Source organism: Semicossyphus pulcher, unplaced genomic scaffold, assembly GCF_022749685.1.
Source record: "Semicossyphus pulcher isolate SPU_LCO1_2020_fin unplaced genomic scaffold, fSemPul1.0.p SCAF_15, whole genome shotgun sequence".
NCBI classification, from domain to species: domain Eukaryota; kingdom Metazoa; phylum Chordata; class Actinopteri; order Labriformes; family Labridae; genus Semicossyphus; species Semicossyphus pulcher.
Window position 1 is genome coordinate 816,030 of NW_027211659.1, and position 66,471 is coordinate 882,500.

The following is a 66,471-nucleotide window of genomic DNA, read 5'->3' on the forward strand; positions in this document are numbered from 1 at the left end:
AGCTTCGTTTCACAATAAAACACACACAGCGGCGGGCCGCAGAGGGGTGAAGAGGATCGTGTGAGCGTGTGTGTGTTTTAGACGACACACAATGAGGAGCTGGTCAGCTGTGCGCGCGGGATGAGTCATGTGACAGAGTCTGATGAACGTTTGATATTAATCTAAATAAAATACGTTAAAATACGGTACTTTTTTCATCTTCTAACAGAAACCAGAACTAATCTCTGAGTTATTATTAGGCTACTTATTAACATGAATGAGCGCGTGGACTTCACCTCAGCTGATATCTGCGGGATGATACTGACATGTGTGAAAGTATTAGAGGGAAGCTGATAGCTGAGTGATAAGTTTCTGCTGCGCCGACAGAAATATTCTAATGTTCTATCTCTCTCACATTAAAGTCAAGGTCTCTGTGATAGTCTCACATTATGACCCCGGAGGAAGATATGATTTAAGATTTATTGCGCAACTGTTTATGTTGAACATAAAGTCAAACCAGACTTTATTAAAGCCTCTGAGGGAGAGGGGGGGTCCCACAGGGTGCAGCGAGGGTCTCACAGGGCGCAGCGAGGGTCCCACAGGGCGCAGCGAGGGTCCCACAGGGCGCAGTGAAGCCCTCCCGGATCCCCTGAAAGACAGAAAAAACTTCTGCTGGACGCTTCTGTTTCTGTCTCTGCGTCCTCTCAGGGAGATCCGGCCCACAGAAAACTTCCTGCGGGTCAGATCAGCTCTTTTGACGCCCCCTCTGCTCCCTCCCTCCCTCCCTCCTCGCTCTCTCTTTGTCTCTCCTCCCTTCTCTCCTCCCTCTATCAGTCAGTGCGCCCGTTGGCACAGGAAAGATTGAAAGTGACACACTCTGATTAGAAAGCGCTCCTTCTGCACCGATAAATCCCGCTATTACTGCTCCTCAGACGCCGGTGCGTGTCTGTCTGTTCGGTTTTTGTTTCGTCTTCACACATTTTCACGTCTTTTTCTTTCTCTTCCGTCCGAGGATGAAGTCAGGAGTTCAGAGGAGCGCAGATTTGTGCAGCTGAGACGCGTTTTGAGCTAAAAAGGCGGAAAACGCGTAAAAGGAGGACGAAGAAAAAGTGCGTGTACCATATGAAGTTTTGTGCGGGATCCAGGACAGACCACCACCGCTGATCCCAGAGTCCCCCCCTCTTTCTCCGCTTCTTCTTCCCCACAGATCGAGCATCCTCCCGGTCCCTCCACCTCACTCTCGCCGCTACTTTACGCGCCGTCGTCCGTCACCCAAACCGCCTCCGTCCTCTCCACCCAGCAAACTAACTTTTTGTTTTTCTGTTGTGGATCTCCGGTCCGGTCCTGCTCGTCCAGATTCAGCTCGAGACCCGCGTGACCCACCGCAGAGTCTCCAGGAGCCGACCCACAGCTCAGCCCTGGATTCAATACTCCTGATCAATGGACAGAGCCTCCTCAGCGGCCAGCAGCGCTACAGACACGCCGTAAACAGTGAGTGTACACACACACACACACACACACACACACACACACACACACACACACACACACACACACACACACGACTCAGTCTGTAAATCAGACCAAAGTGAATCTAAATGATGAATTATTTTAAAGACTAAATTTGGTTCGATGTTTTTGCAGTTTATTTATTAACACAAATAATCATTAGAGATTATAATTATTATTAGCTGTAGTGGCAGAATTATTAATGCTTGTATTGCAGCTAATAGGTCTAATAATATGTCGTTAATACAACTTTAATAACAGTTTATATTTGTATAATTAGCTGACGTCATTTTCCTTTAAAACTTCATTTATTTTGAAAGTTTCACAAACATTTCCTGCCTGAAGAATTTCAGCTTCTCGGTCCTGCTGGTGGCTCAAAGTCTGAGCAGATTTTATTCGCTGTGTTTGAAGAATTTTAAATGTATAACGAGATTTAAATTCATGAATAAAATGAGATCAGTTATTAATGAACTCAGTTTGTTTTTAATATTTTAGGTTGTTTTTGCTGCTTTGGAGAACTGGCCGGAAGTGTTTATAATAATTTACTAAAACTTTCTTTTTTACTGCAAGTTAGAAATTAAATGTGTGTGGGCGTGTGTGTGTGTGTGTGTGTGTGTGTCTTAAGGTCAAAATAAAATCTCCTTTTCAGAAAAAAAGCGTCTCATAAATGCGTCAGTGCAGCACGCTCGCGCACTCTGTGACTTTTTAACTTTTAAAAATAATAACTGAGCTGTGTTGCGGTGAGAGGTGTCTCTCGTGTTACTGTTTAACACGCGCACAGCTTAAAGTTTTTACTCCGCTTCAAACTGCATCCTCACCGGCAGCAGCGGATGAATAAAACATAGAGAGGGGAGCAGAGAGGTGTCGAGCACGGTGCGACAGTTCTCAGCAGCTACAAGCACCTTTAACCTGTGCAGCAGCTGAGACAGGGGCACGGAGGGGAGGCAGAGGCACAGATTTCAGGTTTGATCCAGAGACATGAAGAGATCACAGCGCGCAGGTCTGATCAGGGGAGAGTTCGGACTTTAAAAGGCCTCCAGGAGAAACTGAAGCCAAATGTCTGCGAAATGAGAAACAGGCCGAGCTGTCAGCAGCGAGCTGGCCCCGCACTAAACAGGAATGCAACCAAATCAAACCTGCAGCCTCGTGCGGGATCCAATGTGAACGTTTTTACGCGTAAAAGTTTTCAAACCTCGCACACACACGTGACGCAGCGTCCAGGACGAAGATGGCAGAAAATCACGATGATTTTAATCTTTTGATTTTAAAATCTCTTTCAGCTGCTGTGACGGAAACACAGGCTCAAACTGACCTCTAATAAACACGCAGCAGACCCGGGACTCGTCTGTTCCCAAACGAGCAGGAATCCACGTGAAGTCAACATGTTAACACTCTTTATTCGTGAAAGAAACGCGCGTGAAGCGGCAGTTTCTGTTCGCACAAATGTCACTTTATTTTGGAGGGGTGGAGGCGGATATCTCACCTGGATGATCCAGGTTATATTCTTTATTTCAGAGCAGAGAAGCAGTGTTTGTTTTAACGCATAATAATAATTAAGTCTGTATTAATACATTTAAATATGTGTAAGAATTATTAAATAATAATGTTGGCACACTGGCGCGCTATCAGCTGTCATCCTCGCGCTCTCTCCCATCGAAGCTCCTTCACTTCATTAAAAATATAAAAACAGATTTATCTTGGAGCGAGCAGCGCGGAGAAACGGATTCGTTTCACTCGCTGTGATTGGAGACTTTGTGCAGCTTTGAGTCCTGCAGGCTGTCGGTTTAAAGTTTGCTCTCATCATGATTTCAAAAAAGAAAAGTTGACAGGCCGCGCAGACGCAGTCTGGACGGGAAACTGAGGAGGGGGAGGGTGAGGGGTGTTTATGTGTGAGTGGTCTGCATATCAAAAATTGTGGTGAACTTAAATTTGATTTGGCTTTCAGGGAAAATGTGTGAATATTTCTGCTGGCGGAGGTTTGACTCACTGAGGCTGACACGGACATTATCTATGGTCTGACAATTTCTGCACAAAATATCATTTTACTTTAACTTTGAGTTCATTCTGCAGAAACACAGTCTGCATGTAGTCCTTTAATTCTTTTCATTTATTGTTACTTCTGTGAGGTTTATTACAGTCTGATCATGTAGTGAAATATTCTTTATTTAACTCAGAGTCACAGCGAGATGATGACCTGTGAGAACAGCTCCAGGGTCTGAAGCTGCAACCCAAACAGGACCACCAGACTGAATCCAATAATTTGTACAACAAAAAAACATTATTAAGTGCTGTTAAATATATAGAGCATAAAATGCAGCCATATTTAATAATGTGTTAATAAGTTAAATATCTGCAAATAACCAAGTGTTTCTTTAAATTCCAAATCAAATCAAACATGTAAATTCGCTCGAGCTGAAAAGTTTCTTTTTTATGGATCATTTTGTTTGCCAGATGCTGTTAGGCAGCTGAGACAGTTAAAAGTAATACGATACAATACAGTTTATAATACAGTTAAAAATCTACATCACAATAAAAACATAAAAACATTTAAAAAACATTTTAAAAAATCATGAATAACAGAGTTCATTTAAACCAAACAATAAAACTTAAAATCCTTCTTTTGAATATTTTAGTGACTCTTCTTCTTCCTGCCTGTGTGCACACGCCTGTGTGTGTGTGTGTGTGTGTGTGTGCGTGCGTGCGTGTGCGTGTGTGCGTTTTGTGTGAACCAGCTCTCCGTTCACACGTAATCAGGGTGTGTCTGCGTTATTAAACTGCAGATTAGATAGCAGAGCAGCTCTGTGGGCAGCGAGGAGCTTCACTAATGATGCTCCTCTCTGTCCCCGGCTGTGGGCGTCACTCTCACATCAGAACGTCTCTCATTCATTTTCAGATGTACATATATCATCTAAATATAAATTAATGTCCGTTAAAGCCGAGTGTGACTGGGAGAGCTCTGGGAAGTGGCTGCTGAGAGGTTTTCCAGCTTGTTCTTCCCACTCTGGTGAGGCTGGTGTGAGCTGTGGTGGAGGGTTTGGCATCAGTGTGTGTGTCTGTAGAGTCAACTTTGACTGTTTTCTTTGAGCAGAATCGGCTCTTTTATTGTCTCGAAACACGACAGGAACTCTTATGAAGTGACACACTTTGAGTTGGATGTTATTGGACTTATTTTTTGTAAACTTTGTGCAGCCGTTTGAGCTCCTCGTACTCGTATTCGTCCCGGCTGCTGCTGCTGTGTGGCTGCGTTGTGAGTCAGTGTGTGGTCCCTGGAAGTGTTAAAGCAGCGAGTCTGTGTAGCATGCTGGCTGTGGTTTGTGTGGCTTACTGTCTGTCCGTGTGTGTGTGTGTGTGTGTGTGTGTGTGTGTGTGGATAAGTGTGTGTGTAAGTATGCATCCTCTATAGCTGCAAGGGCGAGGCTATAAATGCTGCTTCATCCCGAATTATCAAATGAGATGTTTACGAGAGAGCCAAACATGTTTGCCAGAAGGCCTCCGTCTCCCGCCCCTCACCCTCTTCTCTGAATGTGTGTGTGTGTGTGTGTGTGTGTGTGTGTGTGCGTGAGGACCCTCTTAATAGCTACAAACAAAAAAAGGTTATGAGTTTTTGCCATAATAGTCTGTGTTCCTCTCATCCCAGCACTTTGGCAGTTTCACATCTGACGGCCATAAACAGCAAATTTCCCAACAATGTAACGTTCCCCAACAACAACAATCATTTCTCATAAACAGCCACATTAAAATGTTCCTGAATTTGTTTTTAGACTTTAAAAAACAGAGAATGTGGCAGAATTAGTCATCCCCTCTGTGAGGTCACCCGCTGGTGCATCAAAGTCCTTTTTGAGGCCACAACTTTGGCACATTGGCTGTCGCCATGTTGGTTTCTGGAGCCAGAAGTGACCATATTTGGACGAGAGGGTGGAGCTGGAGAGGAGCGAGGGGTTGGCAAATGTTAAGTTATCAAAGCTGAACAGTCTGTGCCCGTGGCTAATTCATTAGCAAGTGTTTGTGACAGGCAGTGAGGTTCTGTTTGTGTTGGTAACTGACCCGAGTTGTTTGTTTACCAGACTAAAGAAGCTCAAAGAACTGCTGGAACAAAGCAAACTCAGTGTGAGCTCGCGGCAGGTGAGCGATACCAACAGGATTAATAGAACCGGTCTTTTCATCACTACCGGCAAATGATTGCTTACATATAAATAAAATAATACTACAGTGACTGAGTGTAACAGCGTGTGAGACGTGTTGGACGGTCTGTTAGTCCAATAAAGCGCACACAGATTATCTGTCTGATATTTACATGAACAAATCTCCAAAAGGCTCCAACAGCACAAACACGGCCCAGAGGTTACGTTCAGTGACTGAGTTAGCTGACAGCTAGCAGCTCCCAGCTGTCACTCAAAGAGGCCCCGCCCCTAATGCTGCATCACTGTAAGCCTTAATATAATGTAAACAGGTGAGCTGTATAAAGATTCTCCCCGTACAGTTGTCATGAAGAGAGAAATGAGCTATAGAGACCCAAACTGTTTTTTGTACCAGGCTGTAAACATGTTTATTTCTGCTGTAAAGTTTAACATGGGGCTCTATGGGGACTGACTCACTGCTGGAGACAGCCTCAAGTGGACACCAGAGGAACTGCAGCTTTTGGCACTTCTGCATTGGCTCCATTGTTTTAGCCGAAAGTTGGCGCTTGGTCCAGTCCCTCCCTGTGCATACATGTGTGTGTGCATTCAGCATGTGTGTTAACAGCAGGGCTTTTAATATCGCTCCTCCTCCTCCTCCTCCTCCTCCTCCACCTCCACCTTTTATCTGTGCTGCAGAGAACAAGCATTAACCAATAGCTTGATAACCCGGCTATAAAAGTGGATCTCGAACGGGAAGAACAGCCGCGTCTGAATATTTTCCTATAGAGGGTGACGCCTCTCTCATTCTCCCCTGCTATCAGTGCTAATAATGCCCTCACAGGTCACTGTGTGTGTGTGTGTGTGTGTGTGTGTGGTTTGCATGTTAAAGGAACAACCCTTCTCTAGCAGACACGTATCGTAACGGTAGAACAGATACGGCAGAGGCAGTTAGAGCAGGAGAAGCTGTGAGTCTGGCTTCAGCTCTGCAGTGTTGGAGGTCAGTTTTATTTCTTATTAACAGTTTTAAATCCTGACTGAACGTCTCGTCCTGCTGCTCGACTGATCGCTTTCACTTTTCACCGCTATTATCCCGGTTATTCTCTCGTTTTTAAGTCTCAGAGTGTGTGAGGGAGCTGCTGTGTTTACTGCTCTTTGTTTCCTGTAGAACTTATCACAACGGGATTACACTGAAGTAATGTGTGTGTGTGTGTGTGTGTGTGTGTGTGTGTCTTCACTGAAATATACAGCGACTCGTGGGAGCTTTTTGCACTTTATGTAATCGGCTTTTAACCCTGAATTTTTACATTCTGCACACTTTTTGCTTCATCCAAGGCCAATCATGAAACCATATCAATACATGATGAAATGTTTTTTACCTAGAAATGTTCCATTAACAGTTTTTAGTTCCAGTTCCAGTTTCTAGATACTGCTACCTGAATTTGTGAATAGGTTTGTATTTCCGGCTCAGCTGAAACACTTAAATAAATAGAATAAATGCTATAATCTATTCTGTTATCTAGTTTGACATTCAGTAATATAAAAAAAAAATAACTTAAATTTAATAAAACAAGAAATAAATTACAATTTCATAAGGAGAAGATTTTTCTGACTCCTCTCGCTCTTGTGTTCGCCAAAGAGCATCTGAGAAACAACTAATTGTAACATTAAACAGATTTATTCTGTGTTTTTACCAATTTAAATAACCTGGTTTGTCTGTTTTGGAGATGAGGAGACCTCTGGGGATAATTCGGCTCCTATTCAAACCATGTGAAACAATAAACACTGAAGGAATCCTTACCTTTAACAGTGCAGAGTACCTAGAAACAAGCTAAGCTTACGCTAGCGACAGCTCAGCACGCAGCCCCCTATTTACACGCTGGTATTAATTATTTCTAATGTTAAAAAGCTAACTTCATTGTTTTTACCAGTTTTAATCACTTGGTACATTCGTTTTAGAGAGGAGGAAACCTCTGCGGATAATTATGCTCCTGTTAGAAACGGTTAGCTGCAGCTTGACTCACAGCCCCTCCTAGCATGCGGTGTCTGTTGAAGCATCGTAGAAATACCGTTTTTTAATGTAAAACTTCTTCGTTCAGTGTTTTAATTACCTGGTCTATTTGTTTTGGATGATTCTGGTCCTGTTAAAAACCTCGGGAACGACAAACACTGAAGAATTCTAAACTTTAATACAAGCTAGGTACCTAGAAACAAGCTAGGCTAACGTAAAGGAAAGCTTGGTTCCCAGCTCCTGCTCATTTGATGCGTCAGAGACACACATTTTTTATTCTGTTCAACTGCTATATTAACTATTTCTGATGGTAGTATGCACTGAAAAACAAGTGGAACACCTGTAAAAAGGCTAAGCTAACGTTAGCAGCAGCTCTGCTCACATTTGTAGAGTAGAAAAACACTTATTTTTGACTTGAAACTGCTGTTTTCAGTGTTTTATCAGATTTAATTACTGGGTCTGTTTGTTTTAGAGAGGGGCAGGCCTCTGCTAATAGTTCAGCTCCCGAACAAAACGATAAACACTGAAGGAATCCGAACCTAAAACTAACAGAGCACCTACAGTTAAGCTAACGTTAGCGGTGGTTAGTCTTATAGGAAGATTTGTACGCGACAGTTTTTAAAGCAAAAACACTTCATTCAGTGTAGCTCTGACTAACTTTACACTCTCTGCGAGCACTGCACTGTTGTTGTTTGCTATCGTCACACGATAAATAACTCAATATCAGCTCCAAATCTAAAGCAGTAGTAGTCGGCGGCAGCCATGTTATATCTTCCTGCTGTTTTCCAGTTGTGAAGATGAATTGATTTCCAGTGAAAATAGTTGATTATTGGGGATAATTATGGTTTTGTTTTGATGAACAGACTCGTGTTCTTTCTTTTACCTGATGTCACACTTTAGACGGTGTCAGAGGCATTTCTGATTTCTTTTTCCAAACTCTTAAAGACGTTATAAAATGTCACAAGAGAGAGTGATGGAGAGAAAAATAGACTGAAAGCAGCCTCCCTGTTCCCCTGCTGCCCTTCCTTACACCACTCATTACACTGTATGTCCTTCAAACTGATGTGAGTACCAATCAGTGTTGGTCAGGCGTCTGATTTGTAGAGTTTAGACTGGCTTTGAATTACACGTTAGCCTCTGTTTGTGTGTGTTTACGTCTTTGAGCTGGACACGTTGTTTATAGGTGTATTTGTTGTCCCGTCCTACTCCTCCATTTCTCTGGGTGTGTCTGCATTTTTGGCTCTGCAATCTTTGCCGTCTTTGGCTCTCCGTATGTATTTGTTATGTCTGGAACGTGTAATAATGTGGAATTTGATATACAGGCTTATCATCAAAACATGAGGTCGTCCCAGAATCAAACACAATGCGGGACAAACAGCACCGTTTCTCTCCCCCTTTTATTTATCCGTCTCTTTCTGTAGTGGGATAATTCCAGGTGGGAATCACTTTCACGCTTTATCTCACTTATATTGATTATTTAACATCTTCCAATCTTTTGTTTTCTTGTTGTGACTTTACTGTAACTCTACCTTCATTGTGTCGTGATTTTGTTCGGCCTTATTGTTCAGGTGTGTGTTCTTATATTGCCTCTGAGAATCCTGCTTTCGCTTGTCTCTTAAACCACTTTGTAAACTCGTTTTTAAAGGTGCTTTATAAAGAAAGGTTTTATTATAACCGACATGTTAAGCACACACGACCACTGCTTGGTGTCTTAACTAGGCTACTATATAAAACGTCATTCCGTCAATATGAGGAGAATTATTGATTCTTATATTGTGTAAAACAAAATGTACTTTAATACAAACAACATTTTTTATCCTTTTATTTTGATATTTCTCTGTAAAAACACATTTTCCATCTGTGATTCTGGCGTCGTGTTTTCAGGTAAATATTTGTGTTATATTTATTAATATTTATTTATTTTAAAAGGCGCCGTGCACAATATTAAAACATAAATGTTACCATTCGATGCATTGTGCCAGAGTTAGCTTGAAGCTAATTTTCATCCGCAGGTCACAATTTAAACACACACACACACACACACACACACACACACACACACACACACACACACAGCAACAAAAATATATGGTGACACCAGCACAATTTTTTTTTAATATAAATACTTCCCGTCAAAATAAAGAATAAATGTCATTTAAATGAATTAATGTAGAATAAATGGTGTTTGTACAGAAACATAAATATGTAGTTATAGTTTAATTTTCGTGTCAGTGAGGAAATCTTTGATGCATTTCTGACCTAAAATGACTAAAGAGCCTCGACTTCCCTCATAGTGTGTGTTACTTTACATTAGGACCCCTGGCGAACATGTAATAAATTGTTCCACATATTAAAGCTGCACAGGCCGACTGGATGCTACAGTTTGGGACTGAGACATCAACACCACTCTTTATGGAGAGAATATTATCAGATCACAGATATCGGGTCAATAAAGTGAATTTTTTTAGGTAAATTGTGCATCAAATTGCACTGATATGAGCATGCAGGAGGTACACAGAAGCCCAAGCTTTGTTTCTGCATTAAATGTTTTCATATTATTATATATTATAATCTACACAGATTTTGTATAGACTGGCCGTTAGTGTTGGCACTCTAACTAAAACAGACACGATGTTCTGAAGTCATTAGGAGTGAGTGAAGCAGCTGTGAGACCTCCAGGGGTTGCAGGGATCAGTCAGTACAAGAGTAAGGAGAGTCCTTCATTATTAATTGTACTCTCTGAGAGGTGTGACAGTTGCCCAGAGAGGCAATAAATGGGAAAATGTGTCATGACCCTCTCCTTATCAAAGAGACATTACATTCGTTCCCCGTCTCCATAACAGATAATCAACAGCTCCTCTTATCTCGTCTTTATTAACAGCTGTTATCGGACGCCGCGCCGCAGATGGATTTAGGAAATCGCAGACTGATATCAGTGCTGCTGGATCAATAGATTGAGTCAGAGGTATTAACATCCATGTGCTTTACACCACCTCACAGTTATCACTTTGTTTAAAGACAAAAGGTTATTGCTCAACTCGGCTGTAATAACAGATTAGCATTTATCAGTGTGACAGGCGATGGCAGCTCGTGTTTCATGTCATTCAGCAGCTTGTTTAAAGAAGACTTGCATCGATATCGGCAGGAGGCTTAACTGCTGACACGAGACAGCAAGAGTTCAACTCTTCACTGTTAGAGTTCCTTTTGCTCCTGAAACACACAGCATGTCTTTAAGCACAAACTCAGTCATACAGAAAAAAGGCTCCGACTGCAACAACAAGAGACTTCAGAGACTTTAGGGTTCATGATGTTTCCCTCTCTTCTCTCTGCTGCACGGTCTGAACTATCACACCCTTTACTTTAGTCAAAGTACAAATATTAAGTGGATCGTTCGAGTCCTGATTATGAATGTTTTGGACCATGTTTGGAAATTACACAAAAACATTTTCTCAACAGTGACTGAAGAAAATAAGAATTATTACTGCTCCAAGGAAATGACTTTAGAATGACAGATTTTGGCTGAGCATGGATGAATGGTTGGAAGAGATGGAAGCAGAAGGAAGAAGAGAAAAACACTCTGAAATAAACGAGAGAGAAACTGACGAGAGGAAAACGTCAAACAGACGATCTTTTCTAATCAGTCCCTCCACGATCGTTTTCTCTCATCGTTGTTGTGGATTTAAAACGATGATGTTTTGAGGCGTTTGTCCCGTGCAGCACATCACACATCCACTGTGGTAAAGCCTTCTATTGGCTGCTGTACTTTTTATTTCAGCTGCTGCAGCAGAATGCAGCATTTGATTAGAGAACAAGAATTACTATGAGATGACTGTTTGAAGGTGGCTCAGTGGACTGCTAAGTTTTAGCACAGAAACATGGATAAACAATCAGAAGAAGACATCGAGTGTTGGACTTATTATTATAGATTCACTGTGTCATTAAAGACTCTGCGGTTTGAGGCCGGATTAGGAAGCTGAAGAAAGAGAGACGATCACACGGATCAGCTGTCTGCTTCACTGCAAAAAGTGAAGTACGTCTGCAGCATGCAGCGTTTCAGAGATGTTAAGAGACGGTGAAAGATGTCCTCTGATGTTCATACATCTTTGCAGACCTCAGGGGATCAATATTTGTAACATCAAAGAAGTGAGTTTGGTGATGTACATGACGTCACACGTGCACGGGGAAATGGGATGATCGGTCGAGTTCACAGGCCAAAACTTCAAGGTCAAGAAAAAGTTGCAGCAATTGGTTGAATTTGCGTGAATTTGCTGGAAACGTAACATCACAACTTCCTGGAGAGACCGAGTCTGATGTCCCGAGACAGATCTGAGTATTGATCTTCAAGCAGTGACCAAAATGGAAGCTGTCATTGGACGAAAGGCAGGGTTACACCTGGACAGGTCGCTGACAGCATTCACGCTCACAGTCACACCTACGGGTCACCAGTCATATATATTTATATATATTTTAAACCATAACAGGACATCATCAGATAAAACAAACGGAGGCTGTGCAGCGCTGCATGTCTTTGTATGCACTTTGTGTCTGTCCAAAAGTTGCAGCCATAATTTCCAAGAAGAACTTCCTCTAGGAACAAATAATGTAATCCTGCATCTTGAATATTTGTGCAGAGATTAGATGATGCTGGGAAACTCTGTCACAGTGTTTGTACACATGCATGAAAGCACAGGTTAGATGGTGAGATGTCGCAGGCCGGGGTCGTGATAGGGATCATCAGGGAGCTACGACAGGTTCTGACCTGAGCGAGATAAAGAGTCTCGGCAGGATTATTTCAAAATAAGAGCTGAAGAATACTCACACAGCCTCACACAGGCGGTAATCTGCAGCCAGAATCAGCCTCTCAATGCTCTGTGACATTCAGCCCTTCTTTATTGAAGCTACAACATTGCTAGTGGTTAGATGTATTTAGGAAGCCTCCCTTTTTCTCAGCACATTGTGAGTTACAGCTACCATCGCTCGCTCTTTGAACATGTCTTTTTTTTTTGAACCCACTTTTATTAAACTCTGCCACTCACATTTTTGGCCTGTTTGCCTCCCACACTTTTTAATCACGCCAAAGCTAATGTTTTTAATTTATTGTACATTTTGACATTTCGCCCGAGCTCTTAATACGTCTCAGATTGAGCGTTTATGTGGTGGATGGTGTTTTTCAGCTGTGTTGTTGTGTAAGAACGAGGGGTGGTATAGAAGGTAGAGAGAAGAGGGGGAGAAAGAAAGAGAAGGAGGAGGAGGAGGAATATTACCACACCAACATTGTCTTTTGTTCAGAGTTGCGACAGCTGGAGCCGTAAGAGCTGCAGAAATATTAAAAAGTGGGGCTGAATTTCTTAATCAAGCCGCAGACGAACAATAAGCACGGTTTCTCCCTCATTCGTTCTGCTGACTTTCTGTCACTCAGCAGACTCTCAGTGTTTTTCCGCTCTGATTTCTGCTCTCTGACTCGATTTCCATCCTCTGATAGAAACTCCCCCCGTGCTTCTCTCCTCTCTGAGGGTCACACACGCTGGCAGTCGTCGTCCGGGGGCTCGTGTGTAAATAAAGGGAGTCCATTTGGCCCGAGCGAGCTGGCGGCTCTTTGATACGTTGGCTCGTGTCCTGTGTCTGGTCTGGCAGCGTTTCTAATGACATTACCCCGTATTAGACGTTTGGCTGATGCTCTGTTATCAGGGGACAGTGAGCCCACCAGGCACACACACTCTCATCAGCGTGTGTGTGCATGTGCAGGGGTTACAGCCAAGTATGTGAGGATGTAAAGGGGCTCATACATATTAAACAAACAAACAATACCACCCTCTCTTTTTCCTGCAGCTCTTTTTCCATCATGTTTGACACTTCTTGAGTTTTTAAAAATACTTTCAGGCGCTGCTATTCATCAGACTCACAACAGAGCCCGTCTTTTTTTGACGGGATGTTATGAGGCGTCCAAGACGCTGCGTTGGATATGGTCCACTATCACATGCTATAGAGGAGAAAGCAAACACTTATAATAACCTTTGTAATAATAAAAAACTGTATTTATAAAAAGATGTTTTAAGAAGAGATTTAAAAGCGCAGACAGATTAAGGAGGATTTTAGCAGGTAGGTCCTTCCAGAGTTTGGGACTGCAAAAGCCGGATCGCCTCATGAGTCGGGCTCTTGGTACAACCAGCAAACCTCAGGCATACAGGAGGTTAGCATTAGCATTAGCATTTATGACCAACTGAAGGTTGTGGACAGATGCCTGACCCACCTGGAAATGTTTTGTTCTCAGAATGTTACGTGCGATGTGACGTACGTTCTCCGAAAACATCTTCAGAAAGTCGCAGTGAGAATGTTCACATCACATTTCAGGAAGGTTTTATAAATCCCGTTCTGATCGTTCAGGCCGAACTAACATCCTGAAAAGATCCTCAGCATGTTGCAGTCAGCATGTTCTACCTTTGCTTTTATGGAACATGGAGCACATGTCTTATAGAAGGCGATCTGACGTTCCCGGCCTCGATAACATCCTGAAAAGATCTTCAGAACGTTGACGTTAAAACGTTTTGTCTTAGTTTAAGTTTTAACATTACAAGAACTTTATTTGAAAGGATAAACATCCTGAAAACGTTCTTTGAATATTAGATTAAAAGGTTTTTTCAAACATAATTAGAACTTGTAGGTGATGTTAGATAGCGTTAGGGGAACGCTCCCTGCTAGCTGGGGAGTTACACCTGTATAAAGGGCATCACTTAGGTCCAAACAATTGACACGTCCACCAACAAGTGACGCTCGCAGCTCGACCTGACGACATGTTGAAAAGGAAGCTGCTTTATGTGTTCGGCCCAATCACATTCTCAGCGTGCAACAGGAAAGAACATTTAAATCAGTCTGCTATTTTTTACAGCGGTCTGAAATATCTTACATGGAGCTAGAAAAGTACAATTTCCCACAATTCATAAAGAATATGATCGATAAATAGATTAGTAGAAGAAGAACACTAAAAGTCCTGATTAAAGGCTAAACTCCCGTCTCAGAAACATACACCAAATAAAGCAGCTTCCATGTGTAGACGAGTCAGTGAGGAGTCTGTGTGACACAAAAGCATCAATGTAAACATGTGAGGTCAACATATATACAGCTAGCTAATCAGGCTACGAGCGTGCAGCCTGAAGCTCACATTAAACAGGACCGCCTCTTCATATTCGTCCTCTGTTTAAGCTCAGCATCGAAGACATAAATGTTTAAATATGGATCCATAAAGGTCTAAACTACAACCTAAACCAGCTGTATGTTACAAATGTTACTCACACAGGAGGGAGATGTGCATCTGTTAGGGACTACTTTCAGCTGCGGATGAATCCTCATTTGGTGCTCCAGTGAGCATGTGGGGCAGCAGGAGGGTGGACGTGGGACTGAGTGACAGTAACGTACAGTGTGTGTTTATTGTAATGAAAGAAGACGTCACCCGGTGCAACAGTGTGGCTCACTCATGTGTTTAAATCATTTTTCCAACAACAACAGAGGAGCTTTAAGTCACAGAGGAAGCAGCTCTGTTCATTTACTCTCATTACTCTCCCCAATATCTGCCTCTTCGACTATCTCCAACACATACTGACACCTTCCTGTCTCGTGTTTATCCCCTTACCCTCTCTCAGACTCGTTCTCTCTGGCTGGAGCTCCTCTGGGGGTGTGGAGGAGGATGGAGCGAGGAGGGGAGAGTCCCATCACCCAGGACAGTCCTGAGCGGAGAGGAGGCAGCCCGGACCTCAGCGGACTCCCACCGCCGGGGAAGAAGGGCCGACTGGAGCTCAACGGGAGCCCGACCGGGCCACGCATACGCCACAACGGAGCCCCACCGAGACCCCTGGGAGGTAAGAGACATGTTTAAGTGGTGCAGGTCTCTGGCTGACAACAGGAGCTGAAATTATTTCTTCTATAAAGAGATTCATTATAAAGGGAGGGACTTACTGTAGGTGGGCTTCCATACAAATGCTGTATGCACATTTCAAGTTTGCACAAAAGTTACAAAAACATCTTAAAGGAAAAAAAGTTTTGATCCTTCACGAGGTGGAAAAGTTGCATCAATGAAAGCAAACTGCAGAAATGTGTTCAAAGCAACAGAAAGAGAATTACATGAAACAAGCGACTGAAGAGACAGAAACATCCGACCCAGCATCTCTGCAGTTTGTGAAAGGGTCACAACATGTTTTCATAAACGATGGCACAAAGTCTGCACGACTTCCAGACTCACATATTCATATTGACAGTCTCCACCACGTTTAGAACGATGCCAGAACCAAAAGTCAACATTGGTTTATTATTTTATCCAACCAGCGATCTTTCCCTGAACCAGTCGGAGCTGTTTGGTGCCCAAAGCTAAACAAAATGCGACCGTTTCCCGAAAACTTAGAATCTGTGTGGAGTGATGAGGTGACTGGGATCTTCGTCAAATCATGCATGAAACAAATATTCACATTACATTTCCTACATGTTTCCATCATCTGAGGTGCCAGATATTGGTATAAAAGTAGAGCACAGAAAGGAGCTTTAACAAAAACTAGCAAGACATTTTTAATGGGATGTGTCTCCCTAAAAAAAAAACCTTCTCTACACAGAAACATTTGCCTGACATCACGTCCTCACGGTGTCGCAGGGTTGTGAGCCCTCTCACAGCGAACAGACTCAGCTGTTGGCTCTGCAGCGGCCACATCCCGACCCTGAGCCCAGTTTGGCTCGCTGCTGCTGAGTCGTCGCGTGGCAGCCGCGCCGGAGAAGCCGAGCTGCTTCTGTTAATCTATAAGTCTGGAGGGAACTGTATAACACAGGCTCACCAAATAAAGGAGATTGCTCCATATAAACAAGATTTATACAACTCACTCTGGCTTATCGATCCCCGCATTCATTGTGAAAGTTGTTTCTTGTTTATTACGTGTGTGCATGTGTGTGTGTGTGTGTGTGTGTGTGTGTGTGTGTGTGCACTGATCCCTCTGTGTGATGTTTGTGGTGCCGTGTGTTTTGCAGAAATGTCTCAGGTTATCCCTTATTTCATTTTCCTTTAATGTTACTTTCACATTTCAAAATAAAGAAGATTAATGAGGAGGACACTTCAGGATGCCAGGGCGTTTTTGCACTGATTTTATGGCTGCACCTGTGCATCAATCTGAAATAATATATCTGAATATTTCTGCAAACTTCAGGATCTTTGCTTGATAAAAACGCTGCTCGGCTGCAGAGAAACAGTTTTTGGAAATAACACTTTAGGTGGATTCAGGACGGTTAAAGAGGTTCTATCTGTTGCATGAAAATGTATAGGCAGACTATTTGTAATTTTAGATTGATCATGTGATCATCGTTCTATAAGACGAGGTAGAATCAATTTGTTACAGCGAGAAAATGAATGAAGGGAAGAAGAAGAAGAAGAAGTAAATGAAATAATAGTAGAAGTAGTAGAAGAAGATGAAAAAGAAGTAAAAGAACAAGTGGTAGTAGCAGTAGAAGAAGAACTTACTAAGAGAACAAGTAGTACTAGAAAAGGAAGTTGTATTAGTAGAAGAAGAGGTGGTCGAATAAGTAGAAGAAGTAGAAGTAGTAGAAGAAGACAAAGAAGAAGAAGAAGAGAAGGAGAAGAAGAAGTAGTAGGCCTGTAAGCAGTAGAAGAAGAAGTGTGTGCGTGAGAGAAGTGACGGGGCTCTGAGGGCGGGGCGCAGAGAGAGAGGAAGGAGGAAAGGAGGAAGGGGTTTCCTGCTGAACGGATGGTTGGACTGTAATAATGACGGGTTGTCTTTGAAGACAGGAAACTCGACGTGTCTCCTCCAAACCACACTGCTGCCACGAGGAGGGGGCCACACACACACACACACACACACACACACACACACACGCAGAGCAGCATTCAAACCCAAACACACACATTTACGTTCTCACACACTCACCATATGTCCACATTCACACACTCTCTACGCCGTGACACACACCCAAGAAACGCTGCCAAAACACACACACACACACACTTACACTGCACACACACGCGCACTTACACTCCACACACACACACTTACAAACACACACATAGACACACACATCTTATTTTAATACCCCGTTCACTCATCCCCATACATATTAGAGGGATTAGAGGTTTGAGGCAACATCACATCATCCAAATCAGATCATACAGGGAGCGAGCGAGAAGGGAGAGAGAGAGGGGGAGAGAGAGGGAGAGAGAGGGAGAGATAGAGAGGGAGAGAGAGGGGGAGAGAGAGGGAGAGGGAAAAAGGAAAGGGAGAGAGATGATACAGTCTATATATATATATCTACATCTATAGAGTAGAGAGAGACAGAGAGAGGGAGGTGAGAGGGAGAGGAAGAAAGAAAGAGGATAGAAAGAGAGATAAACATAGGAGAGAAGAGAGAGAGAGAGAGAGAGAGAGAGAGAGAAGGGAGCAAGAGTGCGAGAGGAGAAAAGGGGAGAGAGAAACAGAGACATAGATCCACATAGGAGAAAGAATGATGTAGAAGAGAGAGAGAGAGAGAGAGAGGGAGAGAGAGAGAGAGAGAGAGCGTGCTGGTCGGAGGGAGCTCTCTGTGTTGACAGTTATATTTCCCTGTTGGGGGAAATTCACTTACTTGAATTGGCACGGGGCTCCGGTGTGTAATTCACTCCATGAGAGCCTGGAGGACGGGGAGCGGAGTGATTAATGAGGAGGAAATAGAAATATAGGAATTGACTGATTAAAACAACGGGTGGGATGGATCTGAGGAGTGTGTGTGTGTGTGTGTGTGTGTGTGTGTGTGTGGTATCCGTGCCCTGTATTATTAGTGCTGGGACGCTGCCTAATGCTCCCAGTCCATCATTTCTTCAGAGAGCTCTAATTAATTGGCAGTTGACAGGTGGCCCAAAACCAAAAGCCTTTTAGGAAAAAGGCGGATATTGAAGAGGAAGGTTGATATTAAAGTACGGAGCCAGAAGGACACGGAGGATGTCGGATATTTAATGTAACCAGAAACTGAAAATACAGACGGGAACAAGTGCTTCCATCGACTGTAACGTCCAGCTGTGCTATTAATCTAACATCGTAGAGCTGTGATCATGTGACAGAGGGCACAGATCAAAAGTGTGGGAGAGAAAAGATCAAGTGACCCTTAAAGGCTCCATGAGGTGACCTGTCAACACTTTTATACACTGGCTGTGAGGAACGGCCTTTTGGGCTGCAAGGAGACGTGTGCTGCAATACCACGAGTGGCCACTGGGCAACATAATCAGGTCTTACAGAACCATGATGGGAAACTTTGAAGGAGCTGTTACCAATGAAGGGTCTTAATGAAGATCCAGAGACAATATTTTACCACAAACGTCTCGAGGGTAAATCGTCCACAAGGGACTTTGGGGGCGGGGCTTAAAACACTGAACATCTCTGATTGGTCGAACATTTTGGTTTTGCCACCATTTTTAAAATCTGCAGTCGTGAACCAGAACGTTAGTTTTTCATGTATTCACACATTAATGGAGCTTCAGAGGAAAGCTTAACTGATGCACTGTTGGCGACGTCGAGGCACGATGGAGCGTTTCTGCTGAGGAGTAACGAAGCCTGTCCGTGGATTGTATCGTCATCGTTGTTGTTTAGTCACTAAGAAAAAAAAAAAAAGGATACCTTTTTCATACCTATGTCAGGTGACAGTTTTCTTCCACAGCAGGTTAGGGCCACTGTAAAATCAAACAACAAAACGTTGCCGAAGGAGAAGTTCAGATTCCAAGAAAGATTCGAAAATTCCAAAATGTATGCACATGAATCTCTCTGGACACCGACCCGCTGAACGCTCTTAATCTAGTCGTCAGTCACGACCTCGGGGTGGTTGTTTGTTGTTTAAGCCTCCATCCAAACAAAACGACTGAAACCACTAATTTAAAGTAGTTTGGAGGTTTGTTTCCTGTCTGTAGCCATCATGAGCTGTCATGAGGTCGTAGGGTAACTGTCATGTGTGAACGTGTGTTTCTGCAGCAGAGGGTCGCTCAGTCTGCTTCTTGTGTGCAGAAAGGCTGAATCTGCTCCGAGCTCCGTGCCATGCATGCCTGTGTGAGCAGCAGAGCCAACAGGGCAGAGACACAGGTTAATCAGAGGGAGGGGGCCGTGAACCCCAACCTGCTGTTTGGGGGGGTCACGGCTCAAAAAGGTTCCTATGAACACGATTTTACCAGTTTTTATTTCTCACAAGTTTATGACTTTAATCTTGGAATATTTCTCGTCTCCTTCGGCTCCATTTCTTTTGTTTTTCTAACAAACACGGCCTGGATATTAATTTTCACGATCAGCTAAAATGTTGAAGTTGGTGTCGCTTCACTGTGAGACACTGGAAACTCGCTCCATCAGGAATTAATATTGTCCATGGCTATGGCAGACTTTGTAACACTGCTGTGGTTAAACAGAGGGAGAGGAGGGCATTGATCATTTGTTTTACCTAAACTGAGTTTTTATCTGTTGTCTGTCAGAAGAAAAGTCAGATGCAGCATGATGAGTCCCAAATCCATGTAGGAGGAAGTTTGAAGGAGTGTGTTCCTCACGAGGCAACAGTTTCTTGAGTTGAATATGACTCAGCCGTCGTTGTTGCAGATCAGAGAATGAATATATGAATAATTTCTGTTCCTGTTTCGGGAAAGCAGCGAGATGAATCGTTTTGAAGTCAATGACAACGACCAATTTAGTCATTTAGGTTTCGATGGCCACAAACAAAGAGCCGGCCCGCTGAAACAAAGCGGTGACAGCAGCATGAGTCTGCGCCGCTGCTTTAACGTTTCTCTGAATTCAACCATAAATTTAATTGTTCCCAACGTTTATCTTCCACATGTGCTGCTGTGAAGTGGTTCAGAGAATCACGCGACGACTTTCACAGTGTGTCAAGGTTGCTAAAAGTGTGTGTGTGTGTGTGTGTGTGTGTGTGCGTTTGTATGCATGACACTTGAGGATCTGGTTCGGTTCTCACCTGGTCTGAATTTTCACCTTCATTTACATTTTATTCACCAGCATGTTTTCCTGTGTAGCTCCCATTTGTAGCCGTTATTAGAAGCCTAATGAAAGAAGCAGCTGCTGTCAGCACGTGTCTTTGTATTTGTTTAGTATTTGCATATCTGTCATTATTATGGCGTCCTATCTAATAGGCAGTTAGATAAAGTGTGAGCAGCTCTGTTACAGACGCTTTAGGAATACATTTCACTCATAAAGTGATGAAACCTTGAAAAGCTCTCCACCTGAGATCACACCTGTTAAAATCATCTTCTCCTCCTCCCGCAGGTCTGATGATTCCAGTCTTCTGCGTGGTGGAGCAGTCAGACGGAGGGATGCAGACAGACGGATGTGACGGCAGAGAGGAGCACGCAGAGTTTGTCCTGGTCAGGAAAGATATCCTCTTCTCTCAGCTGGTGGAGACGGCCCTGCTGGCGCTCGGATACTCCCACAGCTCAGCCGCACAGGCCCACGGTCAGTCAGAGACACTGCAGCACCTGTATACCTTCATTCTGTCCATTTTCAGACAGAATAAGCTGCACACAGTTCAAACCTTATGAGGAAACACAAAACTAAAACATATCTGAATTAATATTTAAGAGCGCCTCTGATCAGGTGCAAAGATCTGAGAGCAGACAGAGTTTGTAAGAAAGTCTTGTAGCCACATTAAGAGCTGTGAGGAGCCTCAGACCGAGCTGGACTCCTGATTTATGAAGTCTCATGTTGTTGCAAATAGAGCTGACCTCAGGATCGGGCTTGTTAATCCGTCTCTGCATTCTTTAAGGAAGAGTCAGGAATGGACATTTTGGGAAACGGCTCATTGGCTCTTCCTGAGGGAACATTTGTACCTCAAATATGAAGCTACAGCCTGCGGCCAGTTATCTTAGCTTAGCATTTAGCATAAAGACTGGCAGAAGTCGGCAGAAGTTTGGAGCTTTATTGGAGCTAATAATTAGCTTCTGTTACTGTCAAACAGAGCCAGGCTAGCTTTCCCTATCGGTTAGAGTCTTTATGCTAAGCTAAGCTAACTTCCTGCTGAGACAGGAGTGGTATGATATTGCTATTTAACTTCCCAAAATTTCAAACCTTTGCTTTAATGTGTTAGATTAGCTAAGATTAGCTACCTCTCGATCTGTTTGTGCTTGTTCGTTAGCTTTGCCATTAATAACATGCTATAACATTCAGCATACAGCTACCTCAGGAAGGCAGATGTGATCTTCTCTTTAGACAAAATGATGAAAGTTGTTTCCACCTGGAAGTTAGAAGAAGGAAAGCAAAGGAAGAACGTAAGGCAGCTAGGAGAAGCATCGATGGCACATTCAGCCAAACTAAACACATAAAACTCAAACAAAAGTCTTCAGATGGAAAATGCATGCCAGTGGACTCTGCAGTGGTGACAGGCCTGTTTGTATAAGAAGTGACACCACAGAAAACATGTTATTTGCAACAATGATGAATCCACAGCTGTGCAGATAACCGACTTTAAACTAGCAGAGGAACGTACATAAACAGTACTCTTCAAACCCTGGATCCATACTGCATTTAAATATCTTAGGTAAAGCTTTTGTGAGTATGAGGAGGGTTTCATGGCGGCCATTAATAACAGTCATTATTTCCACCCGCTGCTGTGTAAACTCTGGTGCTTCTGACTCAGAATTAAACATCGAGCAGCTCAGGGTCAAAACAAAAATGATCTCTCGCTCTGATCGGCGTCCTGAGAACCAAACTGGATGTGAGGTCGTCTATTTAGAGCCGACACCAAACTGTCAGAGCCGCAATAAGGACAAGAATGTTTGAAAAACACAACTAAGACACAGACAGAGCCTGTAAAAGTCATTAAAGACACGACAACAAAGAGCCGGACAGGAATGTCTCCGCAAGACCAAAATACACTGTGTGTGTGTGTGTGTGTGTGTGTGTGCGTGTGTGTGTGTGTGTGTGTGTGTGTGCGCGTGTGTGTGTGTGTACAGTACGTGTGAGAATGTTTATGAAGCAGAGGAAAAGAAAAACTCTGTAATTTATTGTCGCACACATGGTAGTCATCTGCAGCAGGACAGTGTCATTTACTGCTGTCTTTTCTCAACTATGCAGAAAATGCCATCTGGGGAAGTTGCTTCACATCGATATAAACTGGAAACAACAGTGAACAACACGAGTATCGCAACAGAGCGAAGACGGTGGGAGATCCCCATCTGTTAGAGATCTGGCTGCAGTGTTTGTGTGTGTGTGTGTGTGTGTATGTGTGTGTGATCCACCAGGTCTCTTTCGAATTACTGCTGCAGCACTATGAGTGTGCATGTGTGTGTTAGTGTGTGTGTGCTCTCCACATCCCATAAACACAGTCACAGGTAATCCCTTTACTGCCTCAAGGCCAGCAGCTCTTATCAGGCCTCCAGCCCACCTGAAACGCAGCGTGTACTCTTGACCTCCACCTCTCTGCTTTCTCTTAAAGCAGCTGGAACCCGAGTTCACAATAACCTTCTCACTGTGGATTCAGGGTCTGATGAGAGCAATAATAAGCGTCTGACAGCATCAAGATATACTACAAAATATTGTCTTTCAGTTTCAGCAAACGTTCCTGATATCGGGCTTGTGTTGGGCGTGGTTATTATGCAACAAACAAACCAATCAGAGAGAATAGTAACATAGCGCTGTATGGCTATTTGCAACCAGAGTTAGCCCTGAGTGTTGATTGCATCAGCTGTGTTTGATGGAGGAGTTTAGTACCGGTCGTTGATTTTGGCGGCGGGTGTTGAGCGTCGTTGGAGGGAGTTTAGTTCTGTAAAATAAAAGGACAAGTCAACGGAAGAGTTACGAAATTTCAGCCGTAAATTTGGTAAAAAATGTTGGAGGAAAATTGTGTTTTCAGACGTGTTTAAAGTAGTTTTCTTTATATTTGTCTGTAATGCAGGTTTGTTTCCTCTCAGTCTCCGTCATGAGGTCGTAGGGTAACTGTGTGATGGTAACCCGGCATGCACACCTGTGTGAGCAGCAGAGAAGAGACGCAGGTGGATCAGAGGGAGGGGGCCGTGAACCCCAACCTGCTTTTTGGGGGGTCGAGGCTCAAATATAACTCTTCTTCTCCGGCTAAGATTTTAAATAATTAATTTATTTTTACAATGGCCCTATATGTTATATATAGTATAACATATTCATAGCTAACGTAGCATATGTATGCTAACTGCTAACTATGATACAGTTAGCAAAGCATTTTGTAACTCACGACTCATTAATAAAATAACATGAAAACGTTCAGATTTCAGGGCTTCTGTTCCCTCCACTGATTCGGACTCTGACGGCCTCATTGTGGGTGGGGCCTAGTAAATGTCAATCAAAACGTGTTCGGCCATGCCCACACAGCCTTGAGAAACGGTCTTAACGGCAAAATCAGCTGTTTGTTTCATTCACTCAGATATATGTGGAAGCTTAATGAGACTTTATATCTGATCATATATTTATGCAGTTTAACTTTCCGGAAGCTTTAATGTGTTCATGTGTTTTAGTTTTAGTTTTGAAGCCAAAATAAACCACACCTACACGGCAGCCTTTTAATGTAAAGGTCACGCTCAGGTGGTTTCCTGATTGATCAGCAGCTGCAAAGACAGTGAACTGTAAAATCCAGAGGGACGTCGGTCTGAAGTTTAAACAACATCAGTATTAGCCACCGTTAGACAACGGCTAACGTTCACCTTCAACCCAATCCTAGCTAGCATTACCGTTAGCTAGAAACTAATGTCTTTGCTAAAGTATATCACTATCAAACCGTTGTTTGCTTTCTCGCAAGGATCTTCATGAGAGGTTGGATATAACTTCTGAATTGTACACTCAAAAAGAAGCTACATCCAGTTAGCTTAGCTTTGCTTAGCATAAAGACTGTAAAACCACAGGAAGTAGCTCGCCTGGCTACGTCCATGTAAATAAGAGAAGCCAAGAGAAGCAGTGAGGCCGATTTTATTACCGCCATGCTGCTGTTTGACTGATGTGCTGCAAAGGAGCGTGTTGTTGTGACTTTAAGAGGGAGTGTGTTTCATTTGTTCATCCATCTTCAGAGGGTAAAAAAGAAATCCGATTTGAGCATTTCCGTACATTTTTCTAACACAGAGATCGGCTGAGTGTCCTTGTGGCCTTGCCGTGTCTTGTGATGGTCTGAAGCAGATATTCACGCTTATGGAAAGTTCAATGACTGTAGTGTTAGTGTTATAATAGCTCATTTGTGAACATAGAGTCACACCAGATAGATTTTCATCAGCAGCATACCTCCCGATGTCAGCAAACTGCCTGTTGTTTTGATTTAGAGAAGCCTTGAGACAGAAGTGACGCAGTCCTCCTCTTAATATTAAATATCCTGTAATATTTCCTTCATGACTGCATTTTATCAGCAAGCAGCAGATCTTCTGTCTCCTTTGGGTTGTAAGATTTAGAACAGCCATTAACGGCCTGTTAGAGTAATAAACAACACACAGATGCACATCATCCAGCAGTGACGGCCTAAAATAGAGCACTAAAACAGTAAGGGGAGTGTTTGCTCGGTCTGCAGATGAATGCCATTAGTAGCACTTTTAGCCTCAGTTTTTGCCAAACATCAGGGGAGGTCTCTCGCTCTCTCTCTCCCTCTCTCTCTCCCTCTCTCTCTGCCTGTCTCATCAGTGTGTATGGAAAACAGCGAGCCACATCGGTCCCCTGTCCACATCAATGCACTCCCCCTCTCTAAAAAGGCACCGCAGCAGGGGCTTCAAAGGCGAGACCAAACGGGACATCACAAACAAAACGTCCGAGGCAGGACTTGAACACACTCACACGCTTGTAAACTCTATTTAACCCGTGCTGGGATGTCTGTGCCCATGCTAAAGTTCACTGACAATCCCGAGTAGTCATGCAGTATCACAGACAAAACACACACACGCGCGCACACACACGCCCTTCCCCCCGGCTCCTCTCAAATGAATACTTTTTGTTTTTTAAAACAAGCGTTTATGTTAAATGAATAATTTCTGGCTTAAATTATACATTTTTTCCCCTGCGGTCCACGACCAAAATTACACAGAGTCCCGGCTATTTTCTCCCTGTTTGAATTGTGTCCTGCATTCTTGCGTCCCAGCGGTGTATTTAAAGTCCCCGCCGAGGACCACGGCCTTTCTTTAATTAGCTCAGCCCAGTAATTAACTGGGAGATATTGTTTATTTCAATTATAAGGGTCTGAAGGCTTTTATAGAATGGATGGGAGCAGACCTGTACTTTACGGCTTTGCTCGGTGAACGGTTAACAGTGGTCAGTGAGCGAGCGAGAGAGAGAGAGAGGGAGAGGGAGAGAGAGAGAGCATTGTTGCAGTGCCACGTCTAACAGGCCACAAAGGGTCACTGCTGTTTACTGGACTTCTCAGTTCGGGCCTTCACGGATCGTCGTCTCTCCTGCAGGGTGTCCTGACATTTCCTGCTCCAGTTATTTATTTAAGGCTTACTCGAACATCTGTGTTCATTAATGCAGCTATGATTCAGACGTTCTTTCGGGTTTCCACTTCCTGCTAGTGTATATCCACCTAATGCTGACTCTGAACCTTCTTTTAAGTCACTCTTTAGTTCAGGATATTTCTGGTTTATCAAACGTCTGACCGATGCAACACACGTTGTTTAGAGAAATCTGTGATTCTGTTGAAGAAAAAAGTGGGTTTTAATTTGGTCGCCTGTCTTGCACAAGAAATATCAGATGATTCTTGCAAAAAAAACTAAAAACTTCCAGGCTGCTTGGATCCACTGGGAACGTCACGCTTTGCTAACAAGTTAAGATAAGGCCAGAAACACAAGATTTCATGTTCATTAGGGATATTAAATGGTGACTAAAAGTGTGTGTTTTTCAGCTATTTTTAAAGTGTGAAATCTCTTTGATAATTTTTACCAAATTGAGCAACTTCATCCGTTTTTTTTTTTTTTTAGCTTTAGCTGGATTTTATGGTCTAATAATGCAAAGAAAGTCAAACCTAAGATGCTGGTTCAGCTCAGTTGGTGTTGAGCAGGTGCTCCATGTGCAGAGGCTACAGTCCTCCACACATCGCGCGCAGGTTTGACTCCCGCCCTCGGCCCTTTGCTGCATGTCATCCCCCTCTCTGGCCTCCCCGTATTTCCTTTTAGTCGTCAGATTACACCAAACATCTCAGAGAATCTAGTCCTGTTATTTCATATAGATTTTATGCTGCAACATTTCTTCCTTTCTGACACATTTTAATCACCTTAACTGTAACAAAAGTCTGCAGAAACATCACCGTGTTTCTTTGTCCTCAGCCCTCTGTTGTCCCAAGCTTTAGCTGCTGTATTGATGTAAGTTACTGCTCAGCCTTCTCCTGAGTTAGTGTGCACAGTACACAGGAAGCTGTCGCTGCACTGAAAGTCGCTGCACTTTTTTGCTTAAGAGGAAATGTTTAAAGTATCTTAAGTAAAGTTGAGTAAATGTCCTGAGTCACTAATGAGCCTCAAACTCGGCTCTTCGCTGCCGTTTAAGTCGAGCATGTCAGAAGCGTTTCAGCGGAGAGGAGCCCTCCCTGGAATGACAGCATGACAGCATCTCCTCAGGGAGCAGCGATGGGTGACAGGGGTGAGTCAGACGTATGGGGTTTCCCTCGGTGTGTTCCAGGGGTGGAACCTGGAACCAGTTTGGAAAGAGCCCTGCATGCGTGTGCAGGCTGCTGCGACCATTAGGACTTATTCTAGCACGGGACAATGGGATAACTGTGTGTGTGTGTGTGTGTGTGTGGGTGCAGGCATCCATGCGTGCAGGCCTGTGTGAGTGTTGATGAGCGGAGACATAAGTGTGTGTGTGTGTGTGTTTGTGCGGATGAGCACACTCAGACATGAGCCAAGCCACCAGCCGGCCACATGAAAGCGCGTCTGTGGGAGGTGGAATTTTAATGTGGAAATGGGAACAATGATTTCTACTTTTAAATGTGGACGAGAAGCAGAGCATTGAACAGCACACCAAAAAATGATGGATCAATTATTAATGCATTTACCATCACACTGTGAGCGTGTCAGTGTGTGTGTGTGTGCGTGTGTGTGTGTGTGTGTGTGTGTGTGTGTGTGCTTGCATGCGAGCTGGAACATGTCCGCCTCTCTGTGTGCTGTCATGTGTCCTCTGTGAGTTTGTGTTTGTCTGCTTATTCACGCGTTTGCTTCCACCCAACTTGGCATTAGCGAGATTGTTATGGCTTATTTTCCTCAGATGCTGCATGCTGGAGATGTTCAGCGGAAAAAAACAGTTTCTTTGTGTGTGTGGAAGAGAGAGAGACAGAGAGGGGAAGAAAGGAGGAGGATGGGCTCGGTGTTTTATTCCATCTCTTCAGAACGCTCTGAGTTAGTTATTTTTACCATTTAAAGAAACAAACAAAAGTCGCCTGTGATTGAAGTTCACGCCGTCATGTGTGAAATAATTTGGCCTTTTTATTGTTGATTATTTTGTGGATTCGTGAATTTCTTTTTTGGTGTTTCCAAAAGCCAAAAATCTAATGTTTTTCTTCAACGTAAAGAGTTATCTTTAAAAGATGTGAAAAAAAGAAGCTGCATTTTTCTCATAAATTTACTCAAATTGATGCAAATATTATCAAAATAGTCAAAGATTATTTCAGTAGTTGAAAATTAATTGAACACTCTTTGCAGCTCTTCTGATTTTACATGTGAAATTTATGTTTTTCATGCAAATACAAAAATGTAAAGTGCAAAATATCCACAAAAAAAATATTTGCCTGTTTCATGTGAGTTTATGAAATGTCTAAAGTCTAAAGCAACATGTGAGCCATTGCTTAAAATTCCATTTACATGTAAAGATTCAAACAAATTGCATAATTGTGATGTTGCATACTTTATAAAGACAGAAAACTAAGCTTTTATTTTGAAAAATAGGCGGCCCAGAGGAAGTCGATCTGACTACTGCTGCTGTCATAATCAAACTATCCGGTTCGGTTTGGGTTCTTAAACTTCGTCACGGTGGTCTGAGGCTCCTCGGGGGTTCTTCCCGCCCTGAGGGGTCCGTTCTGTTCATAGTGGATTAAATGATGATCCCCCCCCGCCCCTCCCTGTACGAGCAGATAATGAAGAACACAGCTCGGTCCTGACTGGAATCAAAGATATAACTGAGATATAAACACAGAGGAGGAGAACAGAAACAGAGAAATATGAAGAAAAGGAAGAAGAAAAGAAGATATGAGGGGGGAGGGGAAGAGAGCGAGGGAGACTTCTCAGGACCCGTCTGGATCTCATTTGGAGGATAGTAATGCGATTAGCTTTGTTTAGTTTTCACAGCTCCAGCCAGTCCCCATGAAAACCTCTCAGTGTGTGTGTAGGTGAACGAGTAGGTGAAGTGCAAACGTGTGTTTGCCTTTTTGTCCTTTTTTTCATTTAAAGATATTCAACGTTTGTTTAAACCCAGCAGGAGAGATTTACATCTGATGACTCAGCCGGCTCCGTAAAGATGACTCAGAGTGTCTCTGTCAAAGTGTAGGACGTTTGAAATATCTTTAAAAACAGTCATTAATAAGAACCAGAAATGATGCTGCAGTCTCCTGAGCAAGAGTCCTGCGTCTTAGAACCAACAATCCACTCTGACCACCGACTTATTCCTTCGTTTAAAACAATGTTGTAATAATTTCCTAGAGGCAGGGTTGGACAATCAGAGCTGGATTCAGTAAATAAACACGTGTTTGTCAGAAAGATTTCATGCTAAAGAGCGAAACAGGAGAAGAGAAGAAAAGATGTGAAATCCTGAATCAGAGATGGAAAAGGCAGGATGTGATCTGCAGGCTGGAAAGAAGAAAGTACATCCATAATAAAATAGATGCTGAATATAATAATATTTAGGGAGTGTTTTACGCCCCTCAAGCTGTCTGAATGTTCCTTATTTAACAAGGTGGTGATTGTGAGAGGTGCTAAATTAAACTTGAAATCTGCCTCAAATAACTTGGACCTGAATCCCTACAGATGTGTCTTTGATGGGATAACTCTCTCATGCCAGCAGGACTAACCTACTGTGGGAGTTTGTTGTAGCATCCAGGCTTATTTTACAGACCTGGAAGAGCTCACAGACTCTCACAGACTCTTTAACCTTATTTCTTTTTTTTGCTTTGTCACATTTTAATTATCTTTAATTTTGTTTAACGTAAAAAAAACCCTAAAACAAAGAAATCTCTGTCCAGGTATCATCAAGGTGGGCAGGTGGAACCCTCTGCCCATCCACTTCCTGACTGACGCACCTGAAGCTACAGTCGCTGACATGCTGATGGAGGTCTACCACATGGTCACACTACGCATCCAGCTACAAAGGTCAGAGGTCACAGGTCGTTAAATTTCAGACATCTAGAAACGATCTCCTCCCTTGAAAGTGACAAACATCGTCTCAAAGACTGCACATCCGTATTTTATGACTTTCTGCGGTCGCTCTGAGTCAGGCGCTCGGCCCGCTGGGCAGCTGATGTCACTGCAGATAATTGCACTCAAAGAATTCAGCATATCTGTCAAATTTTAGAGCAGAAATATTGAAACGCTAAAGCTCTAGTTAAGCAGCCCGGTGGGGATTTATCTATTATCTGTCTCCGTCAGGGAGCGTCCGTCTGCCAGGAACTCTTAGTTCCTCAGAATAAGTGAAGCAGGATCCTGATGGACGGATAAAAGCAGATAAACTCCAGATGACAGGGTTATTATTGTTATTGTCTTGGCACGAACCAGCCAGGTTTGTTTACGTGTTTGTGTGTGTATCCATGGAAAAGAGGGAGCTTCGGCTCGCGCAGAGTCACGCTGATTTATTTGAGGTTAAAATGACATAAAAACGAGGAGATTGTGGAAAGATAGGTCGATACAGGAAGTGGGGGTTTGAGGAAAAGATTAATAAAAGAAGTCTGAAGATCGCCGAAGTTAAGGGTTAATTTCTGTGTTAAAGGAGAAGTTTAACTTTACTGGGAAGTGAGGGTAAGATGAGAAGATTGAAACCACACTTATGTCTGTGGAAAATAAAAAAGTACAGCCAGCCATATCTGGTCTGGAAATATACACAGGTTTAATGAAACCGATTCATTTCTAAGTGGCTGTTCTCGTCCTTGTTGTGCTGCAGGGACAAAAGTGCCGACGTCGTTATTGTACATTTGTTTGGTTTTTTGGGACGTAGCAAGTGTATACAATTTTAGCTATTACACTGAGAGTAAAAAGTAAACACGTTTTGCTAAGACCAAGCTAGCTTTTCTTCTCATTTTCCAGTCTTTATGCTAAGCTAGGCTAACACACATTGGCTGTAACTTCATATTTATCGTGTCGAGGCTTGAGAGAGGTATCAAACTTAACATCAACTATTTTTCTATAAAGTGTATGCTCCGTCCTTTTGTGCCTCCACTTACTGACCTGAAGATGTACCTCGTGTGTTGTTTTGTCTGGTTGTAGTTTTTCAAAGTTGGAGGATCTGCCCTGCGAACAGTGGAACCACGCGACCGTCAGGAACGCTCTCAAAGAGCTGCTGAAGGAAATGAACCAAAGCACTCTGGCCAAAGAGTGTCCTCTGTCACAGGTAACAACCACCTACTGCTACACAACAACACGTATAGTTAATCATGTTAATCAACGACGCAGTCTCACTCCCAACTCGTCAAATACGTCAGCTTGGTCTGTGGCCCGAGGCTTCAAAATATGACTCGCTTCAAATACTGGTTTAACAATCAAAATAAAGCAGTCAAGTTACTTATCATAAATAAGCACCGGCCTGGTAAGACTTTCAAAATAAAGCTTCCTGACAAACCTTTCACACATTATGATTTTTCGACGTGCAACAATAATTAACTCGACGTTAACGTTAGTCGCAGTCTGTTTGGCTTAAACGACCTGGTTATGTTTCGGAGAGAGATCATGGTTTGGATTTCAATAAGTGCTAAAGATTGTATGTAACAACGTGCTAACGTTATGTGACTACGATGAAATTAACGTACGTATGTTATGTGACCAATGCAAAAGTAATGTTAGCCTTTGTAAAACTAACTTACCTTAGTAATGAGATTAACTTAAAACTAACCGAAATATGTTACTAACGTAAAGCTAATGTTAGGCATTGTTATGTGACGATTGTGAAACTAACTTCCTTTTGTTAAATAGCGTACATAAAATTATCATACATGTTATGTGACGTAAAAACTAACCAACAAATGTTATGTGAACACTGTCAAACTAATGTTCGGCATTGTTACGTAAAGATTGTAAAACTAGCTTAACGTGAAACTAGCGTAAGCACGTTATGTGTTTAAAACTAACCAACATGCGTTGTGTGACTTCAGCTAAACTAACGTAGGTATTTTTAGGTACTAATGTAAAAATAACGAGCCTAACTAACGAAAGAGTGACCTACGTACGTTACGTAACTATTGTAAGTTAACTTAAAAAGATGTCAACACAGACGTTTTATTTTACAAGGGAAACAAACGCAGTCTCCTGGATGAAATTCCAAGGGTTGTCTGACACATCCATTGCCCCCTACCGCCACCAAAAGCAGACTTTGGTGCTCTTTATTCACCCTCACCTGACTTCAGCGGACCTTCAAGACAGTAAGCTAGAGGAGCATGCTAGCTCGGTGCCCACAGAGTCATATTTTGAAGCGTAGGGAAAATGAACAAGCTTCTGTACTGTAAACAGGCTGGCCTGAACCTCAGCTTTACATCAGCATCATAAAGTCCTCATCAGACTGCTTATAAATGAAATATGTAGTCTTTAGGATCTCTCTGACACAAACTAGACAGTCACATGTTGAGGCTAATCAGTCCCTCATGACGTACATTTAGGCAATAAGAAATCCAGGCTTCATCCTACAAGCATTGTATTGATTATTGTAACATTTTAATCAAACTCCACCCCACAAAATTAAGCACTGTCTCCTCAATCATGTTAAACTCCCCAGCTGCATGTTTCGCCCTCTCTCCTGTCTCATTATAACTGCTGTGTGAGATTTATGTGTACGTGCGTGTGTGTGTGTTTAAATGGAGCTCTGGTGGGGGTGTTGATCGCAGCATCAATTGCAAGCATATGTGTGTGTGGCTGGAGATTCCCTCTCTGCGCTGCACTGGCTCGAGTTTCCATGGGTGGCTTCCAATCATGATTAATGTTTGTCTGTTCCTATTGTGAGTGTGTGTGTGTGTTTACGTGAGCATGCCATGTGGTTGTTGCGTGAGTGTAAGCATTTCATATCATGTTGGTTATTAATTATCTCTCCCCTCTCTCTCCCCCCCAGAGTATGATTTCCTCCATAGTGAATAGTTCCTACTATGCCAACGTCTCCACGGCCAAGTGCCAGGAGTTCGGTCGCTGGTACAAGAAGTATAAGAAAATCAAAGGTGAGCTGACTTTGTTGGAATTATTTAAAGGCTTTACATCTAAAAAATATACTCATGAAACCATCTGAGAAGTGTCACTTTTTTTTACCTTTCAATAAAACCGCTAACGAAGCTAGCTGTATAGCTTAGTGTCAAGAGGCTTCCGCATTGCTAAAGATCCAGAGCACATACAGACTTAGCTACGTCTTTAATAAAAATGAAACTACATCGTGAGACTACGGTGTCTTCTAAGATACCATGGTCATCATTTGGTCTTTACAGATCCATTGAGCCAAGGAAGTAAAGAAGGTCCCAAACACTTAGCTCCCCGGAAATGTTAACAGGTGGACTGAAACAGCTGTGATTGGTCCACTTAGAACTATGAAGTAAACTGTGCCTGGCGCTAACTTTTAGCTAGCTGCTTAGCCTGTAAGCTTCCCCATGAAGTTTAAACTCAGACATGAGCCGCTCAGTTTCAGGCGCCAGGAGCCAGAAGATCTGAACTTAGTGGACAATAAAGCCAACTCACGTTTTGGTGGTGTGATTACCAAGGGTACAGTCACACCAGTGGACAAGTATAAACACCAGAAGAACCATAAGTGTCCTTCATGATTCAGTTCACTAGTGGTGGATGAACTAAAGAATATTTCTATATTATAAGGTAAATAAAAGAATGTAAACACAGTTAGCCGTGGGGGATGTACTAGCTTGATCACATTTGTTGCATTCATATAATTTCTCCGGACTATAAATCAAACAAAAGCTGCAGGGATCAGTGACAGGACTTCTGTTAACCCCTTCCATCACTTTTTCTACTGATTAACAACCGATTTTTTTCTCAAACAAATCATCCGTAACGACCACAACGCATCTCGTCTAGATCATCCCGTCAATAACACCAGCATGTCCCAGTCCTGAGAAGTTACACTATAATCATCACATTAAATACACGCCTGAACAGAAGGAGGGGTTGTAGGACGAGGCACAGGGAGAGGACGGGGTGATGGTGGAGCCAACTGCTGACAACAAACAATGTTTTAATCAAAGTTCCGTCTTAACCTTAGAAACAGAACAAATCGCTCTGAACTCAAGTTCAAACCATCTGCAGATTTCTGGCTCAAGTTTGGCATCAAATTGGTGCACACTGACTCTTCCTATGACAATTTATCTCTCTGGGCTGACACACGATATTTCGTAGCTTCAGGTGTATCCAGCAGATATCCAGATAATTATTATCCAGGCCGAGTTGCTTTTCTTTCCTTTGCTCATCAGTTGGAACCAAACAAAAAGGATTTAAGAGTCGAGTTGAGAGGGGATGTCTTCGACCAGACCGGCAGATAAATGTTTGTTTGGATTTTTAAAAAGGCGACTGGCTTCGGTTTTGCATTGTTGCGTTTCAGCTCCTTCTCTCTCTACAAGGACTCTTTCACTTCATAAAGTCTGCTCAGACACATTTGGCCAATACTCAGAATACAAATGAAAACAGATCTCTTCCAGTGCTAGAAAACTTCAACCAAAAAACAGATTCTGCATTCGTATGTTTGTTTATAAAAATCTATAGAACTTGTTTGTATTGATTGTTCGTATGTATATATATCGTATATATCATGGCCTTCCCCTCTGACTGTCTGTCTGTTTGGTTGAGCAGTGGATTACCTGGAGAAGATGTGGTCTGGACGAGAAGCTTCTGACATCAAAAGTAAGAATCTGATTGATGTTTCTGACACTGTGTTGATTTAAAGGTGTTTGTTTGACCCCCCTGACGGTCCCTTCTTCTCTACAGTAGAGAGAGACAACATGGCCGACTTCTGCGTCCTGGGCCAGAGGCCCCCTCCTCACCTGGCCGGCCTGGCCCAGCTCAGCCACCTGGGCGCTGGCAGTCCCCTTCTCAAGGCGGGATCAGGAGACCCTCAGGCGCCCTCCCAGCCTCCTCAGCAGCCTCCTCCTCCCCAGCAGCCCTCACCTCACGGCCCCCTCCACCACAGCCCTCCTCTCCGAACAGGCCAGGTGCCTCCCCCTCCCCCGCCACCACTGCCTGGTGCCCTTCAGCCCCTGCTGGGTCCAGGTGGGATTCTCTCCCCCCAACTCACCCCACAGATGGTCCGCCAACAGCTCGCTATGGCCCACCTCATCAACCAGCAGCTAGCTGTTGGCCGCCTTCTGGCCCATCAGCACCCACAAGCCCTCAACCAGCAGTTCCTCAACCACCCGCCCATCCCCCGGGGTTCATCCAAAGGCGTCGGCGACCATCCCGGGAGCAACCCGTCGGCCGCCGAAGTCTCATCTGAGATCTACCAGCAGGTCAGAGACGAGCTGAAGAGAGCTAGTGTCTCCCAGGCCGTGTTCGCCCGTGTGGCTTTCAACCGCACACAGGTAGGAAAACAGGACGACCGTGGTCACCGGGGGGAGGAGTCAGGAGGGGAAGTGTGGAGGCAGATCAGAGCAGAGGGAGAGGAGGAGTAAGGGGATATGTGAGATGAGTTTGTTATTGCTTGCTAAGTACGGCTTTCAAAGTAGCTTCCCCAAAGCTGACGTCAGGGAGGGAGAGCGAAGCTTCAGACTGATGTAGGAGGAAATTACATCCATCGTTACTTATGAGCTCCTGAATATTCTCAGACTAAACAGGTCATATATCCAGCTCCAAACATCCGCTGAGAGGAGTTAATTGCCGTATGTGATAGGAATAAATTGGAATTGACGTCACTGATAGATGGTAATTTTTCACACAGGGTTTGGCTGATTCTGCGGTCACCCACATGGCTGTACTTTCAGTGGGATTAGCGGAAGCATAGCAGGGTATCTCACTGGGTCATTGAGTCTCCTCCGCCCTCGCAGCGGCACAAACACCTGATGCATTCAGGCTGTGCTAAACTGGTTACCACACGCCCCATTAGATCGGTGTAATGGGAGGAGGCTCGTAGATATAGAGGCCAGGTGTGTTTTAGTGCGAGTGTGTCTTCATGTAAGTGGTTGTCTTTGTGTAAGACACCTTAAATGCTAATACTGGATGTTGTACTGTGTTTGTTTTAAAGAGCGTCATTTTAAAACTGAACTCAACCAGTTTTTCAGCAGCAAATGAAGCGCATTTTCAGCACTTTTACTCACCCTAAGTGATCTGGCATTTGCTATAATTTACACGACGTAACAGAGTATAAGAGTTAAAACAAGTACTCAAAACAAAGGCAGTTAACTGTACGTTGTTAATGTGTCTCCATGTCCCTTCATCATCCAGGGCTTGCTGTCAGAGATCCTGCGTAAAGAGGAGGACCCTCGCACGGCGTCTCAGTCTCTGCTGGTGAATCTGAAAGCCATGCAGAACTTCCTCAACCTGCCCGAGAGCGAGAGAGACCGGATCTACCAGGAGGAGAGAGAGCGCACCATGAACCCGACGGTCGGCCTTCCTGCCTCCAACTCGTCCAACCCCGGAGCTCCACGCCTGTCACAGGTTAGTCAGAAGCGTTTACTCGTGTCCTGCAGTAAAAGTGCAACGTGCAGCAGGACATTTCTAGCAGCTGTGTCTGTGCTAAGCTAACTGAAGCTAACCTCATATTTGGAGCCGAATATGTGAACTTCAAATCAAAGAACAACCATGTCTTGCTGCTGCTTGTCGGCCAACTTGGCTGCTTCACTTTCATCCATGTGGCTCCGAGTTCTCCCCGTTGCTCACCTCACATTCACTCCTCTTCTCCACGCTCCTTCTCTTTTTCGGCCTGGTCGTGTTTTACCTCCTTTTCTTCGTGTTACCTTTTGTTACCCTTCTGCATGTTATTGTCCATTTAAGTCGTCGTCGGTGTTGATGTTTGGAAGGCAGCACACAAAAATGCAAAATACGAATGGTTGATAATTTCCTTTAAATGTATTAAAGCTACAGTAACGAGCCTTTGAGATGTCAGTGTTAAAATGTCACCCGAGTAAAGAAGATACACCTGAAACTCTTAAAGTAAAGTAAGGACGTATTTCGACTTGTTTACTTCCCATCTTTGTTGGTTTCACTCTCGTGTTTCTTAAATTTCAGAGTGGTTGCATTCATCAGGGCCGCAGAGCCACGTCAGGAAAGATTTGTGTGATGCAAACACTTGATTATAACGTGCCGTGCGTGTGTGTGTGTTTGTGTGTGTGCGTAGAAAGTGTGGGAGAGGAGCTTGGATGACCAGATAACCCCTGATACCTGGGCCTCCATCTGGAAGAACAAGACTAAGATCTCCAACTCGGTGAGTTATCTGAGATCTCTGCCCCCACAGAGTCGGCTGCAGCACGTCATGTTCCGTCTGCCAAACTATTTTTCATCTTAAACAAATCCTGTTTATAATGCAGAGCAGCTTCAAAGCCAGCAGAGCAGCACATTGTAAACATAAAGCACATTACACAGCATTTGTTTCCATCTGCACAGAACAATTCGGTGATAAGGAGCTCTCTGTGATGTCAGGGCAAATGGCCATTCACCGTATTCTTATTATGTCTATGTAAAATTATCTCAGCATCGTTTACACTGAGGGAATGTAAGCTAGCTGGTCCGTACTTGTCTTCAAACGCTGTGTATACAAGCGCTCGCAGAGCCATACATGTTCGCTCAAACAGAAACAACACAGAAAGACAAAAGAGGAGGACTTAATGACTTTGATCTGCAAACAAAAGTCATGTGGAGACGTGCGCTGCAGATGTGCAGCTGATGCTCGAGCAGCGAACGCAGCACGACGCGGCCTGATCATCAGCTGATAACATCAAACCTCACATGTAAACACAAGGAGATGCTCTGTGGATAAATCTCTTCTTCTGTAGAACACATCCGAGTCACTTAGCGAAAGACGTCGTGCCTTTATGGCATTTCCTGTCGTCCCAACTTATCTGATGGAGTCTCCTCTTAAATGTAACCATTCAAAGAGACGTCATTCACTCACTGTGTATCACGTCATCCTCTCCTGCAGCCGAAGCCGAGCGGGCCGACCGCTGACCTCCCGCTGAAGCTGGACTCGCTGGTCAACATCACATCAGGCATCTACGATGAGATTCAGCAGGAGATGAAGAGAGCCAAAGTGTCCCAAGCTCTGTTCGCAAAGGTGGCTGCCAACAAGAGCCAGGTGAGGAATCACTGGGGGGAGAGGAAGGTTAAAGGTCAAGTTCTACATCGAAGTTTTGGGTCAGTGAGGAGAAAAACTTTGCATAGTTAGAGATACGCCCCGCAGCAGAGACTGGAGCTTGGACGTCTGCCACAGACTCACAGACAGTCTTCTTTGTGTTCTCACAGCTCAGATAATTATTGCTGAAGTTTCCTCAAACTTGAAGAAATGATCTGAAATTGTTGCCGTAGCATCCCGTGAATAATTCGACACATGCACACTCTGCGAACTGCTGCAGAGAAGGGCATAATTAACCTTCAATAAATTTGTTCTTCATGTTCTCTTTGGGAAATTATTTAACACAAGCTAGTTTGCATTTATCGGTGGACTCTTTAAATTAGAGATGCATTCTATCTGAATGTTTTAAGTCCTAATTCTGACTCAGCGTTCGGTATCAGGTATAAAAACGATCGGCTGAGGATTGGCCCGAGTCTCACCGATTAAAAATGTTTCATCAGCTCCTCCGTATCCGTTTACGATCCCCTCACAGAGGATCAGTTGATTACTTTTTGATAAATTACCCTGAAACTCATTCAAAGAATAACTTCAAACTATGAAAACTTATTGACTAATTTATCCTAAGAAAAAAAACAGAACGACATGCACGCCTGTTTCCCTCCTCAGGCTAAAGAAGAGGATGTCTGAGACAGAAATAAGAGACTAAATATGAAAGAAGATGAACAATAACTTCCTAAATATGTATTTTAAAGGGAACAAAACAAATAGGAGGTAAATCAATAAATGTATGGTTGTCGTTTGATATTGTTTAAACATCACGCGTGTCTGAGGTGAAAGCGTGAGAAAGGTAATATGCATATCTGTGTGCATCATGTTTACAGTACATGCATGCTTGTGTGTCTGAGTGTGTGTGTGTGTGTGTGTGTGTGTGTGTGTGTGTGTGTGTGTGTGTGTGTGCGGTTAGCGAGGTCCCCCAGGTCGGTGGGTCTGGGGGTGGCTGAGGGTCACGGCTCACTGCACCCATCTGCTGCAGCTGGCCACAAGGACAGAGAGAGAGAGAGAGAGAGAGAGAGAGAGAGAGAGAGAGAGAGAGAGAGGGAGATGATCAGGCTATTAGCGGCGCTGCTGCCCGAGGTGGCTGGTTGAACACAACAGCTGGTGTCACAAACTGAACCAGTCTAGCAGATATAATTGAATCTTCTCCATCTCTCCTTCCCCCGACTTCCTGTCCTACATTTACCTCTCGCACACGGAGCGTTTACAACTTTACCAACTCATTTTGATCTGCTTCTGCTTTCATGTCCCAACAGTCTCTAAATACTTTCCCTTTAATGACCTTCATCCTTGAACTTATATTCCTCTCATCGTCCTTCTTACCCGTCTTTCTGTACCCGGCCAACAGTGTGATTAATCAGCTCATGAGACTCTTCCAGGGAGGAATAAACAGTTTCAAATCTATTTCAAAGGAAGGGAAACCGGGAAAATTTGGGGACTTTAGACGACAAGATTGATACCACTCTCATATCTGTATGCTACATCCTGCAGCAGGTTAGCTTAGCTTAGCATAAAGACTGGAAACGGGGGGAAACAGCTAGCCTGGCTGGAGTTTACAAGGAGTCACTGCAGCGGTCCAGCCTCTGAATCTGATTATGTTCATGTTTCTTTCTCCCTTTATATCTTTGTGTTTTTGACAAGACGAGACATTTTACATTTCACGCTTTGAGAAACGTTTTACAACATTTTATATTCAAACAACTTATCGATTAATCGAGAAAATAATCAACAGATTATAGAGCATTAAAATAATCCTCGATCCTTAAACCGTTTAATCAAATGAAAAGATAACATGCGTTCTTTAGAGCTTGTACCCTTGTAGAAAGCAAGCCTAGCTCTGTTTTCAGTCTTAATGCTAAGCTAAGCTAACTTGCTGTAGCCTTAGATGTGCTGTACAGACTTGAGAGTGGTATCAAACTTCTCATCTAGCTTGCATGTGCGAGCTCTCTGTTTAACCCGGCCTCCTCTCTCCCTGTCCGTGCGCCTCCTCTCCAGGGTTGGCTGTGTGAGCTCCTCCGGTGGAAGGAGAACCCCAGCCCGGAGAACCGCACCCTGTGGGAGAACCTGTGCACCATCCGGAGGTTCCTGACGCTGCCGCAGGCCGACAGGGACCTGGCGTACGAGGAGGAGTCCCGACACCATCACACAGAGAGGCTGCACACCGTCCTCCACCTGCCGCAGGACACGCAGGTAAGAGCCGGACGTCAGAGTGTTTACAGCTGCTCATATCTGCACGTCCAGATGCAGGATTATATTTACACCTGGCATTAAAATGCATCTCCGGTTTGCATTGAAAACAGATTTCCTGCACACGCCACCTCACCTCACAATATTTACATGTGTGGGAATTGATTGTAAACACCTTTTCCTGCCGCAGCGCCGCATACGAACATCCTAAAAATGTATTTTGACGGTCCTGATTTGATTTTGGATCCGTGTGCAAAAGTTTATTTTCCACTGGAACACTGTAGGTGCGTACGGGGATGAAAATGTGTTTTATTTACGTTTTGTTATGATCTTGTTTTTGTCAAACGCGTCTCTTAATCATCTCCAGTGGTGGAGCGAGATCAAACCTGCAACGTATCTTAGAGGAAGAGTTCGACATTTAGTAGAAGAGATCCATTCAACAATCAAAGATGCAACACTGACAGTTTCACAAGACGGTTCTGTGCCAGAACATTTCTTAGCTGTGAGCAGGAACCTTCCCGGAGAACCTGCTGGTTTTATACAGTCACCACCGGTGCCAGTCAGACCTCACTCACCCGTCACAGGTTCCAGTTTTGTCCTGAAACAACATTTACCTTATTAAATAATACGCTTTAGATGGAAGGACAGACGCAGGCTAGCTGTTCCCCCTGTTTTATCTCTTTGTGCTAAGCTAAGCTAAGCTAAGCTAAGCTAACCCTCTGTTGTCTGTAGACACATGAGTCTGCTCTTTAGAAATGTTGCTTCTGCTCAAATGTCAGCCATTAAACATGTTTGCTTTCTTAAAATATAAGACTTTAAGAACAATAAATATATTCTTTATAAGAACATTCAAAAAGTACATAAAGTAAAACAACTTCCTGCAGAATCTCGATCCTTTTATTTCACTGAAACATCAACGTGCTTAGAAAAGAAAGTTGCAGTTGGTAATGTTGAGGCTTATTTTTTATATAAACTGGAGAGTAGCTTGTACATTTTACAAAGGGATCAATAAATTGTGATTTTTATCTTTTAATAATACATAATTACTTATTTATTAATCGGAATCTGTAAAGTATAATGTAGTGAAATAAAAAGCACAATATTGCAGTGAAGTATAAGAATAAAAATGTGAATTCTTAAGAAAAGTACAACTGGCTTGAAATTGTACGGAAGCCCTAAGCGGACATGCATCCATACATTTTATTTACTCCGTTTATAACGAGTCATTTACGATTGTTTTCCCGTGGTTTATTCATCTGGTTATCTCGAGGTCACAACGCTGCACCAGTCACGCCAGGTGTCAGTTAGAAAAGCACCAAACAAACAGAAACAGGCTCAACTGACCTCAGAGGGGGGGCGATGGCAGCATGTCCCGCTCTGTAACATCAGTGAGCAACCTGTTGGTCTGTTTTCTACATCCACAGAAAACGATCACAAGAAAACCAGCTTGTTATCTCAGTTAAATAAGTCGAGATCTCCAGAAAACAACCGGAATGTACTCAATATGTCGGGGAAACAGAGTTACTAAAATGTATGGATGCACGTCCACCTGCTTCTGTAAAACTGTACAGAAGAATCAGTATGACTAACGAATGTTTTTGGCTCGTTATGGGAAAACAATTGTTTATTTAGGAGGAAAAGAGCGTCACATGAAAACGGCCTGAAATGAACTAAAGAAGATTTTAATGTTTGAATTTGATTTGTTGGGAAATCAGCTGAAAACATTTTTAACTTAACTACGTTTTATAACTTCTCAGTTTAACAGCAGCGTCTCTACGACTTTAAAATGTGTGTCCAATCTGCACAATTGTAATTCTGCGTCTCCGTCCGAACGCACCACACCCGTCGTTACATAATCGTTATTAATTCCTCTTTATATCCGTTCGCTGTAAGTATGTTCTGCACTGTTTCATCTGGTTGTGTGTGCTCGTGTGTTTGTGTGTGCACATGTGTTTGTGTGTCTGTGCGTGCCCCAGCGGAGTGAAGAGTAAACAGTGTTGCTGGGTGGTGTGGCACTGGAGGAAATGCCCCATTAGTTTTTAAGGGGGGGGGCAGGGGGCAGAGGCTGCAGGAGGGCTGAGGGGGATCGATGCAGGACACACACACTGACGTCTCGGCCTCTGTCATTACTGTAACACACACACACACACACACACACACACACACACACACACACACACACACTGAAGCCTGTCTGTCTCTTTATGACTCTTCAGCTGTTTACATGAAATCTTATCTGCTATTAATTTGAAGTGGCCGACTCTCATCCTTCGTGCATCCTGCAAACACGTTAGTTTTGTTTGAGGTTTTATTTTAAGAACAAATTTCAGGGATCAAAGGATGTTGAAAAAATGTATGTAAACTTTAAACAAAACCAAAAACCAGCCCAGACCTGCAGCCGCGTTCTCCACCTACCTACAGTTACACTGAGGTCGGTCTTACCATCAGTCAGGTGAAGTTTTTAGTAACTTAGGCGGAGTTACACCTGGACTGATCGCCAGTCAATCACAGGGCTGACAGACAACCTGCGAGCAATTTAGAGTCACCAATGAACCTAACGAGCGTGTCTTTGGTACCCGGAGGGAACCCACGCACGCACGGGGAGAACGTGCAGACTCCACACAGAAAGGCCCACTACGTCTGAACCGGGAATCAAACCAGGAACCTTCTAGCAGTGAGGCGGAAGCGCTAACCACTGTACCACCGTGCAGCCCTAACCTAAGAAACATTTCAAACAGAGTACAATCTACTGATTTGGAGTAAATAAACTCAATTTGTCAATTAGGCGATGATTTACACGTGGCAGTGCACCACCAGTAAACACAGTGGGGAAATACAGGGTTTGGGTGGTCGTGGCCGTCCAACCCATTAAAATATAATAATAATAAAGGTCGTCAGGAATTCGATTCTGTCTGTAAGTGTTTTGGTTATCGCGCTGCAAACAGTTTCCATTCGAAGAGCACTGTTGCAGCACGATTGCCGCTGTGGGTCACCGTAGAGTGTTGCTGTCTGAGGACAAAAAGCAGAGTAAAGCAATGATTCTAAAGCATGCAGAAAAGGTCAGCTGATCAGTCAGGTGACCTCTAATCCGTCAGCTCTTACTCCTCATACGTTTCATTCGGCACAAAAACTATTAGAAGACAAAACGACATCAAGCAAGAAACATTTTTGTGCAGCTGAGGAAGTTCCTCGCTGGTTCCTTAATACTTTTCCAATCCAAAACTTTAAAATGTAAACACGTCCTACTATTACACCGCTCAAAGGTCAAAGGTCAGGGTCAACCACACATGTCAAAGCCAAAATCAGAACAGGACGACATACAGCTCCTCCGTATGTGAGACAGTCTGTGAAACCACCGGCTCATCCTGCCTCCTGAACATGAAGCGATTATCCACCACATACAGTCTATACCATCTGCCATAAATCAGAACCAGGCTGTAACTTCCCGTGTAGCATTTCAACACGACTCCTACGGGTCGATGTGTGGCTCCGCCCCCCTCCCCTCTCCTCCCAGTCAGAGCCGTGTATTAAAGGCTGATGGGAAGACTGGGCGGAAGCTGTGGTGGCACCATTAACACATTCCTGTGCTCCTCCAACACTCCCAGCAAAGACTAAAAATAAAGTTCACCCTCATAACGCCCATGTTGTAACCCCTCCACCCCCCCACACCCCCCGCCACCCCCACCCTGAGAGACACCGGGAGAAGAGCTGTGGTGAAACACGGGTGATTTATTAATGGGAAACGAGGTGTGTGTGTTGCTGTCTTCAGACCCCCCTCCTCCTCCTCTTCCTCCTCCTCCGTCCCAGATGAAGCCACCACCAACCTCAGGCTCCAGCCAGCCTGCCACCACAGACCACACGTGTCCCATCTGCCACACACACACACACACACACACACACACACACACACACACACACACACACACACACACACAGAAGTCTCATACTGATAGTGGGTAATGTGAGCGCTCCTTTGTGTTGTGGACAATAAGAGGGTCTCTAAAACTGTAACAAGTAACCGCAGAATACACATGAAAAATGGATGTGGCGCAGAGGACTAGTTGTACTGTAACTCCCTCAGAGTGTGTAAATAATGGAGGTAGCCGCTGTGACGTCACACATTGGCCTGTCAACATTATAATGCCGCAGCCATGTTGGTTTTCTGGAGCCAGAAGTGACCATATTTGGACACGAAGGTGGAGCTTGACAGGACCGAGGGGTTAGCAAATGCCACGTTATCAAATCTAAACAGTCTGTGCCCGTGGCTAATTCATTAGCTAGCTAACCATAGTGTCTCCCACAGAGTATGATTCTAGTTGTTGTGGTAACTGACTGGATATAATTCTTAATTGGATTAAAGAAGCTAAGAGAGCTTGTGGAACACAGCGTACTCACAGAGAGCTGGCAGACAACAGTCCTGACTCCCTGCACGGGCCGCCACAAATAAATCAATGCGTGACGAACACTGAACGAGGCTAGGTATGGTGAGCACAGACACAGACAGCTGCTAATCAGTGCTAACATATAAATAAAGTACTGGGTATAGAAACAGTGTGTGAGACGTGTTGGACGTCTGTTAGTCCAATAAAGCGCACACACAGATTATCTGTCTGATATTTACATGAACAAATCTCCAAAAGGCTCCAACAGCACAAACACGGCCCAGAGGTTACGTTCAGTGACTGAGTTAGCTGAGGGGACACCTAGCAGACAGCTAGCAGCTCCCAGCTGTCACTCAAAGAGGCCACGCCCCTAATGCTGCATCACTTTAAGCCTTAATATAATGTAAACAGGTGAGCTGTATAAAGATTCTCCCCGTACAGTTGTCATGAAGAGAGAAATGAACTTGCTGTAAAGTTTAACATGGGGCTCTATGGGGACTGACTCACTGCTGGAGGCAGCCTCTAGTGGACACCAGAGGAACTGCAGCTTTTGCGTTGGCTTCATGTCTCAGCCCTGGAGGTTACCGCTTGTTAAATATACACACAAGTCATGTGTGTGCGTGTTTGGACTGGACTTTATGTACAGTAGCGTGAGCCATTTCTGCATGTTTGGGGGCTCTGGGAGATCGCTGACTGTGTGTATTAAGTCTGCAGGTGCTGTTTGTGTGTGTGTGTGTGTGTGTGTGTGTGTGTGTGTGTGTGCATGTCAGTAAACTCAGCAGCATCACATTTCTCCATGAGTGACACGGTCCTGGTGCTCGCTCCGCAGCTCTTATTCATACGGCTTTAGCAGTTAAGTGCGTCCCACAGCTAATTTGGCAGAGTCTGCCCTTATAAATTATTTCTTTATTGTTTTTGCTAAATTGATTTCTGCTGCGAGTCGAGGACTGTTTATGTGTGTGTGTGTGTGTGTGTGCGTGCGTGTGTGTGTGTGAGACCGCTCACCGTGGCTGAGACCCCAGGAGTGGTGGACTAGAACAAGAAGTAACAACTGCCGTGCCCGTCGTCCTCTCTCTGCAGCGACAGATCGCTCGGTGGAAATCTCTTTATTTCAGTGAAGAGACAGGAAGTAGAATAAATAAGAGCGGTCAAAATGAGTGCAGGACAGGCAGACATTTATGACTTTTACATTTAGTCCCTTATTTTATAGAGAGGAGAAGTCCCCGCCCATTTCAGTGGACAGAAATATGGGGAAAAATATGCACAGTAGTTAATGGTGAGAGACAAACTGTGCCTGATATATGGCAGATTTTTTGCACATAAAGGTCCCATGGACACCACAAGACTTGAAGGAACTTAACCCTTTCGATGTGGGTAAAGCCCCGACCTTACATTTCCCACAATGCAACTCAATAATTACTCTTCATTCGACAAAAACGCCCTTAATTTTTTAACTCTACACACAGATTCAGTGATGCAGACTTCCTGTCCAAGCCCATGACATCATCAGGTATTACTTTCTCCGAGTTTGGAAAGTTCCCACCAAAACCATTACACCATGCTCTCACCACTGAAGCAGCTCTTCCCACGATGAGGTAACTGATGTTAACGAGCAGAATCAGTGGAGCGGCCCTTTAAAAGATCACATGATTCCCTGCAGGCTGCAAAAAACAACCTCACATCTTGAAAATGAATCTTTTTAAGAAATCCGAAAAACGTCGACAGCAGACATTATGACACGTCTCAGCAGGGAAAGCACAGGTGTAAATAACGCTGTTAATGCTGGCTGCATTCCATTCAGCTGCTTCAGTTTCAGGGTCCAGGTCAATGGCTCTTTATAAAGACTCACAAAGTCGCATACAGAAGTGAAGCTAACCCTCTCATGCTCATCTGTATCCAGAGTGTGTGCAGCAGAGATCGGCTGGTAGAGCCGCATTATCGACGTCCCGCCCCTTCCTCTACCCGACACACACCTTGACCTTGTGTCCTTGCCTTGTTGGAGCCCTCAGGTGTCCTTGGCGTGTTGGAGCCCTCAGGTGTCCTTGGCGTGTTGGAGCCCTCAGGTGTCCTTGGCGTGTTGGAGCCCTCAGGTGTCCTTGGCGTGTTGGAGCCCTCAGGTGGGCTCAGTCTGCAGCAGAATAGCTTCTTGTGTCGGTCTGAAGCAGATATTCACGCTGATGGAAAGTTCAATGACTGTAGTGTTAGTGTTAGTTACGTCTCCTCTCGCCGTTCCTCCTCTACTCTGCTACTCGGGAACAGAACGCTGCAGGAGCCCCATTTGTCCACAGAGCTGTCAATCATGAGGCCACGCCCCCTTTTTATAGCATCAAATAACTAATTAAAAGTAAACTTGTCAGAAAAATGAACACTTGGACATAAATCAGCAGATAAGAACTAACTATAATGACAGAAACCATGTTGGAGAAAAATGTATTTGACGTGTATTTTGATTTTATAGTTTGACTCATGTCCCATCTGTTAACACGGAGGAGGCGGGCTTTATGAGCTATACTGCAGCCAGTCAGCAGGGGGCGACAGAGAGGGTTCGGCTTTTTAGGGAGCCGTCATGTCGGCCATCTTTTTATACAGGCTATGGTCCTGGTTTTGTCGTCGCTGGCTCACCGTGTTTCGAGTCTTTGTTTAGAAGAAAAGATTCATGATCCAAATCTTTGTCAAATCTGCGACTTCAGGAGAAGTAAGATTTAAAATTCTGGACTTTTGCGTGCTTTCTTTAAAGTGCTTTTTTACTTGAGAACAAATTGATTAAAAATCTTCTTCCACGTCTCCTGCATAATGTAAAGGCTGTACATTATGCAGAGGTGGAAGTCTAACTGAAATCAAACATTTAACAGATCATAACCAGATGCATTAGCAACTATAACATCATAATAATAATTTAATGCTTCAATAGAATCATTAATTATCAATAGACAGATTTATCAGAGGTCATTGGTTTTCATTATTTAAATACTTCCCCTCGGTCAGCGTGACACGACGTTTGCCGCCATTTCTTGCACATAATGCTAAAACACGTCCCTTTAAGAGAACCTAGCTGTCGCTCTCTCTGTCTCTCTCTCCGTCTGTCTCTCCCTCCTTCAGTGCATCCCGGTGGCCTCTCTCACTGGTGCAGGGTGGAGTTTGGGCTCTTTGGCAAACCACAATTAACTTAATTGTTTAATTGCAGATAAATGGAATGAATACCACACACAGGCTGAGCGAACAAAATGTGCAACATGCAAACTGTGCACGCGTGTACACACTGACACGACCACACACACACACACACTCAGCTGCTCTCCCAGCTCGCCTCAGCAACGTTACGTGTGTTCAGCTTTTCATCAAAGAAACATTATTTTACAAACAGAAAAAAGAAATGTGAAGTGACTCATCTGCTCCCTGAGCCTGAATCAGGAATCGCAAGGACACACGCTTATTCCAATATGAGACAGACAGACAGACAGACAGAGAGACAGAGAGAGAGACAGACAGACAGACAGACAGACAGACAGACAGACAGACAGAGAGACAGAGAGAGAGAGAGACAGACAGACAGACAGACAGACAGATGGAGAGAGAACGAGAAGATAAAAACACACTGATTAACAGGAAAAGGTGAAGTCATGCACAAAACTAACAGAAAAGTGATTTTTCCTTCATTACATATTTATCTCTGTGTTAATGGTGTCTCTGGTGGTCGCACACTGCCCCCCTCTACACTAAAACACACACACAAACACACACACACACACACACATAGTTAAGGGCCCAGGAGGACCAGAGCTCATTAAGGAGAAGATGAATATTTCATGTTGTATAATTCTTTCATAGTTCTGCGCCTTAATTTGCCTTGATTTACGTTTAAAAGAAAACTTTTTCATTCGACTGCAGTGCACTCAGAGAGAGAGAGAGAGAGAGAGGGAGAGAGAGAGAGAGACGGAGAGAGAGAGAGGGAGAGAGAGAGAGAGAGAGACGGAGAGAGAGAGAGGGAGAGAGAGAGAGAGAGAGACGGAGAGAGAGAGAGGGAGAGAGAGAGAGAGAGAGAGAGAGACAGAGAGAGAGGGAGAGAGAGAGAGAGAGAGAGAGACAGAGAGAGAGGGAGAGAGACTCTGGTCGACTTCCCCACTGAGCCTCAACCAGGATATCAACGTTGATGTTGAAAACAGGTTAAAATCAGGTCCAGCTCGGCTGCATCTGTTCAGCCTATATACAGCCTATCTCAGTTGTCATTGGACAAGAGGCGGGGTTACACCTGGACAGGTCACCTGTCAATCACAGGGCCGACACATAGAGACAGACCATCACACTCACATTCACCAATGAACCTAACGAGCATGTCTTTGGACTGTGGGAGGAAGCTGGAGTACCCGGCGGGAAAGAGACACAGAAAGGCCCCCAACGTCTGAAGCGGAATTCAAACCAGGAACCTTCTAGCTGTGAGGCAACAGCACAAACCACTGTACCCCTGTGCCGCCCTGGTAAAGACTAGCTTCATCTAAAATATCCTGCAGGACTACAGAAAGAGGGCACATAACAACCACAGAAGGATTCAGCTAAAAAGCACAAACAGTGAGATACTTCACTAAAAAGAAAAGCCCTCCATTCAAACTCTTAAAGAATTCTTTCTTAAAGTCTTTTATTAAGTCATCTTAATGCATAAAAAGGCTCCTTCATGTGCGGTCTATTACCTTTATTGTTGTTTGAATTTTCAAGCAGCCCTTCACAATCGTAGTTTGTTAAGGTAGCGTGAATTTAAACCCTCTCACACAGAGAACAGTTTAATGTGTAATATTTAATGTATTTATTAAGCTGAGAGTGAAAGTACTTTTCTGCCACTGACTGGCTCAGATTGTTTTGTCTCTGAACTCCGACTCCCAACCTCGTCCTCCTGCAGCCTCAACTTTTGCAAAGTTTTGGAGCTTGTGTGAGACTGTGGTTAAAACAAATCCTCTTCCTCTGTAACACAGAGGTCTTCCTCTGCAGGGAGCCTTTCTGTGATGTTGTCACACACTTAGAAAAACAATCTGAGCCTGTCAGTGGAAAAAAACAGGAACCATTGCAAGAGCCATGACAGCTTTCAGGCTGCAGACTGAGACGATCTACCGGAGCCATCCAAATTGTGTTGATTTTGGCGCCCCCTGTGGACAAAGCCGTACCTCTTGTCTCTTTGCTGATTTTGTCCTGTTCATGCTTAAATGGTGTTTTTTAACAAAAAAATCGAACCCTTTCTTTAACAGTCAAATGTATCACTCATTTTAAATATGCCCAGGAAAATAAGAAGGCAGCGTGCAGTTCATCACTTCGTCTGACACCTACCCCCCCGCCAGCAGATTTAGTCATTAAGATAACTACACAGAAATAATCAGTCTTGTCGCTGATGGTCTGGTTTGCTTTCGTAGTTCATATATAGTCATCAGAATTAATTTCAGTCTGTTTCATAACCAGAAAAAAACTGCTCACAGGAGCTTTAATGTTTCTGTCTTTTAAACAGTCAATGTTTTTTTTAACTGTAACCAAAATCTGTCCCTAACCTTCCCTAACCTGAACCAACCACTCTGCGCCTCCTTTTAACTACGACCATGATCTTTGCCTGCCCTTAAACACGCGGCCGTTTAACCCAAACCACCATCTTTCCCTCACCGAACATTAAAGCGACCCACGGACGCAGCAGGTCAGAGAACAGTCATGTGAATCATTTTGTGACAGTAACGTTCACGTAAAGTTATTTTGTCGTCCTGACGAGGGGAGAGAATCAGAAAAAGGTCAAATATCCTTCAGAGTCTCTAACTTTAGACGACTGGTTGTCCGGTGACGTGCAGGGGTGTGGCTGCACTTCTAGTTAGTCGTCCCCGGGGTGGAAGTCTCCTCTCTGTGACATATGACTAATGTTTGCTGTTGTGCAGTTTATAATCATATTTAGTGAAAGGAGCAGATCAGTTTAATGATTATCACCTGGTTTTTATGTTCCCAAGCAGTGAAAGGTCGATTATCTGCTGCAAGACGACACTGAACACACGAGTCATCATTTTTGCAAGGATAAAAAATGCACCGATATGTTACAGTTGTATTTTCTATGCTTTGTTTAGAGGAAGTTAAAAGACACTAAAACTACTTCTTATAGTGAATTCTGTTTTTTTTAGATTTGGACTAAAATCATTCCTTGAGTGCACGCTGCAGAAATCTAAAACTCTGTCCTAAAACTCCAGATTATATTAAATATGTTTGATTTTATCTGAATATTAAAATGTTGATTTAAGTCTTGGCTCTACAAAATAGCGGCACATTGACAACAACCAATAGGAGCGCTCTCTGCAGCACCAAACAGGAAGCAGCAAACAGGGCAGATAGTAAACATGGAGGGGACTCCTGTGAGGGCTGCTGTCAGTGTGTCCTCACTGAACGCGACGTCATATTCGGACGCTCGTTTGCTTAAAGTAAGGAAGAAGGAAATGCTTCGCTAGCTGCCTGTTAGCTTGTAATGCTAACCCAGCAATTGTTATGGCCGCAGTTACAGCAGCTAACGCAAACGGCAGCTGTGGCCAAAGCTGCTTCTGTTTCTGCTCCATTGTTGGTGATTCATCTTGTAAATTTCCACCAGGAGCATGATGGGAAATAATCTCAACAGGAAGTTAGTTGTAGTCTGTAAATCTGCAAGATACGCAGTGTTTGCAAAATCTTTGTCTTTAGATGTCAGACTTTTAAAGGTCTTTCAAAAGTTTTCTCGAGTGTGGTAGACGTACGCACGACTGTAACAGACGATATCTGCTGTCTGCTGATTCTACAGCCGTGTGGCAGACAGACGTTAGAGGTCAAAGGGCACAAGGAGTGGAAGGAGCCTCAGTCAGCTGTGACTGAAGGGGCAGTTGAAGGAGAGGAGGGGTGCGGAGGAAGAATAGGTCGCAGGGAGGGTGGTGGGGGTTGGGGCTCCTGGCATCCACCAGCTCAGGGCTGATTTGGATGTGGAGTCATGTTGGCTTGGCAGAGGCCCACTTCATTAGTGTCCTGATGCATTAGAGGTGAGGGGAGGGGGGAGGGGGGGGGCGGAGGGAGGAGAAAGTGTAGAAGAGAAGGCACTGAAAAGGGAAAAATTAAAGGTATGAAAGGAAGAGTTGAAGGAGAGAGAGAAAGATGAACTCTGGAGGAGCCAGGCGGCCGTGTGTGTGTGTTTGGCTCTGCTCTCTAACATCATCATTACTGCATGAGGGAGACCAGGCCTCGTATGTGTGCATGCATGTGTGTGTGCCGATTGATCCAAGAGTCCTTGCTGTCAGCCCACATAAGCTCAGAAATGATGACGGTCTGTGAATAAGGGGCGGTGGAGACGGTCGGTTTCGCAATCCCTCTGCACGATTTACCCTCAATTTAGTTATTAAGTGTCTCAGTGAGTTTGTATGGGGGATGTTTGTGGTGGTGATGTGTGGTCCTCATTAGGGCAAATAGGGCAAATATCTTTTTGTTGTGGCCTGGGTTTTCCAGCATTCTCACAGTCGCTGCTAAAAAAAAAGTCACTTTGTTTGAAAGAAGGAGAAGATTATAGGAAAGGAGAAAAATGTCAGAAAACCTTCTGAATTCCTGTAAATCGGTCATTCCCCCCCCCCCCCCCCCACCGAAAATAAAACCCCTGCGAGTGAAATCAGACCAATTTCATGGTCTGGCCTGCCCTCAATATTATTTAAGTAATACCCTGTTATTATTGAAGAGAGGGAGAGAAAAGCGAATGACTATTATCTTTATGTGGGTCCTTTAATTTTAATGCGCCACAGATTTATAGCTGGGCATTCCAGTGGGGAGAACCCCTCCCTGCTCTTAAAGCGAGCGGGCGGGACACGACCGCAACGCTCTCACAACAGCCACTACCTCCTGACAAACAACCCAAAGCCCCACTTTCCCTCCCAACACTTCGTCCGGCCCTCATCGCGGCTGTCAAAGAGCCCTCCTGCCGGTCATGACAGCCAGAGGATCCCACTCCGTCAGGGAGATCTGCTCCACCCATCAGAAAAACAAACACATTTCTACACCCACCCTCATTGTCTGTATTTATAATCTCTATTTTTCTCTCTTCATAGCCTTTCTCAAGCGTCCTTTTAAATTTCCTGTTGCTAAATTTTGCCTAAAACCTGCTAAACTTTGAGCTCTTTTTGTTTAACTGTTTTAACTCAGATTATTTAACGATTCTAGGCAACAAACATCAAGATACACTTTCATGATTCAAACTTCATTATTTTCCAGTCTGTAAATGTGCACTGCTGCCTCACCAGCAGCCGATAAAGTAACTTCTTTGCCCTGGGTTTGGTCTCTCAGGCTGAAAGATCAATCAACCTGGTTAATTTCAAAGACAAATCAATCACCTGGCAGCCATTCAGGACCCTCAGCTGGCAAGCTACAATTATGTAAAAGCTATAATTTATTTACAGACAACAATACACCTTAAATCAATATCAGAATTTTAACCTATAGCCTTTTCTCTTTTTTTTCTCTCCAAATTTGCATATAAACATTTTATTTAAAAACTGCGACTATAAAACACAATTTGTTGTGCAGTAATTCTGTAAAGGTAATAATAAACATGTGAGCACTTTGGCTTTGAAACCTTTAAACTTGTGAAAACAAAGGCAGAATTAGCAGAATCAGAAAGACAGAAAAAGATGGAGTTCCACAGGGCTCAATGCTCGAGCCTCTTCTGTTCAAACTCTATATGCTCCCAATGGTACAAATGTGTGTCTTAGTTTATGCAGATGATACTCAAGTTTACATTGCAAATCATTGATTTGATGTGCCTATATTTCCTATAGTTATATATTTTTGTTTAGCCAAAGTATTATAAGATTACCTTGATATTCTGTTACATAAAAACGATCTAAACATGATTTTTCTGTCATTGATAATTACACTTCTTTTCCTTTTTTTCCATTGCCGTGTAGATGTTGTTGCAGTTTATGATTTCGAGCAAACTTTTGAAATAGATTTCCCTTTATGAGAAATACAAATAAACTTTGTGTGCATCCTAAAACTGATGTTTTGCAACTGTCAATGCATTTACAAAGTCAGTCAACATTTTCTCTACAGTTTTGCCTTTTTTAAATCTCATTTACTATCAAACTAGAAGCAGCCCCGTTGTTACCGTCCTACTCTAATTATTAATCCCAAATAATAACATTACTCCGTCCTCCCTCTGCCTCTACCCTCTGTCCTCTCAGAGGTTTTCAGTGCGCTGGTTAAATAGTGATGGGGTGTCATAAGTTTGTAAATAAGAGACTTCCTGGCAGACAGGTGGTTGGCGTTTCACTAGAGCTAATCTTACACACACACATTAGGTCAAAGGTATCCTGGATAGAAAACAGTTTGCCTGCCAGCCTTGGAGCAGGTTAATAGACCGTGACACTCTGTGAGCTGTGAAACGCTTGTTCTCACCCTCTGCTCACCCTGCAGCCCGGCTACTGTGTGCTGGACGGGGGGACAGTTAGTGGTGGTTTTATAGCATGGAAGTCAACTGTCAGAAACTGATCATACCTTATAAATCATGTTTTGCATGTAAAAAGAGGAAGAAGTTAAAAGCTGATGAACAATATTTTATAGGTTTTTGTAGCAGAATAGATAAACCGTTAGGACTCTGCAGGAGAAACGCTCCACCAGTGCATAAGATGGTATTTTTACATATTGTTTGTGACACTTTTTATACCAATGTAAAGTACTGTAAAGCATCATCAATGAACAATCAACTTAATGATCTAAAAGAAACATGTCTTAGCTTCCTGTTGTAAAAAGAATGAAGGCTCTCGCTATCATAGCATTAGATTGATTTAAACACGATCATCCATAAACATATTTGTCTTTCATTATGTCAGTGTAATTGATTGTAGGCTGCAGTCTTGATCAGGGGTCACTGTGCCCCATTAATCAGCTCTTTTGTCTGTCTCGTCAGGCACTCCACCGGCCACCTCCAGCCCCCATGAAGGAGCACCGCCTTTCTCCAATGCGCGAAGAGCCGTTATCTGCCCCGGTGAACGAGGAGGGGTCACAGAATGTGGGAGCAGGAGGTGCAGGAGGAGGATGTCCACCCGGTGTGGGAGGAGGCGCTGGGAGCAACAAGAAGCCACGGTCACGCACCAAGGTAAAATTATTCTCCATCCAGGACCATCATAAAGACGAATAGTGACAACTTTTCATTTTGATCTGCATGTAAGAAGTGGGCTCGTGCTCCCGTTCAGAGGAAAATAAGATGATGAAGTTGGGTATGCGTTAGGGCGTAGCTTCCTGTGATTGACAAATCAATTCCACAGCGACCTGTCAATCAGAAAAGAGGCGTGGCAATGTGAATCCACCTTCTTGTCCAAATATGTGACTTCTGGGTCCTAAAATTGAGGCTACAAAATAGCCGTCCACAAACTAATGGGTGACATCGCTGTGGTTACTTCCACTTATCATATTAAGGCTTTGATTGTGGTGCATGGGTCAGTGGGTTTGATTTTTCATTCCCTCTCTGTGTATCCTCTCAGATTTCCCTGGAGGCCTTGGGAATCCTGCAGAGCTTCATCCAGGATGTTGGCCTGTACCCGGACCAGGAGGCCATCCACACCCTGTCAGCACAGCTCGACCTGCCCAAACACACCATCATAAAGTTCTTCCAGAATCAGCGCTACCATGTCAAGCACCACGGCCGCCTTAAGGAGCTGTGCGAGGGGGCTGCCGCCAGCGGAGGTGTGGATGTCAGCGAGTACAGAGAAGAGGAGCTGCTCTCGGGCTCAGAGGACCCGGAGTCCAGCGAGGATGGAGCAGAGGAGATCTACCAGTCCACAGAGGGGAACGGAGGGAGCGCAGGGGGGCTGAACCAACCTCCGCCCTCCTCCAGCTCCAACTCCAGCCAGTCGTCCTCAGGGAGCAACTCCGCTCAGGAGGAAGGCAAGGACAAGGGGCACGGCCGGCCTTGTGGACCTATGGCCCCCGGGAGCTCCTCGTCCAGTCCAAGAGAGCAGGCTGACTACCAGAGGTAGAGACTGACTCACAGAGAGGAGAGGACGGAGAGAAAACATGATAACGAACAGATGATGATAAAGAAATGGTTGGGAGTGGATGAGGCTGCATAGAAACTGTGTGAGAGTTAAATGTCTCTGTAGGCGCAGGATAACCATTAGGCTGAATTACTGCACAGACTCTTATTGTGACAATCTCAGACAGACATCTGTGACAACCTGATTTAAGGAGTGAAATACCTCAGCAGGTTTGCAGTGCTATGAAACAGCGGTCATTGTGTAACTGTGAAAGTTCGTTTTTTTCAAAAATAATTCACTAACAAACTCTCTTTAAGACTTTGCTGCTCATTCCTCCAATTTACAGAGACACAAAACGAAATCTCAACAATCGAAATCATCACGAAACTTTCTCCTAATCTGCCAGAGAAGCCACTCCGAGGAGGCGGGACTTCATCTGTTTCCTCCTTTCTAAATCTGAGCACAGTCACATAACACGCCCTCCTACGGTTGCCCTGTTGAGTGACATTTATAGACTGGATCTGGGGCTTTCCAGGACCTTTACAATCCTATAAATCCTCAGGACACACACTGATGTTGCTAATGCTGTTGCCTGCCTGAGAACTTGGATGAACCGTGGCGCTCGCTCTCTGTCCACGAGCTTCATTTCATCGAGGAAAAACAGGAGAAAACCCCCTGAAATCCTCGCCCTTGCCTCACCGACACACTCCAGAATCACTACCAGTCCTATCTAGCACTTACTGATCACAAAGACACTGTGGATGTGATGTACTCTTGTCTCCTTTACTTTGGCAGAGACAAATCATGTGTGACGGATGTGGCGTGGAGGGACACTCGGTTTGCGTACCCTTTACTGGGAACACCCGAGTCCATGCAGCAAAGAAAAATGTCAAAAAAAGGAAGGACAGAGCGGAGATTCAGCAACCAAACAATCAGTCACTTTATGTGCGGTAGTTCCACTCTCCCTCTCCTCCCTCCGTCTCCCCCTCTCCCCCCCTTCCTCTCTCTAATTGAAGCCCACAGTCTTGTGTTTCACCACACCTCCCCGCACTTAAACTTCACCAACCCTATTTATTGCTATCTTTATCCATGATTATTATTATCATTATTGTTATTATTGTTGTTATTATGGTTAGGATTGCTGTCATTGCGTGCTATTTTTAGTTTTTATTTCCATGGTTTTTAAATATTGGGTTTCAGAGCTGGGCGGTTTGTTTGGGCAACAGGAGACATTACGAGCGCTCTGCCCTGAAAGACGAGGACGAAACGGAGCGGAGGGTGAAAGAAAAGAAAAAGAAGCAGTTACTGAGTGTTATTGGGTATAAAAAAAATCCTGTCATGTTGTATTATGCCATTTTTTTATCATTGTTTCCAAAAAATAATAGATAAGACTTGTTTAAAAGAGAAATAATAAAGCGAAACTGCTGTTTTGCTGCAGTTGATGACAATCTACTTTTTTGAGCCATTAAAGAAACGTGGCAGGTTTGACTCTGTTCTTCACTTTTGATGTCTGTAAATACCCGACACGGGATAAATTGTTATTGATATACTTTTATTTTTTATTTTGCTGAGTGACTTTAAGTGTTTGAGCCAGTTTGGAGTAACAGAAAAGTGCTGTTCTTTTGTTTCTCTTTAGGACAACTCAGTGAAATCAGTTCATGTCAATGTGCCAGGCGGATTCAATCACAAGTATTTAAAAAGAATTCATCAGGGCTGCTCACTAAAAGACCACGATTCCAATCAGCAGTAGAGAAGACCCCAAGTAGACCCGCATTTTGTCAGTCGAATCTCTGCACTAATGCAGCAACAGCATGGCAGCCTGTAAACTTTCATCTCAAAGTGACCATCAGTGTTCATCGATTACAGTTTTAGCGTGAGCTGAAATATCCACACAGGTCTCCCCCTCTTCAAAACAAAGAGACTGTTTGTTTAAAACCCACAAAACACTGAAGAAAACAGCTTTACCTTAAAAATCAGTGTTTCTACAATGCTCTTTGGCAGAGACAGGACACAGGAGGGGCTGCAAGCTAAGGAAGTGCTAGCTTGTTTTTTGGTTAAGATCTTGGTGTTCATCATTCAAGAGATTTTCAGCCGTCTAAGACCTGATTTATCCTCTAACGTCTCCCCCTCTTCAAAACAAGGACCGAAAAAGGGACTAAATTTACCTTTAATTCCTTGTTTCTTCAATGCTGTTCGGTAGACGTCAGAAGGGGCTGCTAGCTGAGCTCCTAGTTTGTTTTTCCTGTGCTTAGCTTGTTTTTAGGTCAGGATTCCTTCATTGTTTCCAGAGCCAAATTATCCACACAGGTCTCCCTGTCTGCAAAACAAACAGATCTGGTGATTAAAACCGGTAAAAACAAAGAATAAGGCAGTTTTACATTGAAGTCAATGTTTCTCAAATGGCCTTCAGCAGACAGGTGGCATCAGGCTGGGCTGTGAGCTGAGCTGCCGCTAGCTTGTTTCTAGTCGCTCAGCTTGTTTTGGGACCAGGATTTCTTCAATTTGTTTCATTCACCAGGTAATTAAAACTAGTAAAAACACAAATTAAATCAGTTTCATTTTATACATTCAGAATTCCTAAATTGGTCACTAGATTTTTACCGCAGAGGACATCTCGCCAAAAACAACAGGCCTGGTAACTTAATCCAGTAAAACATATAATAAAGCAGGTTTCAGTAAAAGAAATCAGTGTCTCTCTGACACTCTTTGGTAGGTACAGATGAAGTGTACTGTCACTAGCCTTAGCTCACTAGCTGACAGAAATCATTTATCCGGTTAAGGCTTCAATAGGAGTTTGGTCTGGAAAAAATAACGAATAGTTGAAGCTTTAGATCGAAAATTTGATTCGACTGACAAAATCCTGAGTCGGGTACAGCCCTTGAATTCAAACTGTTCTTCTGTTTCATGTCTGGTGCAGTTGTGTAAAAATATACAAGATGTTAAAACAATATCTGAGACTGGATGGCGTCTTCTTGTCTGACTGTCCTGATCGGCTGCTACACTCAAACATGTCCTGCCTTTTAATCAGTCACTTCGTACGATAACATTGTGCTTTTCTGTATGACAGGAATCAGGGTTTGACTCAAATGCAGTTCCAATGAAATCTAAGTTCATCCAGCGTTGAAGTGAATTAAAATTTGTGAATTCAAAAAAAAAGTGTCTGTTTTCATTTGCATGACATTATTATTTGACATTTTTATGGCTCTTTACCTTCACACACACATACACACACACACAGTCACACATGTTGAAGCAAGGCCAAGCTTTGCTCCAAGCAGCCAATCAATTAAAAGTGTGCGTAAAGCCACAGCAGCTGCTAATAAGTGACAGTAATTCACACAGGAACTCGGCCAGCAGCTCAGACTCTCTCTCTCTCTCTTTCTCTCTCTCTCTCTCCCTCTCTCTCTTTCTCTCTCTCTCTCCTGCACCACATTATTAGAGCTACTGGAAGCTGCACAGTCCCAGTTTAGCAGCAAAACAATGAGCCTGCACAGAGAGTAAGTCCCTCTGTCTCTGAAGTTTACTTTCTTCATTGTTTCTAAAGACAATGTTTGAAAATGCTACGCGATAATTACATAAATGAGCAGAGGAATTATACATAAACAGACTTCAGACAGATGTTGGTTCATTGGGTGCACAAAGCGGCCCAGTTCTGGTATATTTCTAAAAAATAATGAATCACACCGTTAAAAAAAGTACAACAGACTACATCAAAGTTGCCAACAGGGAGAAAGATGCTAGCTGATTAGCTTGGCAGCGCTCATGCTAGCTTGGTTAGCTGTGTTGGTCAGGTTGTAACGGTTTGTGGAGGTTGTTTGAAATCAAACCGTTACATTTAAAGGTTCGTTGTCGACACAAAGCATCATTAAGAATTCAAACATCATTTAAAGGCTCTTTAAAAACAACTTATTTATTTATCTTTTTATAACAACAGGTTATAGGTGAATGTTCAGCCGTGTATACAGGTATAATATAAAGTCAATAAAAGGGACGTTTTTAGGGAATTAGGTGGGCGATTTATCTTATAAATATCAAAGAATAACCACACCCAGTTCAACCCGAATCATTTTGAGACGCTTACAATAATGCTTTAAATGACTGAGTCAGAAGGTTATTGTGGATTTGTGTTTCCAGAGGCTTCTAACAACGTTATAACTGCTCACTCTGTGCCACAGGATCTTTGGCTCCAGATGATCATCTGAATTAGTTTGGTAATAAAGTTTTCTGTTTAACTGGTGGCTTTAAGAAACTACCTTTACATTGATTCATGTACTGTTTAGATGTTGTTTAAAATATGTCAATAAAGATAAACAGAAAATAAAAAGTACATCAAATGTATTCACCCATGGACAAGAAACTTGTCAATCAGAAACCTTGTGGCGTCCATGAAGAGTAAAATAATACAGCTCATGTGACAGGGTACACAGGACAATCAACTTCAAGTAGCACACACACACACACACACACACACACACACACCTTTGAATTGCCTCTCTAAATAGTTTCAGCTCTGATGAGGTGAGGCAGCGCAGAACAATCTTGGAGTTTAACCTGCCACCAGGGGTTGGGTCAAGCATTTAGAGTGTATCTGTGTGTGTGTGTGTGTGTGTGTGTGTGTGTGTGTGTGCGCGTGCAGGACTAAACAATAGAGTCTAAGTGCCGGTGATGAGCTGGAGGGTCGAGGTCGTCCTGCAGCAGCGTTTTCCTCTCAGCTTGTCTCCTCTGACTGAAGACAATCAGCTCGTGCTGTGACTCTGCTGAGGTGGGATAATTACACCTGCTGAGACAGAGCGACGTCTCTGCATGCCCCTCCCCCAAATACATCCACGTGTCCCTGCTGTAACGAGGCTCAAACTATGAACAGGTAACTACAAGAAAACTGTGAGATTTCTGCGGCATTCTCCTTTAACTTTTTACTAATAACAAATTATTACAGAGCCTATCCCAGCTGTCATTGGGTGAGAGGCGGGGTTATACCTTGACAGGTCGCCAGTCAATCAAAGAGCTGACACACAGAGACAGACGACCTTTCACGCTCACATTCACACCTACGGACAATTTAGAGTCACAATGAACCTAACGAGCATGTCTGTGGACGGTGGGAGGAAGCCGGAGTACCCGGAGGGAACCCACGCATGCACGGGGAGAACATGCAGACTCCACACAGAAAGGCCCACTACGTCTGAACCGGGACTCAAACCAGGAACCTTATAGCTGTGAGGTGACTGTGCTAACCACTGCACCACTGTGCAGCCGCAGTTTGTTTGGATTATGTTTGATGTCCTTGTCTTGCATTTGATGGTAGACTGAGTTTGCTGCCGGACTGACTGACATGACACTTTATCATTGTGTAATATTGGCGATAATAAACCGTTGTGAGATCAGTTAAGGTTTATCTGATCTCTCTGATAAAAATGTTGTTTAAAAATGAGGCTTAAACGGAGCTAAAGAAGCTCATGAAGCATTAAAAGACAGCTGCTGATATTTTCATTATCCAGCAAACACAAACGTGTCTTCTTTTCCACATGAATCACTCTTCTGTCCGAGTTTATGTTTATCCATCCAAGTTAACCTTGGGATGACTCGCTCCGTGATGTTCAAAGGCCTGCAGACGGTTTGAGTGCGTCTTGTCTTCTGAACAATGTTGTGCATTGTGTATAAACTTAAATAGGGGTTGGCTGGAGGGAGGAGGGCGGGGGAGCAGGCTGGGCCGAGTCGACGACGTGGCCACAGGAACCAAATATTGCTTCATTTGTACGCAATCAAAGAAAACCAGGAATGGAAAAAAATACTACCCAAGAGGCTCTTTTGGGTGGAATTTACTGGAAATTGTGGATGACAATGCAGCTTCCTGTGTTTACACAGAGAAGGAATAGACTTTTAAAGGCACTATTACCAAAGACGGGTGCTTTGGATGTTCCAGGAAATTAAAAAATAGACTTTGAAAAGGCCTGGCAAACTCAAGAGTTTTCATTTAAACTAATCCGCCTCAAACAAAGTAAAGGAGAATATCATGCAAGATAAACTAATAAGTGGTAATGCTATTCAAACCTGCCAACTGCTCTGCAGCAGGCAGCGCTGTAAATTGTGTTACTGCACAGGACTCTGTCGATGCTCGGGGAAATGAAGAAATAAACTTCACCAAACCGTCTCCTTGATAAACACTGAGAAGAACACTTTCCTCTTAATGGTCCAAACCCGGCAGTAATTACTGAAAATAAGCCTTTTAAAGGGACGGCGAGTTAATCTGAATGGAAATGCTGATGTCACGTGTCATCCGTAGCCTGCAAGCAGAACGGGGTGTTCTGATTAAGAAGTTCTCTCTTCACAGTAACAACATTTGTTTCAGTTATAAAATTAAAGAACCTGTTTGTTTTTCTCAGGACTCTTCCTCATTACAGTTATCAAAATGCAGATTACACCTTTAAGTGTGTTTGTGAGAGAGCATCACAGGAATATCAGATTAAAGTGTTCAGCGCAGGTGTGAATGAAACTCTTTCCAAAGCTCACAATATTTCTGTACATACGCGAGTACCTCAGAACACCAATGGGTTTCTTTCAAGCAGAAACTTCCAGGGCTGAAAAATGAAGCAAGTGCAACACCTGCAGTTCCTCTGGTGTCCACTTGAGGCTGCCTCCAGCAGTGAGTCAGTCCCCATAGAGCCCCATGTTAAACTTTACAGCAGAAATAAACATGTTTACAGCCTGGTACAAAAAACAGTTTGGGTCTCTATAGCTCATTTCTCTCTTCATGACAACTGTACGGGGAGAATCTTTATACAGCTCACCTGTTTACATTATATTAAGGCTTAAAGTGATGCATCATTAGGGGCGTGGCCTCTTTGAGTGACAGGTGGGAGCTGCTAGCTGTCTGCGAGGTGTCCCCTCAGCTAACTCAGTCACTGAACGTAACCTCTGGGCCGTGTTTGTGCTGTTGGAGCCTTTTGGAGATTTGTTCATGTAAATATCAGACAGATAATCTGTGTGTGCGCTTTATTGGACGAACAGACCGTCCAACACGTCTGACACACTGTTTTTACACACATTATTTTATGTACATGTTAGCATTGATTAGCAGCTGTCTGTGTCTGTGCTCACCTGCTTGTTAGCTCGTTCATTGTTTGTCATACAGTGATTTATCTGTCGTGGCCCGAGCAGGGAGGCAGGATTATTGTGGGCGTGTCTCCACAAATATCGTGGTTAAGTTAAGGTCTTATTAGCCAATAAATTAGCCTCGGGCACCGGCGGAATAACTAAACCAACATGGAGACAGCAATAATGCCAAATTCAAGGCTTCGACAAACCAACCGATTTGTTACTTCCACTTCACTGTCACATTAGTTTCTCTAACTTCACTCCTCCTCTCTCACCACCGCCTCCCTCCTAACACTCCCTTCACACAGCCGCTGTGCTCTGCAGCTTTGCGGTAAGCACCTCTGGTTTTCATTCAGCACCACCCGTCCCCTTCTCCTTCCACCTCATCCCTAAATCTCCTAATTCAACTCATTATTCGCTCAATTGGTGGGCTTTAACCCCTCCTGCCCGGGGTCCTATAGAGCTGGTAGTCATTAGCAGACGGGGTTTGTGACGGAGGGGAGCAGGGAGTAGCAGGCCCAAACTCTTTCTCTCACACACACACACACACACACGAGCATTAAGTGTCATAAAGCGCCTGAAGAGCCTGCGGGGTGTCGCTGCTGTTAAACACATATCAGCCTCTCCGTGTTAAACAGCAGCTCCGTCAGAAGTTGGATGGGAGTCAGGTCTGCTCGGTTAGACGCAGTGAGACCACCCAGAGGCCTGTGGTTTAAGAGATGCTCACTGTAGTCTTCTGGGGAGTCTCTGGGGAAACCAGGGCCGCTTAATAGACCTCAGTGTGAACGGATTTATTTTATTTTGAAGGTAAATAGCTCTGATCTTCTACATCTTCTATTTCTATCTGAAATTGAGCTTTACTATTTTCTTAAATGGTCACAAATCTTGATGAAGTCAGGAATGATAAAAGATGATGATGTAATGACAAGGCCGACTTCTGGCGACGTCATGGAGAGTCGTCTTCGTCTTTTCAAAGGAGGAGAAGCTCAACACTAAATGTGTGTTTTTCTATTTGAATGCAATCAAATGGTCAGAAATTAAGCGGATAGATGTTTTTGGCCTGCGCTCCTGTTTGTGTGTGTGTAAATGAGGAGCAGAGAGATTGACAGCTGTCTGGATACCCAGGGCCCCTCCGACAGCTGCGAGGGCACCACTGCTGGGTATTAGGCCTGATAGAGGGATGATGAGAGAACATTAGAGGTGAAAGAGGGGAGAGGGGGCACAGCTGTTGCTGCTAACTATTATTACCCACAATGCAGCATCAGAGGGGGGGGGGCTCTCTATGGAGAGGGCTCACACACCTGTGGCCCCCCGCTGTGTTCAGGAGAGATGATAGTGTGTGTAGGTCAAGAACGTACGTATGACCTAATGTTCGTGCATGAACGAGAAGAAGAGTCACACACGATGGTTGATGATTTCTGCACATTTTAACGAGCGGCAACATCCAACGTTTAGAAATGTGCCAAACAGTGCAGTTCCTCTCTTGTCCACTTGAGGCTGGCTCCAAAGGTGAGTCAGTCCCCATAGAGCCCCATGTGAAATTGTCCAACTTTACCAAAACCTCTCGTCCAAATCTGCAGAACTCGCGGCTTTAAAAAGACCACCGACAAACCAATAGGTGACGTCACGGTGGCCACGTCCGTGCAGTCGATGCATTTATGCCATAAAACATTTTTTAATACATACAACAGCATATAACCCGATAATATCCTCTTACTGATGGAGGCAGGAGATGTGGATGTGAGAGGACTTTACATGGGAGTTGTTCTCTCATGGGAGCTCTACCACAGAGATGCAGAGTGGCGGGGCAGCTGGTGGGCTCGCGGCATGGCGACGCTGTACGTCAACGCTAATGCACCGAAGAAACAGACGGCGGCGGCACTCACTCGAGGGGCAACATGGAAACAAACAGTAAACAACAGCAGACATTCAATTAGCCAAATGTTATAGCGAGATTAACAACTGCTTGTCAGGACTCAGCCTTCCCTTTGTGATTATGGTTTGTGACATTTCCAGTTGATCAGAATACTTTCAGATGTTTCTGTAGGGAGACGGAGCGACTGCAAGCCGCAGCTTTGTGTTCGTTTGATTGGACGTGTGTGTGTTTGAGAGGGTGGACTCATTCGATATGAAGCACAGAGAAGGGAAACATGGCCGCTTCATCTGTGAATTAAAAATGTCTCGGGTCGCACGCGGTCAGATTTGTCTCATCCAATCTGGGTCTTTGTCAGGCGAGATCTTCAATACGAGAAGGCAAACAGCTGCTGTGATTAAAAATAAATCGCACTCAGCATTTCTCTAAACCCTGGAATAACTAATCTGGACTGGGACATGAAATATACATGAGGGCAAATGTAATGATTTCATCCATCAAAGGATTTACTCAAACACTTTTAAACCAAAGTCCTGGATACACACAGAGAGGATTGTTCCACCAGAGAAACACCCAGGACAGTATTACGAGTCACCTGATGAGAGTCTAACAGCTCAGAAAAATCTCTCTCCGTGGAACAGATCGCACACTTGGCTGTGTAAAAGTCAGATTAGGACCCAAAATTGATAAGTACAGATCTTCATCTTGAAAAATGCTAAAGTTTTTTATCTGCACACAAAGAAATAGTCTCAAAATAACCCCTTTTTTTTCAGCATTTTTAAGGTTTTTACTGCGAGACAAATGATCCTCTCTGAAATAAAAATGGACTCTGCTGTTTTCAGAGGACACAGTGCACCAGGAGGGGCTGCAAGCTGAGCTGCAGCTCGCTTGTTTGTAGGTTAGGATTCCTCAAGTGTTCATTGTTTTTTTTGTTTTTTTTTACCTGGCTGGAGGAGCTGATTGGATCTGACGTGCAGCAGCAGGGAACAGATTTGATTGTTCTGTTCTGGGTGGGGATGCAGCAGAGAACATCGGGGGCCATAAGATCAGCCTCTAGCTCCCCCGTCAGCCGGGCACAGCTCATCCTCCCTCAGGCTGCGATGGAGGGAGGAGTGGAGGTCTGACGCTCCGGGTGAGCACAGGCAGGTGTGTGTAGGACAGAGCAGCCTGGGGCCGTCCCTGGTGCCAGCCTCCTCCTCGCCCAGGACTGATGCTTCCTGACAGAGAGGCTGGAACCAGTGCTGGAATGAGGCGGCGATGAGAAGAGCAGAGCAGAGCTGGAGAAGGAGCGTGCTGCTTACGAAGGAGCCTCAGTCAAAGTCAAGTCAGGTGCTTATTTCAACAACAGCTCAGATAAACCCAATCTACACTACCTGCTCAGCAATACAGCACTGAAAACAGAGGAACGTGAATATAGGACTTTTTTGACAGAAGATAAGATAAGATAAGACTTTGGTCAGCACGTAAAGAAGGATTTTAATTTGCAAAATGACATTGTCATGATTACAGAACCAACCCCATGTACAAATTCTGCATCAAACTAAAGCTGTGTCCCAATCCTGGCGCTGCATGGCTGTCCCATTTCGAAGGCCCCTTCAAATGCAGCCTACAAACGCGTCCTCTGTTTCCCGGGCCCTGAAGGATCCATCGCGACCCAACATATCATGAGATGCATTGCACGCCAATTCAAACAAGTTGGCGCAGCCGAGGAATAAACGTTTAAATGTAAAAGTTTTTGTTTTGAACTTAATCGAATAGCAAGAGATACAAATGTTTAAGAAAACGAAAGGGTTCTTGAAACCAATGTTCTTTAAAATAATTGGTTAACTTACACGACGTTAGTTATGCTAGCTAATGAGCCTGCTAGCTGCCTGTTTCTAGGCGACAGGAGTGGCGTTTAGTGACACAAG

At 43.8% G+C, this 66,471-nt stretch overlaps 1 protein-coding gene across 3 annotated transcripts; it reads left to right on the top strand.

Annotated features, from left to right (window-relative positions):
- Positions 1–1,088: 1,088 nt before the first annotated feature.
- Positions 1,089–58,729, top strand: satb2 (SATB homeobox 2). Of its 3 annotated transcripts, none has more exons than XM_069663183.1 (14): positions 1,089–1,470; positions 15,252–15,467; positions 20,880–21,065; positions 29,767–29,893; positions 31,001–31,124; positions 32,829–32,931; positions 34,559–34,609; positions 34,694–35,283; positions 36,143–36,355; positions 37,035–37,121; positions 37,836–37,988; positions 40,035–40,229; positions 54,507–54,716; positions 55,102–58,729. In XM_069663183.1, exons 2-14 carry the CDS (start codon positions 15,296–15,298, stop codon positions 55,594–55,596), a joined length of 2,706 nt encoding a protein of 901 aa, XP_069519284.1. In that variant the 5' UTR covers positions 1,089–1,470; positions 15,252–15,295; the 3' UTR covers positions 55,597–58,729. The 3 variants fall into 3 exon arrangements, with proteins under 3 accessions (XP_069519284.1, XP_069519281.1, XP_069519282.1); XM_069663180.1 differs by having other exon boundaries at positions 1,396–1,470; positions 54,528–54,716; XM_069663181.1 differs by having other exon boundaries at positions 1,396–1,470; positions 34,694–35,211.
- Positions 58,730–66,471: the final 7,742 nt, after the last annotated feature.

What these genes read in the sequence shown, in the direction of transcription:
- satb2 (XM_069663183.1), top strand. Translation starts at nt 15,296, where the DNA reads ATGGAGCGAGGAGGGGAGAGTCCCATCACCCAGGACAGTCCTGAGCGG. An exon ending in CCCACCGAGACCCCTGGGAG is followed by an intron (nt 15,468 to 20,879) that starts GTAAGAGACATG and finishes CTCCTCCCGCAG; the next exon opens with GTCTGATGATTCCAGTCTTC. An exon ending in TGGCTGCCAACAAGAGCCAG is followed by an intron (nt 37,989 to 40,034) that starts GTGAGGAATCAC and finishes CCTCCTCTCCAG; the next exon opens with GGTTGGCTGTGTGAGCTCCT.